General features: G+C 58.3%; 3 protein-coding genes across 3 annotated transcripts in view; 1 reads left to right on the top strand and 2 right to left on the bottom strand.

The window, feature by feature from the left end:
- KCTD17 (potassium channel tetramerization domain containing 17) overlaps positions 1-8,919 on the top strand; it is a 10,591-nt gene extending 1,672 nt beyond the window's left edge. Inside the window, 8 exon segments of the mRNA XM_054506835.2 lie at positions 2,197-2,288; positions 3,188-3,283; positions 4,914-5,039; positions 6,369-6,444; positions 7,060-7,074; positions 7,077-7,129; positions 7,131-7,150; positions 8,039-8,919. Of these exon segments, the coding sequence (XP_054362810.1) occupies positions 2,197-2,288; positions 3,188-3,283; positions 4,914-5,039; positions 6,369-6,444; positions 7,060-7,074; positions 7,077-7,129; positions 7,131-7,150; positions 8,039-8,108 (548 nt within the window). The 3' untranslated portion in view covers positions 8,109-8,919.
- A 2,561-nt stretch (positions 8,920-11,480) lies between these two features.
- Positions 11,481-48,319, bottom strand: TMPRSS6 (transmembrane serine protease 6). The gene is made up of 18 exons (XM_045872588.3): positions 48,221-48,319; positions 42,848-43,044; positions 38,337-38,470; positions 37,062-37,129; positions 36,321-36,505; positions 36,012-36,053; positions 32,064-32,268; positions 30,266-30,402; positions 28,805-28,917; positions 28,356-28,465; positions 19,703-19,848; positions 19,255-19,353; positions 18,191-18,304; positions 16,749-16,865; positions 16,296-16,464; positions 14,734-15,005; positions 12,893-13,029; positions 11,481-12,372 (listed from the first exon to the last, which is right to left on the bottom strand). The coding sequence occupies exons 2-18, from the start codon at positions 43,041-43,043 to the stop codon at positions 12,214-12,216; spliced, it is 2,403 nt and encodes an 800-aa protein (XP_045728544.2). The 5' UTR covers position 43,044; positions 48,221-48,319; the 3' UTR covers positions 11,481-12,213.
- An 11,014-nt stretch (positions 48,320-59,333) lies between these two features.
- IL2RB (interleukin 2 receptor subunit beta) overlaps positions 59,334-68,553 on the bottom strand; it is a 17,727-nt gene continuing 8,507 nt past the window's right edge. The window contains exons 6-10 of the mRNA XM_045872587.3: positions 68,261-68,409; positions 67,042-67,201; positions 66,471-66,591; positions 64,978-65,062; positions 59,334-62,323 (exon numbers count right to left, since the gene is read on the bottom strand). Coding sequence (XP_045728543.1) covers positions 61,568-62,323; positions 64,978-65,062; positions 66,471-66,591; positions 67,042-67,201; positions 68,261-68,409 — 1,271 coding nt within the window. The 3' untranslated portion in view covers positions 59,334-61,567. The remainder of the gene's footprint in view (positions 62,324-64,977; positions 65,063-66,470; positions 66,592-67,041; positions 67,202-68,260; positions 68,410-68,553) is intronic.

Below are 68,553 nucleotides of genomic sequence, written 5' to 3'. Positions count from 1 at the left end.
GTTGCCTGCCTCCTCATCCCTGAAAAGGTTGAATCTCAAGGCTTCTGCCTGGACTGAGCCTCGGGGCTCTGCCGAGCTGACCAGCCTGAGCTTTTGCTGAGTGCCAACAGAGAGGTAGAAGATAGAGGGAGCCAGTGAGGCCGGCCGCCTCTGTTGGGGGCAGGGGTGCCTTTTCTCCTGACCTCCTGGGAAGCCAGGTGTGAACGGGGCAGAGATGGGCATGGGAGGAGGAGATCTGGCTCTCTCTCTGTGGGTGATCCAGTATCTCAGATGCCTGGTGAGGTCTGGCAGTCAGCAGGTGGGTGGAGCAGGTGACTCTTCCCCAAATCTAGCAGCCTCTGTCGCCCAGCTGGTTGCGGGTGGAGGTGGGGGAGGGGAGCCTGCTCCCCAGCAGGGGTCTGGTTCCCCTGGGGCCTGGGCAGCTGAGGCCCATAGATGCCCATTTCTGGCCCCAGCAGATAGGTGCGGAAGCCATGCCTGAGAGAATATCCTCTTGGCAAAGCCTCAGCCAGGAGCAGGGACTATAGTCAGGGCCAAGTCAACTCTTCCTTGGGGCCCAGGGCGTGGCTCTGGGTCAGCTGACCCAGCCAGGCCAGCTTGGACATGTCACTTCTCCTTTCTCCACTGTGTGTAGAAATTAGGGGTGGTGAGAGCATGTTCTGGGACAACAGGTGTCCTGAGGCCCAGTGCTTGTACCCCGTGGGCATCTAGCACAGCCCATCCTTCCTCACTCGGGGCCCACGGTCTCCCTTCCTGACCTGCTTGGGACGTGGTCATCTCGAGGCCAAGTAGCTCCCCAGTGGGCTAGGGCTTCACCCTCAGAACGCACCGTGGGCACCAGCCCGGCCGCTTTTGGGCGGCTCCTCAGAGCACAGATAGCCAGGGCCCGGGAGCTGGGCCCACGAGGAGGGGAGGGGAGCATTCCAGCTGAGTCCCAGCTGATGTCTGTCTCAGGTGCTGGGTTTCTCCCAGTTCTGCCCCTCCCAGCACCTCAGACGGGGACGGGGCCCCCACCGAAGGGGCCGGAGGACCTGGGAAGAGATTTACTGGCTGTGCGACACCAAGAAAGTCACTTACGCCTCTGTGCCTCCAGGCCCCCATCTATGAAATGGGGTGACAGTAGCACCCGCCTTCCCAAGCTGCTGTGAGGGTAAAAGGAACTAATACAAGTCCGTCACTTAGCGCAGCACCCGGCACTGAGGACCCGTGATGCCACATTAGCCAGCTGTCTGTCATCTGCAGGGCTCACGAGGTGAACTCAGGCAGCAACACTCAGCGGCCGCGTCCTCTGTGTCAGGTGCTGTGTGGGCACCTGGGACAGCAGGGTCCATCAGACATGAGCCCTGTCCTCAGGAGGCCCAGAGGCCTGTCAAGGAAAGGACCAGAGGGGTCCCTGCCCTGTACAAACTTAGGGGAATCGAAAGGTGTGGGGCCACTCCCTTTCACTGGCAAGGTGACTCACTTAGTCTCCGAGACTCTCAGTTCCCTCAGCTCTATAGGGACAATAATGCCTGCTTCCCCATGTCCCCGGGGCTCATGATGAGCACGGGAGGGGCTTTGCACACTGTAGGGTGGGGGAGAGGCAGGGCACAAAGATGATGCATTTATAATGGGCTCTGAAGTCAGAGGAGCTTGAATTTGGATCCCAGCTCTGCCACTTACTGGCCGCGTCGCCTTAGACAGCTGCTTCTCTTTCCAGCCCTCAGTTTCCCCAGTTGTTCAGTGGAGGCAGTGAAGGTCCCTACTTCTAGTGCTAAGAATGAACTGCAGGAGAGAACATAAAATGCTTAGCCCAGTACCCGCACTGAGCATGTGCTTCAGAAACGGGAGCATGTGATAGGGGGCCGCCAAGGTCCTTCTCTTGGTGGCGTTCTAGGCTCCAGTCCCAGCAAGCCTCTGCCTCTTGCCAGCCCTAGAGCAGCCCCCAGATGAGGGCCCTGGCAGGTGTCCCTAGGTCACCAGGCTCAGCACAGCAGGGATGCAGGGCCGGTTGGGGGGCAGCATCTCACCCCTTCCACAGAGGGTGTGGGACCCAAGGAAGGAAGCGTCCCCTCCTGCTTGAGCCCTGAACTCAGAGATGCTCATCACCGCCCATGACTGGAGTGGGAGTGGGTGTGGAGCCAGAGGGGACAAGCGGAGAAGAGGAGAGGGCACAGGGGCCACCGAGTGACCCGGGGGCTGCCCCATCCGTGCCAGGTGTCCTCGAGGAAGCCGAGTTCTACAACATTGGCCCGCTGATCCGCATCATCAAAGACCGGATGGAGGAGAAGGACTACCCAGTCACACAGGTCAGGAGCGGCAGACCAGCAGGGCAGTGGGAACGGAGGCCGGGGCAGGTGGGGGGAGGCGGGAGGAGGTATGAGAGAGGTGGGGAGGCCAAGCTAGCCTGTAAAGGGAGGTTGTGGTCCAGCTCCCGGGCTGCCCAGCGAAAGCCCCAGACTGGGAGAAGCACGCTGGGTTCTGTCCCTGATGCGGCTCTGTTCACGGTGTGACCTTGGGCCCATCACGCTGCTCCTCTGGACCTTGATTTCCCCTTGTGGAATATAGAGGTGCTGAGACCTGCACTCTTCCCTTCCTCACAAGCAAAATGGGGTCCGTGTGGAGGGACGGGGGCCCTGTGGGGGCCGTGCAGGATGAGTAAATGATCCATTCTGTGGGGTCAGGTAGGCCCCTGGTGGGCAGGGCACGAGCTGCTGGGGTTCACATTTCTGAGCTTGGGCCCTGGGCCCTGGGCCCAGTCTGTAGGAGGAGACGGAGGGATTCTCTGGCCACCCTGGGGGAGACATGGGTGCGGGCGGGCGGGCAGGTGGTGAGGCACCATCTCTCCCAGCCCCAGGAGATTGAAGTGGGGAGGCTCCATGTCGTCCTTCCTGCCCCCTTGTATCGCCCGTGTTCCGGCGCTGCCACATTTAAGCTAGGTGGCCGTGGGCAAGTAAGACCCCCTTGGGGCCTCGGTGAAAATCCCATAACCCCTAGGGTTTGTGGAAGGATTAAGTGATCCTGTAGGTCGGGTGCCTGGCACGTAGGGGGTACTCAGGACGTGGCTGCCACCTTCCCTGGCCGCCCCTGCCCCTCCTGCTCTCCTTCTCAGGGTATGTGGTGTGGGTGGGGAGAGAAGGAGCCGGGGGGATGACAGGTGCGTCTGCCCCTCCCGTGGGTGTCCTCCACGTCGCCTCTCTGCCTGCAGGTCCCCCCCAAGCACGTGTACCGCGTGCTGCAGTGCCAGGAGGAGGAGCTCACGCAGATGGTCTCCACCATGTCCGACGGCTGGCGCTTCGAGCAGGTGCGCGGGGGCCCTGGGGCCACACTGGAAACCCCTGAGCTTCCAGGCAAGGCGGGCCCTTCCGTTCCGCGGCCCCAGGCTTGGGTTCCCCGCCCGAGCCCCCCAGCTGTCTCGCCGACCCAGGTTTCGGAAGGGCCACACGGGGCCACAGGGCAGCTCTAGGCATCCTCTCTGGGGGCCGGGGTCTACACAGCAGTGCGAGCGAGTCTCTGGCCCCCAAACGACAGCTTGGGGGCAAGGAGACCAGAGCCACGTGAGCGAGCGGGCTCCCCCTCGGGTCAGCACCTCCTGTGACATGCACAGGTGCAGCTCCCAGGGTCCCTGCATGCGACAGGCCACATCACGGCCTCGCCACGTCTGGGAAGCCCAAGCAATGGCTTCCCACGAGGATTCGTAGGGAGCGATCGTCCCCCGGTCCACGTGCAGTTCACGTAGCAGGAGACACTTATCACAAGTGGTGTTGGCCTTGCCACGCAGCTCGGGGCACACCTCTCAGGTTTCCAGAGGAACCGAGCCAGCAAGTTCACCCAAGGGCAAATGTGTCCGGAGTGAAGGAAAAGGGTTCGGCTAGCCCTTTCTCTGCGCCCCCCCCATAGCTCCTTGCCTGTGGAGGTTGAAGAAGGGAGAAGGCCGGGTCTCTCCAGGATGGAGGAACAGGCCCCATCCGGGAACCAGAGGCCTGGATCCACCACTTACGTGCCACGTGACCTTGAGCTAGTTGAATCTCCTCTCTGGGCCTCAGTTTCCTAATCCGTGATGTGGGCCAATAGTGCTCCCTTCACAGGACTGTCATGAAGATGGGAAGGGCCACTGATAAAGTCCCTAGCCGAGGGTAGGACTTCAGACACTGGAGCCAGCCAGCATCATGCAGACTATCAGTCTGGAAGTCTACAAGACTCCAGAGAGGACTCGGGATCCTGGGTTCTAATCCCTGTTCTACCACCTCTTCAAGCCCTGTCTGCCAGAGGGGCTGATGGTTTTCACTTCCTGTCCGGTGAGGGTTCCTGGGGGCTGAATGTCATGCACAGGGCCTTGTGGTTGTGGTTAAGCACAGGGACCCCAGAACAAAGGTGGTGCTGCTCTTGAGAGCCTACGGGAGTCTTTGGCAATTGCATGGGCTCCCAGAGGCTGGGCTGACAGCTCAGGGGCCGCTGCTTATCGGCCCTCTGGCCTAAGGAATGGACAACGTGTTCTACCTCTGCTTCCAAGAACGAACAGAATATTCTTTGGGGCCCCATCATGCCAACCCTACCCTACAACTTGGTTCTGGGGCTGCTTCAGCTACATCTGGGACGAAGGGGGACAACCTGCCCATCATTGGCCTCCACCTGCTTTTAGAAAATGGCCTCTAGGTCTGGGGCTGGGGTGAGGTGGGGAGCAGCAAAGATAAGGCAGCCTTTTTCCAAGGAACCCCCCGCCCCAGGCTTGGCTGGACCTGGAAGCAGACCTGACGCCTAGGTGGGGGATCGGGAGCAGACTCTGACTTCCTGTGGAAACTCGGGGCTGGGCCTGAACGGGAACAGCAAGATCAGGACATAAGTTGGTATCTTGACCAGTGCTGATGTCAGTCCCCCTTCCCTGCTGGCCGCCTTCACCCCAGCCTGTCATCTTTCTGCCCATGCTCCGCCAGCTGGTGAACATGAGCTCCTCCTACAGCTATGGAAGCGAGGACCAGGCAGAGTTCCTGTGCGTGGTGTCCAAGGAGCTCTATAGTTCCCCGCACGGGCTGAGCTCGGAGTCCAGCCGCAAAACCAAGGTGAGCCCCCAACCTCAGCTTCCCTCCCCCTACCCCCCCGCCTCCCTCCCCCCTCCCTGCCCTCCACCTAGCCATCCCTGCTTCTTCCTTCCTCCTGCCGCACACACATAACCACCCAGTCACAGCCAGTGCCATCCATCCCATGCCACCCATGGTCCCATCTGCTCACGCCGGCTACCCAGGCCCAGGCGGGGGGGTGCGGGGGGGGAGAAGTGAAATGGGATCATCCCTAGGGCACAGCAGGAAGGACCTAGATGCCGTTTGAAAGGGGCTCTTGAAATCAGGGGTGTGGGCACCTTGGACAAGCCTCAGCCCTCTTGGCCCCCCCGTCATATTCTCTGAGAACTGAGGGTAGACCACGTCCTCTCCGTGGTGCCATCAGGCTTAGAACTTCTGGGATCCAAAAGGCCAGTGTATTTCCCAGAGGCCAGTAAATGTCCCCAGCCTGGTCTGGGCCAGGGCAGAGAAGCCAAATCTGTTAATCCTGCCCCTTTCCCGGGCCCCTTCCTCAGGTGCTCTGCAGGAGGGGGGTCAGGAACCCCATGGGGCCCAGCCATGTGTTTCTGGCCCTGGCCTTTGAGGGAGCAACAGCCGGGCCGTGGGGAGGGGGCTGAGCAGAGGTCCTGCCACCCTGAACCCAGAGCCAGTCAGAGGCCTCGAGGGCCTTTGGGCAGGCCGATGGGGCAGGGCAGCAAGCCAGGCGGGGAGGAAGGGAGACCATTCCTCCTCAGGGCCTGTCCCTGTGCGTTGGAGACTTATGGCCCCTGGCTTCCTGTCTGTCTGTCTGCCTCCCCGTCCTGTGACTTCCCCTGCCCGCCCCCCCATCAGGGCCATCCCCTATCAGTGGCTGGCACCGCCTTGCAAGGGTGCCGAGAGTGAGCCCACTGCTCCTGCCTCCCTGGGAGCCGGTGGAGGGCATCCCAGATGCGGGTGGTGTCTGCCCTGGGCCTTCCCTGGCCTCATTTCTACTCTGGGTCCTCCTAAAGTGAGGCCTTCCCAGGTGCCCCTCGAGGCGACCCTGGCCACACACCCACCCGCCCCTCCTCCGCCCCTCCCCTGAGGGCCTTGCTCGGTGTGACAGCAGCCAGACTGATCCCGGAGGCCCCAGCAGGGCCCCGTTCTCGGCCCTTCCTCCAGTCCCTTCCCAGGCTCCCAGGGGCCTGCACAAGAGGCCGCAGCTTCCCCCGCCTCCGGGGCCCCGCCCTCCCTTCGTCTTGCCCGCCCGCCCTGAGGTGGGGGGCCCCGGGGGCGGGGGGACAGCCGCCAGCAGGCCCTGGCCCCTTGCTAGCTGTCCACTCTTTCTTCCCTGGGTGCGCCGCCGGTCCACAGAGCGCCGAGCAGCAGCTGGAGGAGGAGCGGCGGCAGGTGGAGCAGGTGCAGGTGGAGGCAGATGCACAGGAGAAAGGTGCAGCCACCCCCCGAGGGGAATGATTGCTAATCCAAGCCGGAGCCTCCCGCCCGCTGCCCCGCTGGAGCCAGCTGCACAACCCCGGGGGCCGGGGCCTGCGGGGGGAGGCCGGGCCGCCAGGGCTCTCGCTCCGCCGCGCGCCGGCCGCCTCACCTGCATAACCCTTCCTTCTCTCACTTCTCTTTGCAGCCCTGTCATCTCAGGAGCCCGCTAACCTTTTCTCCCTCCCACCACCGCCTCCTCCTCCTCCGCTTCCCGCCGGAGGCCCTGCCTCATCTCCACCCACCTCTTCTTCCTCCTGGATCTCATCTGCACCCTGCCTCTTCCCTCTCTGCCCCTGCCCGGGTTTCCTCTCCGCCTGCTCGCCCCTCCCTCCCGGGGCCGCCCCGGGCCCGGCCTCCCGCGCCCCGCCCCCGGGCGCCCCGGCCCCGCCTCCCCGAGCGCCCCGGCCTGGGCGGGGGGGGCCCGGCCGCCGGCGCCGCCTCTCCTCCGGGCCCGCCTGCCCCGCCGCCGCCGCCGCCGCCGCCGCCGCCGCCGGGCTCCGCTGAGGGGCCGGGCCGCCCCGCCCACAGCCTCCCCTGCTCGCCTCCTCCTCACCTCTCCTCCTTGCAGGTTCCCGTGCGCACCCCTCAGAGCCGAGGCCGCGCTGGCCGGGAGGGCTCCTCCTCGGCCCCTCGCCCGCCCCCCAGAGCCGCCATCCCTGGTTTGTAGCCTTGGCGGAGCTGGAGGGAGGGCGGAAGCCAGGAGGGGGCGCGTCTCCTGTTCCTGGCCCTGAGCCTGGCAGCTCGGCCGACTTTCTCCCCTCACCTGTTTTTGGCCTTGGGTGCGAGGCTCTGAGAGGAGAGGAAAGTCGGGCGGGCGGGCCTCGTTCCCAGCCGTCCGTCAGCACCAGAGCTCCAGAGCCGGGCTGGGAAGGAGGGAGGGGAAACCCGGCGTCACAGCCTCCCCGCCAAGGGGGTTCCCTGACTCTTGGGGGCAGTAGGGGGCGGGGAAGGACGGCCAGCCTTGGAGTCCCTTGGCCTACAAGGAATCAGCCAGAGCTGCCTAAGGATCGGGGTGTCACAGAAAAAAGTCCTGGCCAGCTGCCCCCAAGCCCCACTCAATCTTGTCTGCCTGCTGTGTGACCTTCGGCAAGTCACTGTCCCTGTCTAGGCCATAGTTGCCCCTGAAATGGGGACAGACAGCTGCTGTCTGTGACCTTTTGCCTGAGACAGCAGGGACCTGGCCTTGACAGCCCCCTGGCCAGAGTCGTGGTGACTCTGGCCTCCGAGGCAGCCCCCACCCAACCCAGGGTGGGGCATGGGCTTCCCGGATGGGCGAGCCGGGTCCCCTTCCTGCTCCCCCTCCTCGGCTCTGAATTCACCTTCTCTGGGCCTCAGCCCCCCACCCTCTTCTCAGAAGGGAGCCTGTGACTCACCTACCTCTTTCTCTCTCCCTCTCTTCCCTGCCCCTCCCTCCATTTCAATCTCCTCTCTGCCCTCCCCTGGCCTTGCCTCACCCCTCCTCACTGGCCCCACCCTCTCTTCCCCCTCCTGGTGTTCTGACCACCCTCCCACCCGTCCCCCTCCCCCTTCCCCCTCTTATTTTCTAGCTGTTACAAGCCAGAGGCACCCGGATGTGAGGCCCCAGATCACCTCCAGGGACTTGGGGTTCCGAACTGAAATCCTTTATTTTTGTACCTCGGGGTGGGCCCCCGGCTCCAGGCAGAGGAAGCACCCTCCCCCCTGCCACTTCTGTCTACACCTGTGGGGCTTTGATTTCCGCCCGCCTCTGGGGCCCTCTCAAGGCCCGAGGTGGGCCCTGGGACCCCTAGGCAGAGCCGCCTGTGTGTGGCCCAAGTGTGGCGCTGTCCAGCTGTGTTTCCCACACCCCCATGGTCCCTCCCCCAGGTCCCCCAGCTGCATGAACGATACCCTCCCCCCTGACCCAGTCACATCTCCTCCCTGAGCCTTAGTCTCCTCGTCTGTCAAATGGGCTCACTCTCCCCGCCGCCACCACCTACCTCACAGGGTTGTTGTGAGGTTACAAAGAGGAGCAAGGTCCCAGAAAGCCCTGGGGAAGTGTACAAAGCACCAGACTGGAGGGTGGCCTTCCCTTCACCCTTCCCTCAGAGGGGGAGGACCTGCTCAGCCCCAGATGGAGATTCAGGTATTGATGGGGCGAAGGGTGTGGGGGTTGGCCTTGTGGGGAGAAGAGGGAGGGTGACCCAGCCTTCACCTTGGCTCCTCCCCACCCATCCGCACTGCTGGCTGCAGAGGGCCCTGGCCAGGAGGGGCCAGGAGGGGGCAGGCGGGGGCTCAGCAGGGGCAGGGGGCCATTCAGGAACTAGTGCTAAGGGCAAGGGGGACACTCCTCCCTTTGCCCGGGGGAGAGTCTGGGGGTAGCAGGGGCTGAGCAGGAGCCCCCTCCTGCATTTAGGATCCCCCGGGCTGTGTCCAACCCCGCCATGTAATAAAGCCTGAAGAAACAGCCGCTGGGCTGCCTTCCTCTCTTCCTCTGGGCCACTTTCAGGGAAGGGGCTGAACTCAAGGTGGGGTCAATGACTCATAGGTAGTGGGGCTTTTTCCAAAAGCCCGGGGACCCTGCCCTGCGGTCACTCTCCCGTGTACTGGGGGAAGGAGGTCCTGGCTCCATCCTCTGCCCCGTGGCCCAACACTAAGGGCACCAACTCTGCCTTGCTGGGAGAACTTTGGCAGGTGGCTGCCCTCTCTGGGCCTCAGTTAACTCATCTGTGAAGTGAAGGGTTGGACCAGGTGACTTCCAAGGCCCAGCCCCTGGAGCCGTGCAGGTCTCTTCCTGCCTCTGGGCAGCCCTAGGCTAGCTGGGGGATGCTGAGGGGATAGGGGGCTCCCGGAATCAGGACAGCAGGGCCCCCCACTTCCCAGCCTCACCCCACCATTCCCGTGGCCCTTTGCTCCAGCCTCTGCTGCACCCTAAACCCACCCTGGGCCACACCTTCTGCTTCCTGTGACTTTTCGTGGTCCCCTCCACCCCTCCCTATCACTGCCGCCCTTCTGCCCCAAGTCCCAGGAAATAGAAATGCCCGGGCTCCCGCTCCACCTTCTCTCTGAGTCCGCTGGACCGTGGGCTTCAGCAGGGCCTCCCACCCCACCCTGCCTGGCCAGTCCCATTACCTACCTTGTGTCCGGCTAAGTGCCTACCGTACTCCCCTAACCCCCGCATCTTAGCGCTGCTAGGGACACCCCGGCAAAGCAGGGGTCCCTTAGGCAGAGCCCCTCCCCTGGGCCAGGTGAGGCTCCCCTGCTCCACTCAAGCCTGGGGGGCCCTCGCCACTCCCCTTGAGACATTCGGCTCGCTGGACTGACCTCACATTCTGTATCCAACTTTGTAAAAAGTCACCGGGAGGCTTGTTAAAAGAACAGATTGTCCACCCCTACCCACCCCCCCAATTCTGACTAAGACTGGGGTAGGGCCCACGAATTTGCATTTTAGCGGGCGCCCAGCACTGCATCTGCAGGCCTCTGTGAGAAGCCAGAGAGGCTACCGGGTGGAATACTGTAACATCCTGCCCCCACCCAGAGCTTCCCCCCACCCCTGCCAGTGTCTGCTTGGTCTGCTCCGTCTCCTCCATCTCCCCCCCTTCTATGTCCCCCCGCAGGCGGGCCCAGCAGACAAGCCCATCTCATGCACCAGGCCCTTGGACTGGATGTGCATGCCAGAGCCCTGACTTTGAAATCCCCCCCCATATCCTGAGGCTCCCCTTCCTTCTCCCAACTAGGTTTCAAGGAAGACTCGACTGCACTCGACTCCCCACTTCCTTACCTCCCCCGCCACATCCAGAGGGCACCAGTGGCCCTCCCTGACCGCTCCCACTTGGTTGCTAGGGTTCCACACCCCTCAGCCTCCCTTGTGGGCCCCCATCTGTAGTGTCTGTCTCCCCGCCTCTTCAGTCTTCCCACTCACCTTCTGCAGAGGGTCTCTGGAATCCCTCCTCCAGACCTCAAGCCCCGCCTACCTCCTGCACACCTCCCTCCCAGAGGCATCCAAGCTCTGGCACCTCCTCAGAGCCTTTCCCTCCCCAGGTGCCCCAGGCCAGGCAACAGGTCCTCCACTGGCCCGGTGGATCAGGACGGACCCCTGGGAGTGGTCCTGGGTGACTCCTCCCTCACTCAACCCCCAGCCGCTAAGGCACCTGGAGGACACTGAGGGTCCTTCAAGTGCATCCCCGCTGCCCAGCTCATTAGACCCCCTTCCTCTTCCTCCTGGAGTTGAGCAGCAGCCTCCTCAGGGCCTCCCTGCTTCCCACTCCCTCTGCACTCGTGCCTCCACGCTGGGGCCCCTGATCCTTCTAAAGTGCGAATCCACTCGTGTCGCTCCCCTGCTCTAGAGCCTTCTTCTGTGGCTCCCCAGAGCACTCAGCATCAAGTCCTTAACTCCAAATTCTTTGTCATCTGATCTCAGTTTGCTCCTCTCTCAACCTCTGTGTAACTCAGAACAGCTCACCAATATGCCGTGTTCTTTTGGGACTTAAACCTTTGCACCTTTGCTGTTTCCCTCCCTGGAATGCCCTGCCCCACCTTGGCCACCTTTGGGCTGCAACTGAAGTCTCACCTCCTCCAGGCAGCCTTCCCTGACTTCCCGAGTTCCCGGCTACCCCAAAGCCCCTTCACACTGGATTGTCATCCCCACCCCTCCTGAGATCAGGAGCTGAGTTCTGTGCATCTCTGTGGCCCCAGCGCAGTGGTTGGCACGTAGCGGGAGACTGATGGCTTGCTGAATGAAGGATCCCAAGAAAGCAAAAGGAGTGTCACGCTGAGAAGGGGTGGACTGGGAACCAGGAGGCGGGGCTTCCACACCAGGCTTCACTATGAACCCGCTGGTGTGATCCTGAGGATGGCTCCGCCCCTCTGCCTCAGTTTCCTCCCAAGCTTGCAGACGGAGCCTATCACTCGACCCATCCTTCTGATCCAAGGGGGTCACCAAACCACCTCCTTCTTAGGGTTGCTCCTGGGACCTGAGCAACCGCCCTGGAGGTCACCCCTGCCCCCACTGACCCCACCTTGGCTTTCTAGACATTTGACCAATAGGCTGAGCAGGAAGCAGAGTCTGCTCAGTCAAGAGTGTGGGGTTGATGGCGGGCCCCATTCAAACCCCACAGCAGGGCCTCAGATCAAACGGCTTTATTCTTCAGGGCAATGGAGCTCACTTCCAGGTGTGAGTGGGCAGTGGAGGCCCAAGGGACAGGTAGGGGTGGGGTGAGGACCCTAGACCCGGGGCTCCCCCCACCCTTTGGCTTATGGTGGCAGCTGGCCCACTTGGCTGTTTGCAGGGCTGTGGGGCCCCTCCTTGGGGGTGCCTCCCATCCCCACCCCTCAAGTTCACAGGCTGAATCTGCTCTCTGCATTGGCGGAGGGGAGCTCAGACACCCCTATTGGGACCTGGAAGCCCCACTATCACTGCTGAACCATCCCCCCCGCCCCCGCCCAAGTCAGCAGCAGAAGAAGGAGAAGGAGGAGAGAGGATCAGGAGGCAACAGGGCTGGATGTGAACCCCTCCAGCTGGGCCTGCTGACCATCCAGGCTCTGGGGTGCAGGGGGAGTCCACTACCAGCTGATGGATCTTCTCCTACTGTTGCCCTCCCTGGGGCAGATGTCAGGGAGCAGGTTGGGGGATGACGGGATGCTACCTCCTGCCTCCACGAGGCCCCCCTGCTGCCCCCAGAATACTTGTTACCCTGCCCAGTGGGTGCCCCGGACTCTCTTGAGTCCAGGAGGTGGGTCCCAGCTCTGCAGGGAGGGAAGCTCCTCAGGTCAGCACCTGCTGGATCCAGCCAATCACCCCTGTGATGCGGGTGTAGACACCAAAGTAGTTGGGCCGGCCACAGCCCAGGCCCCAGCTGACCAGCCCCGCCAGGAACCAGCGGCCACTGGGCTCCTTGCACACCAGTGGACCTCCCGAGTCACCCTGAAAGGGGGAGAGGAGAGGCAGGTCTGCATCAGGGACTACTGGGAGTCTTCCAGGTGACAAGAGGCTCTTGGGAAGTCTTCTGCCTCCCCTGCTCCTGATCAGTGGAGAGAGCCCAGAGCAGCCCTGCCAGTCCTTCCACAGGTCCTGGCTGTTGTGGAAGAGTACACGTGTGTCCCCACTCCTCTCTGCCTCCCTTTTGTGGGCTCCTTCCATTCCTAGCTCCTGTGTCCCTTTGGGTAAAGCGCCTTGCTTGGCAGGGGGCAGAACTGGGTTTGAGCCTCAGACCTGCCCACCGCAGCTCTCTTGTGCTCTGGGGCCTGCAACTTGGTGCAGGTCCCTCCACCTCCCCGAACCTCAGTTTCCTTATTGGTAAAGTTGGGACAGCCATCCCGGCCTTGCTGGGAGGCCGTGGGGCTTCAGCAGGCTAGTGTGAGCAGAGGGCCAGGCCTTGCACGATGTGAGTGCCGCCCGCCCGCCCTCCCTCCCTCCTCTCAGCCACCCACCCCCAAGGCGTCACCTGACAGGCATCCTTCTTGCCCTTGCGGTAGCCAGCGCACAGCATGCGGGGTGTCACCTGGTAGCGATAAGCCTCGCTGCACAGGTCCTGCGGGATCAGCTGCACGTCCACCTTCTGCAGACCATTGCTGGTGGGGCCTGCCCGGTGGGGTCGGGGGCAGAAGGCAGAGATGAGAGTGGACTCTTCCTTCCACTTTTCCCCTTGCAGCTCGGAAGCCCCCCTTCATCTCTCCTGCTCTGCCCGCCCCCTACCCCTCCGCCTCGCCTCACCGTCACTCTGTTCTGGCCCCTCATGGCCCACGGGGACAGAGTCCCCACCCAAAGCCTATCTGGATAGTGTCCTTCTCCCTGCCGCCCCTCCTGCTTGAGGCCTCTTGGCCAGTGCCCCCTTGTTCTGTGACAGCCCCTGGGAGATTATTCCAGAGCACACATCTGACCCTACACTCTCCTCCTAAAATTCATCAGTGTCTCCCCACTGGCCAGCCCAGTGCTGTGCCAGGGCCCCCCAGGGAGGGCCCCCAGGGAGCTTCATTCCACACTGTGCCTGGTCCCACCCCAAGATCTGGTCTGTTTGGCTAGGGTGGGACTCAATGTTGGTGTTTTTCTGGAAGCCCTCAGTTGGTTTTAAAGTGCAGGTCAGGCAAACTCCTGGCTCAAGCTCCTTACAACGGCCAATGAGCCCATCCTGTCCTTCCCGCCAGTCCTCATCCACTTCTGCCTGCACCCAGCTCCCTCTGGTGCAGGGTGTTCTCGAGACTCCCCGGGTTGCCACCTGTACGCTTAACGGGAACACCTCTCTCCCCCACGTGGACACCGCCGACTTGTCCTCCCAGCCTTGGCTTAGCCAGCCCCTGTCCGGAAGCCTCCCTGACCCCACCTGGCTAGGCCCCTCCTCTGGGCTGCACCTCCCCACCCATGTCAGCTCTAAGCACTGTCTCCCCCAAGAATGTTCTCTTTTCATCCCTATAGCCCATCTTTGCCCAGCTCGAGGCCTGGCATACAGTAGGTGCTCATAAATGTATCCTTGAATGAGTGAGCAAATGAACCAATCCTTGCTTTACTGCTATCCTCCATCATCCCCTTGAACAAGTCACTTCTCATCTGAGCCTCAGTTTCCCCATCTTTAAAGTATCTCTACAGTCCTGCCTGCCTCCAGATTGTAAATCACTGTCCCCATCTTTAAAGCCACCCTCTTTAAGGGTGCAGGGCATGGCTGTGGTTATGCTGGCCTGGGCCTGCCTGTATTCACAGAACAGACGTGGCCCCTAGGGATGGTGAGTTTAGGTGGGAAGGGGAGAGGCCCCCTGCTTCAGGGGCAGTAGCAGGAATAGCAGGGCTCTGGGGTCAGGCAGTCCTCGGTGCCAGTCCCTGTTCCAACCCTCTCTGGCTGGGCGACTTGGAAGAACTGCTAAAATGGGACCATAATTCCCAGCCTTAGGGGTATTGGGTGGATTAAATGAGACCACGTTCCCTAAAATCCAACCTCCATGTAGAAAGTCATCTGTGTCCAAGGAGCAGAGGTTGGAGCTTGCCCGTGGGCTGTTGGGTTCCTAACCTGCCCCATCACTTCACACATATCCCGCAAGGTAACCTCCCACGCCCTCTGTTCCCTTTAAATGCACGTTCTGGAAGGAGGGAAGGGCCCGGAAGGCAGGAGCCACCCGCTATAGTAAAAGCTTGTTTTCTTCTGTGACATCCAACCCGGGTTGATCCCAGCACCAGAGGGCCCCTGGGGTAGAGCCCTGGGGCCCCTCGCCTGGCCCCCTCCAGGCTCGGAAGCCTCGGGAGGTGGACCGCACCCCACCTCCCCTGATCTGCCCTCCAGCAGCCCAGCCGGCTCACCGCCCTCGCGCAGGGCACCCCAGCCCGTGATCCAGCAGTGCAGGCCCGGCTCGAAGAAGTGGGAGCGCGCGGGCAGGCAGACGGGTTGCACGGCGGCCGAGCGCACCACCGGGTGGTCGAGCTGCAGCAGGGCCACGTCGTAGTCGTGGCTGTCCTCTTCGTGGTAAGGGTGCAGGAGCAGGCGGCTCACCTTGAAGGACACCTCGCCCGGCCAGCGGGAGCTCTGCCACACCTTGCCCAGGAACACCGTCCACAGCGCGGGGGAGGCCATGCTGTGTGTGGGGGGGGGGAGTGCGTGCTCAGCCGCCGCCTCTCTCCTCCCAGACCCGTAGGCTAGCCGGCTTCCCCACCAGCAACCCCGGCGGTCACACCCGTCCCTTCCCCACTCTGGAAAGGGCGTGGTACAGCCAGCGACGCTGGCGACGGAGTCCACCTGCCCGGGTTCCAGTCCCAGCTTTATCCCTCCCTAGATACGTGTGTGCTTCTCTACGCCTCAGTCTCCTCGTCTTCTACTCCTAGGTTACTGGGGGGAACTCAGTAAGACTGTACATGTGAAAAATCAGCACAGTGCCAGGCAGTGACAAACAGTCCTCTCCTTTTTGTCTGTGCACCTTACAGATGGGGCTGCTGTGAGCTTACGGAGACCTGCTGGTCCGCCCTGGGAGGGGGTGGGCCTTGAGTATGCCGCAATCAGCCGAGACGGGGTGGCGAAGACCCCTGCATGCCAGGTCAGCGCCCAGGGCTTGCTTTACCTCACGGGCCGCGGGGAGCCGGGGAAGCAGTGAGAGAGTGAGGTGGTCAGACTGCACCCAGAAAGAGCACCCAGGCCCCTGGGGAGGGGATGCAAAGCGGAGCCAGGCTCTGGGCTGGCCCGAGGTGCTGGGGGTGTGTGGACAGGCAGCGGCTGAGGATTGGTCCAGCGCACCGAGAGCACTTGCTGTCTGGCTCTGGATGTAAAGGGCGTGGGGTGGGGTGCCGTGGTGGCTCCTGGTCTTTGGCTGGGGACAATGTGGACCCGGGACAGAAAAGGAGGTGTCGGAAGGGAGTCCAGGACTGGTGGGGCCTAGGAGATGGAGTGCTGCCAGCCCACCATGTGGATGGAGATGTCTGGGGGGCTGGGTGGGATGTCCCTTCTTGGAGGCTTCTTGGGCCCCACTCACCAGGTCACAGACACCTGGCAGGGGCGGGGCATGGCCTATGACCAAGTGGGGCGGTTCTGTTCTCTGCTGTACCCCTAGGGTCTGGCACAGCTCCCTAGTAGGAGCACGATACATATTGCTGAATGGCTGAGTGAATACAGGAATGAATGAGTGAATGAATCACTAACCCAACTTAAAGCAAGATTTCAAAAGCAGGGCAGGGAGGTTGAGCAACCTTTCCAGGGGCATGGACTATGTTCATGGTGGAGCCAGGACTGAACCCAAGCGTTCAAACAGCAAGTCTGATGGGCTTCCCACCACCCTTCCCTCCTGCTTGGATCTCAGACCCACTGTCCCTGCCTGCCAGGCCTCCCCTCCCCTCTCCCATCTCTTGTGGTCTCGGGCCCCACGGCCCCCGCTCACCTGTCCTCCTGGAAGCAGTGGGCAGCTGTTATCACCCAGCGGTCAGCGATGAGCGCCCCCCCACAGATGTGTCGGCCCCGAACCTGGAGGCTGGCCTGCCAGGGCCACTCACCCTCTGAAGACACGGCCCCGCCCACTATGCGGCCGGAGGGGCCCTGGAGGCCACAGTCTGGGGGCGCGGGGAGGGACAGGGATGGCCAGAAGCCAGTGAGGAATGGACACAGAGAGAGACGGAGAAAGGGAGGCAGAGAGGAAGGCCAAAGGAAAGATGGAGGGGGATGGGAAAGAGAATGAAGGAGAGGCAGGACCCAGAGTGGGTGCAGAGGCGGGACAGAAAGAGACAAAGTGAGCTCTCCCTCAGCTTCCCAGTGCGGCCCCTCCTTCCCTCCCACACTCAGGGCCCTGCAGGTAGAGAGGGTCCTCTGCCCCCACCCTCTGCCCCTGTCGGCTCACCACAGTGCCGCTCGTCGGAGCCGTCCCTGCAGTCGGGAAGCCCATCACACTGCGGGTTGGGCTTCTTCACACAGCTGTGGTCCTCACACTGGAAGGTGAACGTCCCACAAGGCACCCCTGGGGGAGAGGGGGTAGGGGCAGGGCATGGAGGGTGGGTCCCTGAGCCCCAGGGAGCCTCCGAAACAAGGCCCAGGGAAGGTGGAGCCTGGAAGAGGCCAGGAGGAGACTGGGGAGGGATCCCTTGAGCACACTGAAGGGTCCCCCAAGGCTCCTGTAGGGTCTCCTAAAAAGGCAGGCCATGTCCCTTCACCCCCCTCAGACTGGTCTGTCGAGAGTAAGGCTGTGTCTCCACTTTCAGTAGGCTCCCAGGAACAGGGCTATGCCTCTCCCATCAGTCTAAGCCTCCCCTCCTAGCCCGGCCTTCCTCCAGATCCTGGCCCCACCCAGCCGCCCACCCGCTCCTCACTGTCTTCACCGTGAAGAACTTTCTGCGCCCTCACCTGGTCTTGGCCTGCTCTCCTTTCCTCCTGCTGATTTAAATTTTACCTCTCTGCAAGGCCAAGTTCAAAGCCCACGTCTTGTAGGAAGCTTTCCCTGCCTGATGTCCTCCTGCACGCCAATCTTCCCATGCTACTGGACATGATGTCCAGAAGGCATTGGGCCAGAGACAGTCACCCATCACGTCTTCCTACTAGCAGATAATCCCAAAGGGCAGGGACCACCTCGCTGGTGTCTATTATTCCCACTCCTTCACTCTGTTTACCTATCACTGGCTTGTCTGCAGGTGTTGGATGGATGGATTAGGATGGATGGATGGATGGATGGATGGATGGATGAATGGATGAGTGGGTGGATGGATGGATGGATAAAACAATGGACACAGACAGGAGATTGGATAGATCAACAAATGGGTGGGTTGATGGTCCAGTAGGTAGACTAACAAACAGCTAGAAGGATGGATAAATGAGTGGATGTAAGGACCAACAGATAAACAGATAGTTACATCAATGGATGGATGCATGCATACATGCATTCATGGATGCATGGATGGAGGATGGAACGATGGACACACAGGTAGTTAGGTGAACTAATAAATGGGTAGATTGATGGCTCAGTGGATAGGGAGATAGGTGGGTGGACAGGTGGATGGATGGATGAATGAGTGGGTGTATGAATCAATGCACAGATAGGTGGTTGGGGAGGCCATAAGATGGATGGATGCATGGATGGATGGATGCATGCATAGATGGATGGATGGATGGATGGATGGATGGATGGATGGATGGATGGATGGATGGATAAGTGTCCATACAGATGGGTCGGTGAGTGTTTGGACAAGAGGGCAGACACCTTTCCTGAAGAAGCATACAGAAGGGCTGGACTGTCCTGGCTGAGCCCATTATTTGGTTTCCCTCTGGATAGCTGGTCCTACCCCAGCCTACCTTCCTGGCACTGCTCTTCATCACTCCCGTCAAGACAGTCAGGCTGCCGGTCACAGACTCTGGACAGTGAGATGCACGTGCTGTCTTCTTGGCACTGAAATGTGGCTCTGCAAACTGCGTGGGGACACACAGAGGCAGGTGAGAGGAAGCCTGAGGAGCCGGGCTGGGACTTTGTGCTGTCTGTAGCACGTGTGTTATATTCTGTGCAAGGGCCGTAAGTCTCTTTCTTAGCTACTTTACACCTGAGTCTCACAGCAACCCTCTGAGATACCCCCGTTCCATGGGTGGGAACAGAAATGAAATGACCTGTCCAAGGTCATCTGGCTGAACCAGAACCTGAAGCCAGATGCTCTAGTTCCAAATATGAGGCACCTTCCCCAGCACATCTCCCTTCCCTCCTGCTTCTCTCTCCAAGTATTTAAAACTTGGATGGGATGGGATTGGGGGAGGTCTGGGGAGGTTGGGGGAGGTCAGACAAGAAAAGGCTGCCCTGATGGTGAATGTGGGGGCCAAAAGCCAGGACTCAGAAGGAGAGGCATTATTCTAAGAGAGTCCTGGCTGGGGGACCACCAGGGCCCCTGCTGCCAGGGCTGGGCAGTGGTGAGCATAACTCCAGGAAGAGTTGACAGCTCCAGTCCAAACCCCTGAGGTGGAGGGGTGGGGACCCCACTCAAGGGAGGAAGATACAGGATTCTCTCCTTGGCCACCCGGGGCTTGCCTTCCCATTCCTGGTCCTCCATCCACTCTGTTCCTTCTTGGACAGCTGGCTGGGACAAAAGGCTGGGCACGATGGCCTGGTGGGGAGAAGCTGTGAGTTGGGAGTCAGGAGACCTGGGTCCCAGCTTGTCCCTGCTACCTCCCCAAACAGTGGCCCTGGGGAGCCCACTTTCCGACTCGGTGCTTCCATCTTGCCATCTCAGCACAGCGAGAGAGCCCACTTCCTGGGTGCTGATAAGAGGAACTGCACGTTTGGTGGGGGGATGTCTCTATTCAAAAAGGGGGGCTCGCCTTGGTGCACAGAGAAGGCGAAGAGAGAGGAGGGATGGGACGGGCAGGCTGCCTACCGCAGTTTCTCTCGTCCAGGCCGTTGGGGCAGTCCTTGACCCCGTCGCAGGCGGGCACACAGAGTCCGTTCACAGAGCAGAGGAACGCTCCAGGGCAGGCTGCACAGGGAGGGCGCGTGTCATCATGCAGACCCGTGCAGACATGCTGCTCTTGCGTGCTCACACGCGTACCCACGTGTGCACACACCCATCTGCACGGTGCATGTGGACAGACATGTCCCACGTACACAGCAAACACACAGGTCTGTATGAGTGTGTATGCCTGCTGAACACAGGTGACAGCCTTGCCTGTGGGGGCACACACAGAGGCGCAGGTATCGTGCGCACACACACACACACACGCACACGCACACAGTCCTTTGGTGCTTCCGGGGATGGGAAGGAGGCAGGGAGAAGCTGCAGGGGCATCGAGGGCGCCCGCCCCGCTCCCCGGGCTGCTCATACTCACGATCGGACTGGTTGTACAAGCCGTAATGCACCTGCACGCCGGGCCCAGTGAGGGGGATCTGGGACGTGAAGTTGACCGTGATACCGGCAGTGGCCACCACGGGGATCCTCTCGGCATAGGGCTGCAGGGTGCGCAGGCCACACAGCCTGGGGGTGACAGAGACAGACTCAGGGCCGCACGGGCCAGCCCCAGGGAAGGGACGGCTTCCGTGCACAGACAGGGCAAGGGCAGAGCAGCCGCAGGGGAAGGGGGAGCTGCACCCCCACCTTCACCCTCTCTGTCTTGTTTTCTCCCTTGGGTGACCGCTCACCCCCAGAGTCATCTTCTAGAAATCAGACTGTCATTCCCCTGCTCAAAAACCTTCAATGGTTCCCCATTCCCTGCAGGATAAAATGCAAAGTCTGGATTCTAGCCCCAGTCACCTGGGAGCTGTGAGATCCTAGCAAGTCAGGGTCCTTCCCTGAGCCTCACTCCCCCCCCGATAAGAGAAGGGGAACTATCATCTCTGTTGACTCCAAATCTGACAGAGCTTCAGTGTGTCTGCAGAGGCAAGAGTCCTTGGAAGGTCTACTCTGTGTAAATAGGAGAGGACGCTCCCCTTGTGCTCGGCGTGGGGGAGGAGGCAGCAGTGTGCCCTGTGCAGGCTCGGTCCTTCCCACTGAGAAGGCTCCACAGCCCTGGGGTCTCCCTGTGACTCCCTGGACCTGAGGGAGGCACCGCTTCTGCTCCCAGGACTGATGCAGTAGAACAGGGCTGAGGGGCGTCCCCTCCGTCATGGCGGCACTAAGGTGGGACCATTCCCCAACCAGGGGCGGAGCCCCACACCCCGGCTGGACTCCCCCACCCCAACGTGATACTCTTGTTCCCACAGAGCAGGTGGGAGAACCCCCACAGAGGGGTGAAAGTCTTCCCAGAGAGCAGCTAGGGATCTTCCCCTCTCCAGGGACGGAGGGCACAGGGGGTTTATCCCACATGGCGTCTGGGCACACCCCACCTCCCAGAGCAAGTGGGCTCGCTTTCCCCACCAAGTGCGTGCAACCACTCCCCCAGAGGGATGGGTGCTCCCCAGACAGCAGCCTGGGGTTCCCTCCCTCCGCAGGTGGGACACCCTCACAGAACAGATGGGTCAGTCTCCTCAGCTCATAGGCATGCCCCCCACGGGGAAGGGAGCGCCCTCACAGAGCACATAGGAACGCCTTTACAGACGCGGGAAGCACACCCAGAGCACAGGTCAGAAAACAGGCAGCGAGAAGTGAAAGTGCCCCCAGCAGAGAAGGCAGGGGGAAGTCCAGAGAGCAGGTGGGAATGCCCCAAAGCATGATGGGAGCATCCCTCAGCAGATGCAACAGCCCACAGAGCAGGTCATCTAACTCCCGGGAGGGCCCGTACTCCGTCGGAACTTCTAGAATACGGCAAGCACTTCATAGTTCAGTTAATTAGTCGACGAGCTGATCAAGAAGCAACTGAGGAAGATTTGGGGTTGTCTTGTCCGGCCCCTCCCTCATCGGCAGCAACACTGCAAGGCCTCATTGCACAGAGATTCGGAGGTTCTTGCAGCAGGTCCATCTTGTGAGACAGGAATTGTTCTCATCCTGTGTCCCAGAGGAGGCTCGTGAAGGGAATGGCGGAGGTCAGCCGGAATCCAGCCTCCTGGGGACCTAGGAGGACCCAGCCAGCCTGCTCCGGGGGGAGCGGGGTGGGGGGAGATGGGTACCTTGGCTCTCACTGCCACGGGAGCTCCAGGGGCTGAGTGCCCACGTTTCCCGTGTTCCTGCACAGACCTGAGGTACGGCCTCCCCGTACTGTCTGGCTAGAGTGAATCATATTCTTGCCCCCAAACCAACCAACAGTCCTCAAAGTGCGGTCCGGGGGCCACCAGAGCTCCAAAGTAAAAATTATTTTCATAATAATGCTCAGGTAATATTTGCCTTTTTCACTCCCTGTGGAATTTTCCAGAGACTACGTGACGTGTGAGACGGCAACTCGATGGAATGCAGACGCAGATGTGTATATCCAGTTCTGGTCTAGTAATCCGGTTTAAAAGAAAGTCGCAAAAAGGTCAAATGATGATATGTTTCTTGCCAAATGCTTTTGGCTTTGGGAAATATAATTAGTTTTTTCTAAAATATGTTATTTATGTTAAAATTGTAATGGGTTTCTTTTAAATGAATTGATAAATGTTTCTAACTTTTCTTAGTTGTAATGTCTCATATGTGCATAGAGATACTGTAACCCGCACAAAAGCCCTCTGAGTGCTCAATAATTTTAAAGAGTGTAAAGAGGCCCCGAGGTGGATAATACTGAGACGCCAGGCTCTCCACCAGGACTCCTCCAGCCCCAGGGGACAAGACAGGGATAAGATGCCACTAGGGGGCACCCCCGAGCAGGCCTGGCCCTTCTTGGCCTGTTAAAAAAACTAAGGAAATGGACTTTTGGCTGTCTGTCTGTCTGTTTTAAAAGTGGACAAACAAATGCTATAATGGATTACTGTCCCCTGAGCGTTTCCCTGAGGAGTGGACAGGGGAGCTAGGGGCGGGAAATACTGGGGCAGGGGGAAATGCGTCAAGTATACCCCTGACCGTGCGGAAGGTTTGGGGACATGGGACGCTGTCCCCACACGGTCATGGAGGGGTTGTGGAGAGACAGCGAAGGAACCAGAGCCAGGTCGGAGAGGAGTGGAACATTTCAATCTCAGGGCTGCGTGGTCACCCTGAGCTTTGGCCAGGGGCTCTAAGGTACCAGGGAGGGCTGACAAGACATTTTCTCTGCTGGCGTCTGAGAGAACGAAGTCCAGAATCAGCCCGTGGCCCAGCCTGGTACCCCAGGACCCCCACCCCCCATCCCGGGCAGCATGTGGTTCTCACCCTGGAGGCCTGGGGCAGGGGCTGGTGGCGGTATTCCTGGGGCAAGGTTCTCCACAACAGTTCAAGGTAGAGGCTACAATCTAGTGACTCAGGCTGAGTCACGCAACTTAAGGATGGTCTGTTTGGTCTGTGCAGTGTTAAAAATAATTTTTTTTTCAAGTTCAGTTGCCTGCTAATTTTATATAATATACTAGATTCTTGCTTCTTCTGAAAAACGAGCCCCAGAAACACTGGCTGGAAGTAATCAGAGGCCATCCGAATTAGGCAGAGCATGTGAGTCCCTGCTAACTAGTCCCTCCCTCTCCCGCTCTCCCCTACACAGCCTGCCTCCCAGAGCTGTGATCCAGCTGGGCCCCTGTGTGCATCTGCATTTCTGGATCCTGCTGTAGAGACTTCTGGGGGAGGGTATGTATCCTCTGGCTAATTCCACCCCAACCACCAAATGCCACCTCCTCCCCCACGAGCCCTCTCCAAGAGGCACCAGGAGTCTGAAGGCTGTGGAACCCACCTCTCAGCTACAAAGTGCAGGGTCTGGAGGCACATTTTTGCACAGTGGCTGGCTTACTTTTTCCCCTCCATGGACTGAGGATTTTTCCTTCTTGCCTCACCCAAACTGTAAGAAGGGACCCTGTCAACTTTCTTGCATATTAACAACTCTACACAGGGAGAAATTCAAGAAAGAGTGGATGGGTGGTTGGGTAGATGGATTGGTGGATGGATGGATGGATGGATGGATGGATGGATGGATGGAAGGGTGGGTGGATGGATGGATGGAAAGAATGAAGGAAGGATGGAGGGATGGGTGTGTGGATGGAAGGGTAGGTGGATAGAAGGAAGGGAAGATAGGTGGATGGATGGATGGATGGATGGATGGATGGATGGATGGATGGATGGAAAGGTGGGTGGATGGGTAGATTGATGGATGGATGGATGAAGGAAGGAAGGCTGGGTGGGTGGAGGGATGGGTGGGTAGATGAAGGAAGGAAGGCTGGGTGGGTGGATGGATGAATGGATGGATGGAAGGGTGGGTGGATGGATGGATGGAAAGAATGAAGGAAGGATGGAGGGATGGGTGTGTGGATGGAAGGGTAGGTGGATAGAAAGAAGGGAAGATAGGTGGATGGATGGATGGATGGATGGATGGATGGATGGATGGAAAGGTGGGTGGATGGGTAGATTGATGGATGGATGGATGAAGGAAGGAAGGCTGGGTGGGTGGATGGATGGATGGATGAAGGAAGGAAGGCTGGGTGGGTGGATAGATGGATGAATGCACACACACAGGCATTCCCTTCCCTAAGGACAGATTAAGTGGGAAGGAGGGTCAGAGAAGGCAAGCACTAAAGAAGGGAGAATGGCAGCATCTGACATGGTGACCAGAGCGCTGGACCCAGAGCTGCAGAGCTGAGTTGGAGGCCAGCTTTGCCACATGAATCAGCTGTGTGACCCTTGGGCACATCAGCGTCAGCAAGCTTCAGTTTTCACGTCTATAAAATAGGGGTGATAATATCTCCTTTGAAGGATGTTTTAAGGAATGAGAAACTGAGAAACGAGATGAGAAAATGACTTCTCTGGAAGCAAGCCACTGACACAGTCAGCCTATGAGCTCATCTTGGGCAGCGGCACGAGCTGTGCCCACCACACGGCCAGCACCCAGCATCGGGAGCAGACACTCCGCCTGACCAGGAGCCGCTGGGGCTGCAGGCAGCGCTGGCCACCCAGGGGCCCAGGGGAGCCCAAGAGCCACCCCATAGGCAGGCCAGGCCGGAGGGGGCTCCAGCAGGCCTACGAGCCAGTGGTTCTGCCTGTCCCATCAGTGGGACGGCCGGGGAAATGATTGGGCAGATGACAAGAAAAGTGACATCACAGGAGAGGAAGCTGGGCAAGAGGCAGATTCCCCGAAAGGGGGAAGTCTGTGCTGGGGTGACACCCAGCTCAAGTGGATTCTGCAAAACCACGCAGCTGGGGGCCAGTCTCACCAGGCCAAGTCCCTCCCCTGCCTCCAGGCCACTTAGAGGGCATGAGGTCTTGGCCGTGGGCACTGGGAGGAGCTGGTAGGAAGCAGCAAGGCAGGGAAAGGCAGAAAGGGCTCAGAGGAGCGAGGCCACAAGCCTGAGGATGCCCAGCCAGCGGAGGGAGCCCGGACCAGCCTTCCCTCATCACTGCGCTGACACCTACAGGGCAAGTCACCTTCACCCCCAACCCACCCTCCGTTGCTCCTTGTCCATGGCCATTCTGGGCCCAAGGACTGCGCCTCCCCTCCCTACACGCCCTGTGTCTGCAAATCAACACCGTTCCCCAGACTTCTCATATCTTTGCCACCCACACAAGTAAATTTTCCAACAAATGCTCATTCAAAGAATTTCCCAGCATCTACATTGGATGATCATTATCAAAAAAGATCATAACTAAAGGAAATGGTTTGACCGGTGCTTCTGGTTTGGAGGTATACCTCTGCCTTCCCTTCCGGGCTCAGACATGGGCAACAGCCTGGGGGCAGGCCTGGGGACATTAGTCTCCACCTGGGGACCCCGGATCCTTCACGAAGGTCTCAGAAGATAGAGATGGGACTTCCCAGGCCGTTCTCAGAACTGGCGGGAGCCACAGAAGCTGTCGGTCCTCCCACCAGGATGCCAGTGGATTGGTCAGGAGTGCCGTGGCCAAGAGAGTGAACAGCCAGCACGGCTGCTCAGAGCTCCGCAGGAAGACTCTGCACGAAGCGGAGCATTTAGGTGTGCATGGGTACGTGCACAGACTCGTGCACACAAAGCACGGGTGTGCGTATCACACGCGCTCTGGATCTGACTGCCTTGCTCAATTCTGGCTTCCCCCACTTGCAATCTGGGTGAGGTGGTGCAAATGACTTCGCCTCTCTGTGCCTTGGGTTCCTCACTGGTAGGTGAAGGCAGTATGGGGCCTGTTTCCTCACCAAGTTGTTGAGGATGAAGGGAATGGCACCGCAAACCCCTGGCCCAGCATCAAGAGCCAGTCGTTAACTCCTGGTTGGTGCCTTCTAGAGCGGTGCTCTGTCTGGGCCTACAGGAGCCGGTGTCCTCCATCCCAGATCTCGTTTAGTCTTGCCTGGGGCGGGGCGGGGGGGTCTGTTTCATGGCCAGTTTTCAGATGAGCTGCCGGAGGTTGGGAGAGGTGAGCCCTCGCCCGCAGGAAGGGAAGGAGCCAGGATTCCAACCCTGATCTGTCTGGCTTCAGCTCTCTGCACCTCACCAGCCTCATCTGGAGTGACATTTCACTAGGAACTAATACACACAACGTCTTTCTTCAGACATCTGTGTAAATGATAAGAAGTTGGGGCCTGGGGCTGGTCTAACCCTTCTTTGTATAGATGGGGAAGGTAGTGCTCCCAGAGTTCCACACAGACTCCCCTGAACACATCTCCAGCTCGCCAGGAAGCACAGGGAGGCGTGGGACGAGAGAGAAGAGGGATGGGAGAGCCGTGCCCGTCAGGCCTCCCCCACCGCCCCCCCATCCACCACCTGGCTGCACCCTGAAATCCCTCCAACACCACTGAAAGGCAAAAGACCAGCAAAAGAAGCCAAGTCCTTAGGCTTAGGCATCTTAGGCCTCAGTTTCCCCTCCGGTACAATGGGTGAGGATTGGGTTCAATGGCCCATCCAGTCCCTACTTTCTATAGCCCAGTGGTGCTTTGAGACACTGGGAGGGAGCCCCCTACAACCCCACTAGAACCTGTCTAGTGCCTGAAATCCCACCATCACAGCCTCATTCCTTTTAATTAGGACTCTCTCCATCCGGGACCCACATTTAAAACCCAAGGGTAGCTCAGCAAGTCCCTAGAACCAGGGCCCATACCTTTGCCCAACCCCTCCTGGCTGTATCACGGAGAGAGAGGGAAGGCCCTCCATAGGGACCATGGTGGGGACCATCCTCCATGTTCCCAGCTGGTGGTGGGTGTGGGAGAGGCTCTGACTGCAGGCCCGAATGGGCACCGCCTAATCGTGCTGAGCCTCGACTCCCTTTCTGGGAAACGGAATGATGATGCCGTTGACGTCACAGGCCGGTGAGCCTGGCTCTGGGCAAATGCAATAGCCATGTGGGTGGAAGGGCAGGAGCGGCAGACCCTGGGCCCTCCTGCTCCTTCCTCAAGGAAGGGGTCAAGAGGGTGACAGGAAAAAATAGCATCATCATTTGAACAAGTGTGAAACATGGGCCACTCCTACCATCATTCTGTGGGCTCCTGATGCTGAGGGATGAGCCCAGCCGGCCTCGGTCTGGGCAGGCCCCAGGAGGCTAGCAAGGGGGTCCCCAGGGCACTCCATGAGGATAAAGGTCGTGGTACGCAGAAATGTCACCTACACACTAGGGTGTGGGATGCCTTTTGTTTCCCAAACAGCACGGGCCCGAAGTCACACCATCTCCCGTCACCCCCGAATAGCATGGGCCTGAAGTCACACCTCAGGCCTTTCTTCCTTTTCCTTTCAATCCCAGTCCCTAATAAATTGCCAAAGTCCTGGAAAGCACGCTGGCTCGCCAATGAGCATTGTCAATCCCTGTCCCCTTTTGTCTGAATAGGATCAACCAACAGGAGTCCGGGAACCTCCCAATTTTAGTGTATTGGAATCTTGGAGACTCAAAGTCTGTGAAGCCAAAAAATCAGGAACTCTGCATACTAGAATCCCAGCCTCTTGGAGCCTGCCCCCTACACCAAATCCTGGGATTAGAAGGGAGGATAGAGGCCCAACCTGCTATCAGATGCAGAAGCTTCTCTTCAGCATCCCCGGACCCCAGCCCAGCTTTGCAAGGCTCCTTCAAGATCCCTCTTCTCTCCCCAAACCTCTGCCCCGCAAGAATGGGGCCATGGGAGGGCCTCCTTTGGCTCCCCCTCCATGCCTCCTACCGGCCCTCCCCTCTCTAACTCTCATCCCATCACCAAGGGCGTCTGACCCTTCCTCTTTCCCTCTAGGGGAGGCTCCCACCCAGCTTTAGACGTGGAGCCCCTCCCATCATAAGTATCCCCTCCCCTGAATGTCCCAGGTCACCCTCCTCTTCCCAGACAGGGGAGCGCACGCCTGCACTGTCTCCGTCCCCCACCACCTGCCCACCTCACTCCTCGCAGCTGTCAGGGCCACCAGTGACCCCCAGTTGCCTGCCCCAGGGGGCATTTACCAGTCGTCCTCCTACCGATCAAACCGCAGTCACCACTGACCCACAGACAGCCCCCCATGTGGCCTGGCCCCCCTGTGTCCTGGCCCATCTCCCGGAGGGACTCACTTCTTTCTTAGCAACTTTGTCACCAGGGGGCCAGAAGCAGCACAGATAGCAGGGCAAGAATCCCACGGGCGGTGTGGGTGATAGGGAGAGACCATCCTTGTGGAAATGGCCGGATTAGCAAAAGCAGCCTTGCCTTTGCTGCGCAGCTTCCTAGCCAGGAAGCCACTTGACTTTGGCCATCAGCAGGGAGTGAGAGAAGGGAAGAGGGGCCTCCGATGGCGCAGGGATGGGCTTAGGGGCACGCGCTGTAGCCCTGCTGAGTCCTGGGGTTCCTGCACCATCTCATTGAAGGATTCAGGGGACCAGACCGTGAGGTGACAGTGCCCAAGTGCAACCTTTCACTCTAACTAGAATCACCATCCAAGGTGGCGGAGACCTGTGGGTGGCAGGAGGGGAGGCTGGGGCGGGGACCAGGACAGGGAATGGGTCAAGGGGTGGGGCTGTAGCCTGTGCTCTCTTCCAGGGCTGCCCCTCTGAGGTCTGGGACAAGGGCTCCCAACGTGGGTAACTTTGGGGAGAGGAAGGGGTTCCCGGGAGGGTACCTCCGGTTCTGGATCGTCCACTGTCCCTGGGTGCATGGCAGGTCATACTTCTGCGTCCGCAGAGCATAGGCGTCAAACCAGAGGGCCAGGCCGTAGTCCAGAGAGGGCACCTGGGACAGAGGAGCCAGTCACCAAGTGGCCTGTGGGCTGTCACTGGCCTGGTGGCCCCACTTCCCAGGACAACAAAGGGAGGAGGCCCGCCGACACAGAGCCCCAGTGGGGACTGAAGTTGGTCAGTCACTCAACAAATAGGCATTACTGTGGCCCACAGGGGCAGACCTTGGCCACACCTGTCACCCCCCCAACCCGGAGGGATTTGCATCCAGGGCTCAGCCTGCGGATGATGCATCAGCAGAGGAAGGACACTGGTCCCCTCCCAGCCGGGGCTTCCCGAGGTCCACAGGGTGCTCTGGGCAGAGGGCGGATGGGCGGCAGGGTACGAGGCTCACCGTGAGGTGCCAGGAGCAGTGGGTGCTGGGCGAGTAGTAGCTGGGGAAGTAAGGTGTGCTGAGGACGCCCTGCGGCTCCAGGCGGCCCTCCAGGGTCAGGTTCACCTCGCAAGCTGGGCCCCGAGAACAGCGGTTACACAGGGTCCCCGGGCCCCAGCTCACTGCACCTCCCAGCGGGTGAGGGACAGCTGTAACCCCACCACCCTCCTGCCATTAAACAGTAGAGGTTAGTGGTGCGGTGTGACCTTGGGCCTCAGTTTCCCCAGCTGTCTGTAACATGGGGACAATAAGAGCACATACCTCACAGGGCAGTTAAGCAGATTAAATAGACATAAAATGTTCGAACAGCTTGACATGTAGTGAGTGCTCAATAAATGGTAGCTATTGACATGGATTGCGCTGCAATTGACCGTTTTACTTCATGTGTTCACAACTGTGCGAGCCTCAAGGTTATGGGGCTGGGGGGAGGGAGAGGCATGCCCCTTTTCCAAGATGAGGCTCAGAGAAGAGGGGGGACCTGGCTGAGGTCACACAGGGAGAGGGTGAGGAATCAGGAGGGTTCCCAGCTGCCCTGCTACCTCTCCCTGGAGTCAGGGTCCTTGTTCCCCTGTCCCCTGAGCTGTGTCAGTGACTCCCGTGGAGTCAGCCAGAGCCAGCTGCGGCACCTCCTCAGCAGCAGGCAACCCTAGAGGGCTGCCAGAACCCCGCACGGGCAGCTGGGGACCTGGGCCACTGCCAGGAGAGCTCTGGGGTCAACACCAGGAGAGGGAGGGGAAGAGGCAGATTGCCGGGGGTGGGGCAGTGGCTTGTGGTCTCCCGTCTGCAACCCTTTCTTCCGCCAGCTCTGGAACCTGCAAGGTTTGCTTGGCTGATCCATGCCCAAGGACTGCCAGGGCATGAAGGGTGGGGTTCTTCCCGAGAAAGGGGGTCAGGGAAGGAGGGAGGGAGATCCGGAACAGGAGGCCAGCGGGCAGCCTGGAGAGCCCTTCCCGGAAATGCTGAGTGGCCCTCCCTGAGCTGAGTGCCATCTCCAGGGAGGTCTGTGGGGCTCACCTTCAGAATGAGAGGATGGTCTGGGGGTGAATCTGAGGTTCTCGGGCCTCCTGACCACAGACCCACACTCCAGCCTCAAGCGGGTGCGGAGGGAAGAGGACCGGGGGAGGAGCCGAGAGAGGAGACACAGGTCCAGGATGGGGACAGAACAGCCAATAAACAGAAAGAGGGCGGGAGAGAGAATGAGGGAGAGGAGGGACAGGGACAGGGAGGGTAGGAGAGTGAGAACAGAGGACAGGAGAGAGAGGCCAAGGGCATGGGAGGGTGGAGAGCAGAGGAGCTTCCAGAACCTTCCCTCTGCCCCCATCCCACCCCAACGACAGCAAAGAAGGGGAAGGGCATGCCAGACTGGGCCCTGGGTTTCTGCCACAGCGCTCCTCGCATCCCTCGGGACCCCTGACCCCTCACCCTGGAAGGCCACGGGCTGCACGGAGAGCACGAAGGGGTCGTAGTAGCTGTGCAGGCCCTTCTTCCAGACCACCGCCATGACGGCCCCGGACGCCAGGACCTCCAGCACTGGCTCCTGGCGACTGCAGCCGTAGACCCTGGAGGGACAGAGGAAGGTAGCCAGGGCGGGAGGGGCCTGGGAAGGGGCTCGGGTGGACTGCTGTGTGTCCATGCACAGGTTTCCGACCCTCTCTGGCCCAGGAGATTGACTGGAGGCCCTGTGAGGGTCAGGCGAGCTCCTCAGGTGAGAGAGGCCAGGAGGTTGCCCAGACTATCCCAGCCAACTCCCGTCCCTCCGGATCCCTGTGCCCCCAGCGTGCCCAGTCTCTACCCTGCAGGGAGATGAGGTTTCAGGGTTGAGGGACCTGAGGTCACCTGCAATGGGCACTGCAGGCTTTAATGTTGGGGTTTCTTTTCTTTCCTTCACAGCAGAGCTCGTCTCGTAACTAAAATGTCTCCCAGTCTCCCTGGGCGTGGAGCCCAGGAAACAAGCCACGGGGTTAAACTTGTCGAGGTCCCTTCTGCTCTATCTCCTTATCACCCCTGAAGACCTCTCGTGGCTCTGGGACACAAGGATGGGGATCCCCTGATCTTGTCTGACCCATCACTGTAGACCTCCAAGGCTCTGAGCTGCCTGGGTGCCATCGTGAGTAGGGACAAGGCTGAGCCGGGTCCCCTCCCTAACAACAGGATGGGGTTGGGGGAGGGTACTTGAAGAAGCCTCAGGGGAAGCCCTTAAGCGTCCCCACCCTCATCAGGCCTGGAAATCAGATGGTGTCTGGCTTCTCTGCACTTCCCAGAGCTCTCCAGGAACCCAGCCCACGCACACCCCAGATTGAGGTCATCATGTTGGGGGTGTTGCAAGTGAGCGTGCAGCCTCAAAGCCAGGAATTCAGAGAGGCCCTGCAGGGGGGTGGGGGGTGGGGAGAACCTTGTCCCCACCCCCCACACCTGCGTCGCTCACCCTCACGGACTGCCCTTGATCTGAACACGCAGGTCCCACCCCCGCTCTTGCCTGGAAGCTGGCCCAGCCCAAGCCAGACAGAGAAGGCAGCAGCCTGGTGCCCCCCACCCCACCCCACCAGCAACAGTTACTGGATATTTAACGGATACCTTTAACATGTGGTAATAATGGATGGCATTGCCATGTGTGAGAATCTTGGCACAGATGGTTTGATTGACTGTTTGATTATTTATTTAAGCAGGCTCCACACCCAGTGTGGAGCCCAACGCGGGGCTTGAACTCACGACCCTGAGAGCAAGATCTGAGCCGAGATCAAGCGTCGGATGCTTACCTGACTGAGCCATCCAGGTGCCCCACGGATGGTTTGATTTAAATCCTCACAAGAACCCTGCAAGGTGGGTGTGATTGTGCACCCATTTCACGAGTGAGGAAACCGAGGCTCAGAGAGGCAAAGCCACTTGCCTTAGGACACACAGCCATGAAGCAACAGAGCAGGGGGCTGCCAGACTCTGAAGCATCCTGACAAGCCACATGGCCTCCCAGAGCTGACCTGAGGGGTCGTCTAGTACATCTGCTTTGTTACAGATGGGGAAACTGAGGCTCGGGGAGGGAAGAGGGACTGGCCACAGTACACGGCCGCTTCCAGCCTCCATTCCTCCTGCTCTGTGGGCTAGCCTGTCTCTCAGACAGCAGATACCGAGGACCAGGGCCACACAGCCTCTCAGCTCTGAATGCGAGGCGTGATTTTTGACTCTGCATCGCCATCCCCTTCCCACCCACCTTCCCAGGACTCACGAGGTGATGAGCCTCCTCTCCAGGGGACCAGCCACGTCGTACATTGCCAGCCGGTCCCGGCACTCGGCCAGTGTCCACTCGAGCCGGAGTTTGAGCATGAGATCCTTGGGGCCCTGCAGGTGCCACAGGCAGCTGGAGGCCAGGTGGTCGGGCCCCTTCAGCCGGAGGACCTGGCCCTGGCCCACGTAGCTGTAGCGGTAGCAGCCTGGAGGAGGGAGAGGGACAGGCCCCCTGACCCCTGTTAGCCAGGAGGAGAGACCAGGGAGCCAGCTGGTCCTCACCTGGGCGGGGGTGGTGCAGGGAGAGCCGCTGGTGGGGGATCGGCCCAGATGGGCTGTGTCCCATCCCTCTGTTTCCCTGCTGGTTTCCATCTCCGGTCTCCTCATCCACACATTCACTCAGTGGTCCATTCATTCATTCACTTAGCACTCGCTGAGTTCTCCACGCCAGGCGAGTACCAGAGAAAGGTCCAGTCACTGCCTGGGAGCTCCAAGGACTGCGAGGGCAGATACAGAGCCCAGCGGCAATAGCTCAGGAAGTGAGGACTCTGAGCCTGGCTGTAGGGCAGGGAAGACCTGGGGGGTGGGGGGCAGGGTCACAGTGTGAGCAAAGGGCCAGGGGCCAGGGCGGGGTTTGAGGCCAGAGAGCAAGCTGGAGAAGGGAGGCAGGGCCCAGATCACGCCCAGGAGAGGAGGTGCTTTCTCCCTCGGCCACGGGGAGCCATGGAGGGTTAGGTAGGGCTGGGACGCGGCCGGGCTTGGATCACAGACTCCTCTGGCTGCTGGGAGCAACTCTGAGGAGGCTGGGAGAGCAGCAAGGTGGCTGTGCATTAAGGGGAGAAGGGTGAGCGTTTCATTTCAGGTAGAGAGAAGGGAGCGCAGAGAGGGGCAGAGAGGCAGCCCTGGGTAGAGGAAGTGAGCTCAAGCTAAGGACGAGGAAACGCAGAGAATGAAACAGTTTGCGCTCATTAAGCATCTGATGCACGCCTCCCAGGAGGGCTCCATGAACTAGTTGCCAACATTGTTCCCGTTTACAGACCTGGGCCAGACAGACCTGGGCTCACCTAACCTTCCCTGGACTTTGGTTGGCTGCCCTGGAGGATGGGGGCCGTGACAGCAGCCTCGCGGGGTCGTCACATGCTCGGGGATGATGCATGCTTGCATGCCCAGCATAGCACCCGGACCTCACACTAAGGAGGTGCTCAGTGTGCCTAGGGACTGTTCTATGGGTTGGTGTGGGGAGAGGCGGAAGGCAGGGCTGGGGAGCAAGTCCTGAGACCTGTCACCCTTTGGCTGCCCTGCCGGAGGCGCAGACAGAGCCAGTCTCATTGGCCGCCCTCACTTCTCACCTCCATCTCCAGCAGCACCCCCCCCCCCCACCGCAGTGTCTCCCATCTTAGGGTCGAATCCATGCACTTGTGGCCTGGTGCCAGAACTCGAGCCCCACCACCTACACCTCTCCTGCACGCACTCACTCATCCAACATCCTTGTCGGGCACCTACTGTGTGTTTGATCTAGTGAGTCCCGCTCTGGGAACCAGCAGCGAGCAATTTCTCCCCTGGAGCGAAAGTATCTCCTTAAAACCTCCCCGTAGCCCGTGAAGGCGTGGGGGTGTGGGAACGAGGCCCAGAATGGGGGCGTGGGCAGCCTGGTGTGCAGGGAGCTCCTACACCTTGCCCTCTGTTCGCAGCGCCACCTCCCATCAGCTGTGCGACTCTGAGCCAGTTGCTTAGCCACTCGGTTCTGGCAAATGAACCCTACAATAATCCTTAATCCCACCTCCTTCTCCCGGTGCCCTAAGGACCAATGAGGGAATGGAGGTGAACAGCCTTTGCCCAGATGCTGCTGCCTCCCCCACCTTCCTCGTGACCCCCGGCCATTCTGACTCCAGTGGGGAGTGATTTCCCCCGGGGGAGAACTGTGACTCCTGCAAACGGGAGACAGGGGAAAGCTGTCTGGCTATTTCGGGCTGTTTGTCATCTTTAAATCTTGCTCCAAGCTGATGCTTCACTTTTGCCATTTTAAGAATTACTTTTTTTTTTCTTTTTGAGGCTAATTAAGTAGAGAGGTATGTGCTGGTCTCTGTTGATAATCCGAAACATCTTGGGGTGACCCCGTTACCTCTGGTCATTGGGAGAAAGTACATGCATATGCCCGGTGTGTTCTCCTCGCCTGGCCTTTGCTCACACTGTTCCCTTTGCCCCGAGTGCCCTTTCCTCTTCTCCACCTGCCAGATTCCTACCTATGTCCCGTGCCTGAGTCTGCTGCCTGCCCCCCCACCAAGGCAGGAGCAACTTTTCCCTCCCCTTAGAGGCAGGGCCCATCCTTTGCTTTGGATGGTGGCCCCTGGTGCCCGTCCCCATCCCCAGGGCAGAACAATTCCCCCTCTCCGCTGCCTCTGGGACCTCTATTCTAGCGCTAGCACTTGGTGTTACAAGATTCTGTTTATTTGTCTGTCTCTCTCATGGGCTCAGAGCTCCTCTGAGGGCAGGGGTGAGGCCATGGTCATCTTGTGTCCCCAGAGCAGGCATGGGGCCTGGCATGGGGGAAATGCTCACGAAGCCTGTAAAAAAGGATTTGAGTTGTCATCCTCGCCCCATTAGATACCACGCTCCTGGAGGGCAGGGACCCAAAGGTGTACTGAACCAAATAAAGGTAATTACAAGGCAACTGCCAGAAACTTGGGGACACATGGACAGCCAGCAGGGGCAAGGGCAGCCGGAAGGCCTGTTCCAGACCAAGGGTCAGGGTGATGTGAGTAGTAGTGCAGTGTAAGATGATAGACAGTAGGTAGGTAGGTAGGTAGGTGGATCAGTTTCTCACATTCTCTTTTGAACCAGTTTTACCATTCTACTCGTTCCCTCATTAATAAGTTAAATAAATCTTTGATGTGTGGCTCACTACAGTTTTGCTAGAGAATCATGATTTTAGCAGTTTGAAAATTGTACTTTGACCTCATCACCTCCATCCACCAAGGAATTAAGCATCTGACCAGCCAGAAGATAAGAGAGGGTATAACGAGGATTTCAATTCGGCCTCCCTCCCCGAGAGAGGGCTGATGCCCTCCGCCTGGCCTCAGCTCTGGGTAGAAACTCTAGGTAGTATAAGAAGAATCTGAGAGGGGTGCCTGGGTGGCTCAGTCATTAAGCGTCTGCCTTCGGCTCAGGTCATGATCCCAGGGTCCTGGGATCGAGTCCCACATCGGGCTCCCTGCTTGGCAGGAAGCCTGCTTCTCGCTCTCCCACTCCCCCTGCTTGTGTTCCTGCTCTTGCTATCTCTCTCTCTCTGTCAAATAAATAAATAAATAAATCTTTAAAAAAAAAAAAAAGAATCTGAGAATGTAAGAGCTTGTGCTCGGGACCACAGGGTACAGTAGCACAGGTGGTGCACTGCACAACTTCAGGATTCTCCAGTCACACAGACTGCGATGTGGATAGCGCTCCCTGGCGCTGTGCAGCATGGTGGCCCTGCTGGTACTCTGCTTCCGAGGGCTCAGGAGGAAGACCGTGGAACCTCTGGGGGGAAAGCAGGGTGACTCTGGTAATATGGGAGTGGGGTAGGACAGGGCAGATGAGCCTGGCTAAGAAGGCGAAGGAAAATGTGAAGGGAGTATCCTTGAATGTGACCAAGTCCATGGGTGGAAACTAGCTTATGAGCAAATTGAGTTCAGTGATAAAAAAAAGTAGTCACATTTATGTGCACCTAAACCTGATACTGACTCTCACCCCCCCACACACACACGTGCGCGTGCATGCGCCATACCTCCCCTCCCCCACAGGCCCGAGCCTTGCTCGGGACTCATCACCAAGTCCCCCATGGCACCCCCTGAGCCACCCCAGGCCACTGCTCCCTGCTCCCACCAGAAGCCACGTGGTCCCCTGACACTTGACCAAGCCAAGCCAAACAGCAACTCAAAAGGAAGTGGAGCGGAGAAACAAAAGAGCATACCCAGCGTGGAATTCAGGGCAACTATGTCTTTCACGCTGGCTTCTGTTAAAAGGAAAGGAACAAACAAATAAACAAAGACCAAAAGTAAATAAAGAAAACGAAATGAAAAATGCAACTAAAAATAGAAGAGACCATCAGAGCCAGCCTGTCTGAGATTGACCCTGGGTGCCGACCCCCCCCTCCTCCATGGCCCGACCTCGGTCCTGGCTCGGGGGTCGCTGGGAGGCCCACCCTGAGAGCATCCAGCCCCGGCAGGCAGCCTGCATCACCCTGGCCACACGGTCCCGCAGCCCCGTCCCCAGTACTGACCCAGGATCACCAGGCCCTCGGGGTCCACCTCATACTCGGCCCTGTAGGGGGCAGGGGCCGAGCTGTTGGCCGTGGACAGCAGCTTCTCCACCAGCAGCTCCCGCACCACCTCGGGGCTCAGCATCGGCCGGCGGTGCTCGGGGATTTGCAGGATGAACCAGAAGAAGCAGGTGAGAGGTCCCTCCCTAAGGCAGGCAGAAGTGAGAGGGGTAGGAAGGGACCAGAAATCTGGCCCTGCCCAGCCCCCTTCTCCTGTGCAGGAGACTAGCGAGCCTGGCTCACACCCACTGCACGCTTCCTACCCCCCCGCACTGTTGTCCACCTTCATGGTAAACTCCTAACAACCCCCAAGGTGCTCTCTACCTCCCCGTGTCACAGGGAGGGACTGAAGCACAAGAGGGTAGGGTGCGTGCCACCAACCAGAAGCAGGTACACATGGCACAGCTGGGCCTCCCCCCACTCCCGCTCCAACCACGGCCTCACGGAATATGCGCCAGTCCCAAGCATGCCACAGCCGTTGTCTAGCGTGGATCCCTACCACGTCACTGTGCCCATTCTACAGATGAGGAAACCAAGCTCAGCAAAGGGAGGTCGCACACAGGCAGCCGAAGTTTCCTTTCTGTGCCTCAGTTTCCCCATTTTTAAAAACAAGGGCATTGCATCAGAAGCCTACAGCATCCCCTCCTGTTCTTTGAGTCTAAGGTTCTAGCGAGGGCTGGTTGGGGGGCCAGGGCGACTCACCCAAAGGAGTAGACTGAGCTGGAGTTGTAGTAAGTACCCAGGCGGGTGCTGGCGATGAGCTCCTTGAGCTAAAAGGAGGGGAAACAAGAGCCCCCTGGTGACCCTCTGCAGAAACCCCCTTCCTGCCTCAGAGTGCCCTTTGCCCTTCCAGGCAGCCCTGCTTGACAGGAACCTGCGGGGTAGAGCGGCTTGCCCCTGGTCACCCGGCGGGCAGTGGCCACGCAGGGAAACGAACCTCACCCCCATTCTTTTCCCCTCCCCCTATACCTGGGCACGGCCCCCCAGCACTGCCCCTCCACCAGCCCTGGCCTACACCAGACCCCCCCCACAGCTTCTCTCCCTCTTGTCAAAAGTCACCCGTCAACTCTCGAAAGCCCCACTTGGCTCCGGAGTCCGCTCCTCACCCCCCAGCCACCAGCCACGGGAGCTCAGCTGGTCGGTGTGTGCACGTGTTCAAGTCCAGTGCTGATGACCGGACAGGGCGGCAGGGCTGTTGGCTTGCAAAGTACTCTGAACAGCATAGAAATAATGTGCGCAGCATCTCATCCACCCTACGACCCTCTGGACAGGCACTGTCCTTATCCGCTTTACAGAGGAGGGAAGAGAGCCTGGGGTGGGTCCCCCGGAAGCTAGTCCTGAGAAAAGGATGTGGGGAGAGGGGTTTACTTGGAGGTGACTCTGGAGAACCCCAGTGGGGGGTGAGGAAGACAGACAGGAAGCGGGAGAGCCATCGCGGCTGTGAAGGAGCGGAACAGAGCTGTGGGCAGCTGAGGCAGAGTCTGACACGGAGCTGCGGGAGACGGTGGGGGCAGCCTCAGAACTGTCCCCTCACCAAGGCCAAGGGAGCTGGGGTATTTATCCACCCAAGGGTTGCTCCTAGGGATAACTACTCCTCGGCACTTCCGTCCTGTCCTACTGGGCAGGGTGCAGTCCCACAGCCAGAGGGTGGAAGGTGCTGGCCGCCAGAGGCCATCCCCCCACCACCACCCCGGAAATCATTGCCCTGGGCAGGAGGGCATGGGGGTGGGTCCTGACAGCGTCCTTGCACTGCCCCGTCTTCCCCCCACTTAGGCTGCTAGCAAGTGGCACAATCACGATTTAATCCCAGTGCTTTTGACCCCAGAGCCCCCTACCTTTCCCAGCACCCTATGCCATGTCCCCTTCCATCGTGCCTGGAATGGGACTCTACTGCCAGGGGCTGCTGTGAAGGGACTGGGCTGATCAGGGCCCTCCCCAGCCCTCCCCACCCCTCCCACCCCTGCAGTCCTTCCCTACCATCTTTTGGGCTTTGACAGTTTCGCTGCGGAAGGCACTGGACTCCCGGCGGGCGAGGTCCTGGGAGAAGTGGCGATTGAGCACCCGGAGACTGCCAGAGTACACCTGGCTGACCGTCACCTCCGCCTTGTACCCTGCGCAGGACGCAACCGACAAGGTCAACAGACGGGTCCGCCGGGGGAGGCTCCGGTCTCTCCCCACGCCTTCTCCTGCCACCCAGACCCACAGCTCAGCCTCCAGCATCTTGGGCCTCTGAGGCACCACCACCATCATCACCTCTGTCACCCAGTGTATTTTAGTGACAGGGAGGAAAGAGGCCCATAGATGGATCGTGTCCTGAGGGCTCCCAGTCAGAAGTGGACGCAATCACCAGTCCAGGATATAGATGACATGAAAGCCAGGAAACCCACACGGCCTAGAAGGTCAAGGGTGTGGGTTAGCACCTCTATGCATCCTTCCTTTCCCCAGGATGTCCCGACCACACCTACCATGTGGGGTACACTAGTAACCCAAGTCAGCTGCAGAGGTGCCCGTGGTGGGTAAGACAGGCATGACAGCCCACAGGCCCATCTGGGAGGAGTGCCTTCAAGGGGAGCCCAAGGTACACCTGAGGGAACATGACCAAGAAATGGGGCCTGGGCCAGGGTGACCATCCAGCTGAGTAGGGAGGATTGGAGCATCCATTGGGAAGAGGGGAGAGAGAGAAGTACCTTAGGGGCAGAGGGAATAGCATATGCAAAGGCCCTGTGGCAGAGGGATAATGGTGAGGACTGGGCTGAAACCTCTTTAGCTGGAGCAGTCAGATAAGGGGAGGGACGACGAGAGGCTGGGACCTCAGCAGGGCAGGATTTGGGTCTTTACCTGATGCACAAAGGAAACCACAAAAGGTTTAAGATCAGGGATGACGTCACCCGATTTCCACTTTGTAAAGACCTATTTTGGTTGATGTGAAGAGACTAGATTCATAGCCCTGGGCGTACACCCGTCTTCACTCATATATGCATTCATTCAACAAATGTGACTTGAGAACCTACTACGTTAGGGACTGGTCTAAAGCACTCAGGAATACATCAGTATAACAATGAATAAAACAATAAAGAAAAAAAATCTTGCCCTTAAGAGCTTGTAGTTTAGCGAGAAGGTCAGACAATAAACAACAAGCATGGTATACAACACATTGGAGGTGTAAGTGCTGTGGGAGTCAGGGAGGAGGGTGGGCTGCCCCATACAGGCCAGGGAAGAAGGTGATGATGTCAGTCACGTGGATGTTACTCTGTGGAAAGAGCGGTCCAGGCAGAGGGACCAGCAAGTGCAAAGGCCCTGAGGCAGGAGCTCATCTGGTGGATTTCAGAAACAGCAAAGAGTGAAGGAGAGGAGAGCAGGAAGCAATGAGAGAGGGGAGAGGACAACCACACAAAGTCTAGCCGACCACGGGGGGCTTTGGTTTTACTGTGGGTGAGGTGGGAGCCGTGGGAGGTTTAAGCAGAGAGGTTAGGGGCTCTGATCTGCTTTCTAACATGATCCCTCTGCTATTGTGTGGAGAACAGGCTCTAAGGAAGCAAGGGCAGAAGCCGGGAGACCCGTGGGAGGCTCCTGCAGTCATCCAGTGATGCATCTGGTGGCCAGGTGAGGGGTTCCGGCGCCTGGACCAGACTGTGCCGCGGAGGTGGTGAGAAGTGAGCGATCAGAGGCAGGGTATAGTTTGCAGTTAGAGGTGACCAGGTTTGCTGGCAAACTGGGGCTGGGGTGTAAAAGAGAGGAGTAAGGGGGAGCACCTGGAAGGATGGAATGGCCACTGCCTGGGACGGGGGCGGGGGGCGGGTCTGGAGGAAATGAGGCAGAGCTGCATGCTGGACCAGTGGGGTCTGAGGTGCTCATAGACTTCCTGGCGGAGGGCAAGCCCCAGTAACACAGGGAGGAACCCAGGCTGGACAGGCACATTTGGGAGTCATCAGGGTATAAAGGACATTCAAAGCCAGGGGCACTGGATGAGACCCTGAAAGAAAGTGGGCAAAGCAGGGAGAAGGAGAGCCCCTCCACCAGCAAAGGACAGGGGGGACAGGCAGAAGGTTGGAGCTGGGGGCAGAGAAATGCGGGGGCCCCTGGAAGCCAAGGGAGGAGAGGGTTTCGAGGAGGAGGGAGTGCGGTGCCAGGTCAAGTGTTGCCAAGGGGTGGGATGCAATGACTGGGGACTGGCCATCAGATCTAGCAAGCTGACGACTGGCAACCTTGGTAAGTGTCCTTGGAGAGGGGGGTGCAGGGGAGCCAGATGGGAAAGGTGCATGAGGGACTGGGGGTGCAGAATTGGTGACAACTCTTTCAAGGAGTTTGCTGCAAAGGGGAGCAAAGAAGTGGGGGGCACCAGCGGGATCTGGTGTGGGAGCAAGGATTGTGCTCATACAGGGATGGGCCACTGCTGGAGCCCGGCCACCATGCTGGAAGACAGCCGCCTTTGGAAGGGACAGGGAAGGTTCACCCGTGGGGACGGGGCGGGAGGGCAGATCCCATGGGTGCATCTGGAAAGGCGTGTGGCCAGCATCCATGGGGCTTCTCTTCTGAGAGGTTCCATTTGTCTGTCACCACAAGTAGAATGTACCCCGGGGCCCCGGGCCTACCCGCGTGGTGGGGGGAAGCCAGCCACCACCCCCACCTCTCCTCTCCTGGGCCCTTTTCTGAGTCAGATTGCCAGTCATTGGCTCCTCACTTTGGGCTTCTCCTGCGCCCATGGACTAGGCCCCTTATCTCTCTCCCCTTCCAGATGCATCTCTTTGCCCAGTGCCCAGTACCCAGAGCACAGCCTGAGCCTGGGCAGGAGGAATCCTCCAAACAGCTCCTAAAGTGCCGCCTTTACCCTAAATCCCTTTGGGGGTTCAGGAGTTGGCTTCCCCCGAGCTGAGGCTTTGCAGCTCTCACCCCCCGGGTCCTCAGCCCCATGGAGCACCCACTCCCTGAGGGGTGATTCACTCCTGGAGCTTAATCAGGAGAAATAAGACTCCGCAAAGAAAGACAATTGGCAGTCGAGTTCCTGGCCCTCCAGCCTGACACCGTGGTTTACCCTGAAGACTAATTATGTGGCCTCCTAAGGACGCCATGGTGGCCCCGTGCTATTTGGGGTGCTGGCTTGGTGCCGGTGGTGAGATGGGCACAGCTTCCACCCCTTGTACCCATCGCTCTTGAGGCTCCACGCAAATCTGCGGTCCCCTCTGAGTCAAGGCAGGCCTGGGCTTCCTAACAGCGTCGGCCCAGGCGCTGATTCCAGACATCCCCTACCCCGACAGCCTCTGCAGCTGGGCCTAGGATCAACCTGATGATGCTCTGTAGTGGGTCCCCATTCCTTTCAGGGGGCCTGAAATGCCACCACGAGATTTAGCCAGTACAAATATTTATGGAAAGGCTCTGATCCCCTGGGCAAGGTGCACTGTCTCCACTATGGGTCCCCAGGCCCGTGGCTTCCTCTGTCCTAGCCCATGCCATGCTTTCTGGTGAGGGCAGGGGCTCTCTCCAGAGCCTGGCCCAGAGCCTGGCGCACAGAGGGTGCCTGGTACTGAATGCATGAATAAATGCATGAGGGAATGAGTCTTCCACAGTGTTTTCATGGGCACCAGCGGTTTATCCGTTCCTTCCTATTGCCAAGAGCTGAAGGAAGGAGGTATACTCTCCATCAGTTTCAGAGGAGGACATAGCAGGTGCTCAAGAGTGTTTATTGAATGAATGAATGAATCCATGCCTGCATCAATGAAAGAGTGGAAGGATAGACAAATGGACCCAGAACATGGGCCAGGTGCTCCTGGGACTCCAGGGGACTAGTTGAGGGCTGTGATACCAGAGGGGGAGGCCAGACTTCAGGACGAGGGAGGGGCCCCGACCTGCCTGCTCCGGACACCGTTTCACTGTGAGTTGGATTGCAAGTGTGCCCGAGCCGGGATATGAAAGCCAGCTCTGTGCAAGGACACCCCCCGGGTACTTGAGTCCTGTCTCCCCCTCCCCTTTTTCCCCACTCATGCTGGGGCCCTGGAGACCCAGAGGTGACAGAGCTGTGGTCCCCACCCTAGAAAAGTTCTCAGGTTGGGCTCAAGTGAGCAGAGGTGCTAACTGGTGCCAGGCACTACAGGCACCACTGGGCCTCCTCCCACGGAGCCACCTGGCTCCGAGCCCAGGGGCAACCCAGGAGGGCTTCAGGCAAGGGGAGGCAATGTTTGCAATCCTCCTGCTTGTTGGTTCACAAGAGCTGGGTGCTGTGAGAGCATTCCTTCCCCAGCAGGTGGGAGCTGGGGGCACTCGGCGCCAGCAAGGAACTTGCACTTCGCCTGAGCCCCAGGACCTGGAATGTAGGGTGCCATAGCTTTCCCATCTCACGGGACAGCAGGAGGATTCAGAGAAGTGCCTTGCCCAAGTTCACGCAGTATGCTGCTAGGCGTTGCTGAGCCTGGAATTCTGGCCTGTCTTGCTACGCCCCCACAGCCATCCCAAGTCCTCGCCAGGTGCCTCGGCCAGAAGGGCCCACCGCTTACCTAGGAAATACCAGAGCAGGACCCCCACCAAGGCCAGCACGATGAGGGCCAGCCACAGTGGCGTCAGGCGGAGGTAGTCCTGGACTTTTCTCTTGGAGTCCTCGGGGGCCTTGAATATCCCCTCCGGCTCTGCCTCCTCACCGTCGCCTCCATCGCCCTGTCCCCCAGCTGCCTGGGGGGCCTCGGCCACGGGCATCCTGGTGGAGAAACAGACCAGGGTTGGAAATGGCCCGACATCTGCAAGGGAGCTTTGGCCAAAGATCAGAGGTGCACAGAAGACAGACCGCCTCCCTGCGTCTTGGGCAGGAAGAGCCTAACTCCAGCAAGCGGTGAGTGAGAGTGGGCTCCGAGGCAGCTCGTAGATAGGAAAGCAAACCTCGGAGCAGCTGGTTCCAGAGGTCAAGCAGCAGAGCCGGACCCTATCTGGCTCCAGAACCCCCACCTCTGCGGCTACACCAGCCCCCCGTGGTCAGAGGCAGGTGGAGGCTTCCGGGCCCGAGCCCCCCGGAGATTATAGCCGCCACTGGAGTACCTGGAGTACCAATGTCTGTAAACCAGCTCCTCGTGCCTCTGGAGGATTAAGAGGCTAAGCCACTGGCCCGGGGTCACACAGCGGGAAAGCAGGGGGTCAAGCCCAGGGGTCTGCCTCCCTGCTCCTCCCAGCTGTTAAAGAACAATCAGGATTTAATAACAACTGAGTGATGCCCCTCTCAGTGCCCTGAGTCTGCAGCTGTATCTTCAGACCCACCCCCCACCCCCACCCCCGCGCAAGGAAATTTCTGAATGTTACTCAGCTTCTCAGGCAGGTTTTCCTGCCCTACAGAGAAGGCCCTCCAGCCACCCACCCACCGGCAGAGCAAGGATTCTAGACCACCGAGAAGTTTCCTTTTACTGCATCCATACATGCCATGGTGGCTTTAACATACATCCCCAGATGCGTATGTGTGTTGGGGTGGGTGGGGTTTCCTCTGGGCAGTGTCTTGGGTTTTCACACGGTGGGTTTGCTGAACATGGGGCTCCTCAGTGAGGCTCAAAGTCCTCCCACCTGGATTCGAGGGGCCTCCTGGCTCTCCTCCCTGCTTCCCTGCTCCCTGTCACTCCTCCTAGCATTGTTCTCAGTTAAGAAGAGTCTCTGGCACTGAGCCACTGTGACCCTCAGTGTCCCCAACCAGTGCAAGGGAGGACGGACTGCTTGCAATTCTCAGCTGTGCTGAGACCCCTTCCACCCCTTAACCAGAGGACATCAGTACACATGGGCCAGGCCCTGCTGGCTTTCATGGGGTCACATATCCTGCAATGGTGGGGACAGCCCCACCCGCTGCCCAGTGTCCACAGCATCCCTGGTGAGAAATGGGCTATGCTGATAAGCTGAGCAGGGCTAAATCAGGGAGCAACCAGGTGACAGGCCGGCTCCTTGTCCTCTCTCAGCCCAAGTCCACCCCTTCTGCCAGAGTTGGCCACACCGCTGGTTTGCTCTTGAGTCTGGATCACTAAGGAGCTATTATTTCAGGATGGATGACTCACAGAGCCTTGGGGACTTGGGGGCCCAGAGGTGACAAGAGTGGGCATGTGCTTCATCTGTTTTCTACACACTGTCTCATGTACACCTACAGGGACCTTGTGGAAGTAGGTTCCTTTATTATCCCCATTCTACAGATGAGGAAGTTGAGGCACAGAGAGGCTGAGCAGCTTGGCCAAGGTCTCCCAGTTGGTTAGCAGCAGAGCCAGGTGGCAAAGCCAAGCAGTGTGTCTCCAGAGTAGCGCCCTGACCCCCACACTGCACTGCCTCCCACTTCGTCAGGGTACTGGTGGGGAAAATGAGGCTCGGAGAAGGTCAGAAGTCTACCAGAGGAGGCGCCAAGGGGAGCAGTCCAAGGTAGGATGTTCAGTAGGCCTCCCTTCCCTTCTCCTCACCCCCAGACCAGGCCTTCACTCCATGGATTCATCTCCTTCATAAGCGCCCCTCACACCCGTCCGGGAGGCCTGTGAGCATCTCGGAGGAGCCCATTTTTAGAAAAGCCACTGTGTAAAAACCTAGGATTAAATACAGCCCAAGGTGGGGTGGGGGAGCAGTTCACTTGGGCTCCCCATCACCTCCCACCTGGACTCCTGGGGCAGACTCCTCCCTGGGCTCCCTGTCTCTCATCTCCTCCTCCAACAAGCCCTCACTCCCTGCCCACCGCCAGCCACCCACCTGCTCCGAGTCCCCTCATGGGTAACAACCACCTCTGACGGCTAAGTGCCATCACGCACATCACCCTGCGGGCCTACAAAACCGCATCTTTGTGCAGCCACACCCTCTGCCTGAGGACTGCAGGGGTTCCCCAAAGGCCCCATGCAAGGCAACCGGCCCGGGGATGGGTGCCCAGGCCCTGGGTAGTAAGCCACCTCCTCTCCTGGGCAGCCCTTGGTCAGATCAACAGTATGCCTGACTTCTGTGTGTGTGTGTGTGCTCTTTAAAGATTTATTTATTTATTTGTTTAAGAAAGAGAGCACACACGGGGTGGGGGCAGAGAAAGAGAATCTCAAGCAGACGCCCTGCCAAGTGTGGAGCCCGACATGGGGCTCAATCTCATGACCCTGAGATCACCGAAACCAAGAGTCGGATGCTCAACCAACTGAGCGCCCTCAGTATGCTTGGCTTTCGGCTGTTTCTCTCCTCCACAGGAAAGACAGGTCTGTGTCTTATTCACCCCTGCTTTCCCATAGAACCCAGGACAGGCCCTGCTACATGAAGGAAAGAATGAATGGCTAGGGTCCCCGGGTCTCCAGACTCCTGGTGCAGTGCTCTCTCCTACACGTTGCCGCCTCCAGGAAGCGGGACTTGGGAGGCTAGGAGCTGGGGCTTGCATGCTTGGCCGAGCATGGAGACCTGGTTTTGGTTACTGAAACATCCCATTTTAGTCGGGGACCTGCTTGGTGCAGGCTCTGCTCTGGGCATGCGGGGGGCACACTGGGGGATAGGAGACCTCACTCCCTTCCTCTTGGGGCTGATAGCCCAGCAGGAGATGGACAATTGTGACAATTGACAGCTGTGAAGATGACCCCCCACTCTCGTCTTTTACTATTATACTGCCCTCCCCTGACTTGGCCAGCTCCCAGCTGACCTCTCCCTCCCCCACCCCCGTTGTTTCGAGGGTCCAGCCCATCAGAAAGGTCTGTGGCTCTACCTTCCAACTGCCCCCAGAACCCAACCCCTTCCTGGCACCTCTATGGCTCCCACCATCATCCAGGTCGGTATCTGTCACCTTGACTGCTGCTATTGCCAGCTGTCTGGTCACCCTTCCTAGCGACTCCCCACCCGACCACCCGAGTGGACTTTCCACTGTGTGCCCTGCTCATGGGCCTCACGCGGCTCTCACCCACCCAGAACAGAGCCCAAAGCCCAGATCCCAGCCCACAAGGGCCTGGGTGACATGGCCCTGGTCTCTCTGTCCTCTCCTACCCCCCGCCGCCGCCGCAGCCACTCCCAGCTCCTTGCCAGACCTTCCAGAGATCAAGTACGTGCCACCTCCGGGCCTTTGTGCTTGCTGTTCCCTCGGCCAGAAACGCTTTTCCTTCAGTTTGCCCCATGGCCTGCTCCTTTCCCTCCTTCACGTCTTTGCTCCAATTTCTTCGTAGCGCTTCTCGCGACCTCAACTGCATGACAGGCTTCCGTGTCCTCTGTCTGTCTCCTCTCTGGCTGTATGCTGCTCCCCCTGGGGGCCTGCTCCCGTGCAGAGCTCGGCCTCCATCCTTGTAGTCGAGCCGCCGAATGCTGGGATCCCAGCTCCTTCCCCACAGCTGGAGGGTGGCTGCGGGGCGCGTGGCCTGGCCAACTTTTCCTGCCTTCCTTCTCCCCACTCCCTCTTTCCCCCTTTTGGCAGCCCAGTGACACTGGACGTGTCGGCTATCCCTTCTATCAATAACGAAGGTGGGGGAAACCTGCTACAGATCAAGGGCTCTTAGCTCGCTCTGCACGAAGAGCATCGTGTGGATTGTTTCTTGCACCCTGAAACTTCTTACGCGTCACCTGGCTTTCCCACGCGCTCTTCCTTCTGCCTGGGCTGCCCTCCTCTGACTTGGCCAGCTCCCAGCTGACCCCTGCACACCTCAGCCCAGCTCCCACCTCTTCCTGGCAGTTCTCCCATAGTGCCCAGCCACTGCCGCTCCTGAGGCGTCCTGGGCTGCCCCCGAAGCGTCCTGGGCCGCCCCCATCACCGCGTGCTTCACCTTGGGGCATTCTCTGCCCCCCTGGTGGTGAGCCCCTGGAAGGAGACACTGGACGTGCCCCAAGTGACACGGGGGGTGGGGTGCTGAAGCTTCTTCTCTGACCCGAGCACCTGGCCCCCTCCCTGGCACCTGCTCTTCCTGCTCTCTGACCACTGGAGTGTCCTCAGTCTGCCCACTGGAAGCTGAGCTCATGGGGGCGGGCCTGGACCTCCTCCTGCCTGCCGGCCCTTTGCTGGGCAATGTCGCCAACCACATTCTCCTTCAGCCTCCAGTAGCCGGCGACGTTTGCTTCCTTATCTCTAGTTAATCGCTGGGGGAAATGAGGCGCTGAGAAATAAAATGGCTTGCCGGGGTCACTCATCTGAGGCAGGGCAGAGCGGGGAGGAACAGAACCAGAAATCTGATCTAGGGCCATGCGAGGCAGCTTCCAGTGAGGCTCCCCGGGCCTAGAGTAGATCCCTGCAACAAGCTGGTTTGCGGGTGCCCAAGCGTGGGGCTGTGCGCGTGGAAATCCCTTCCGCAAACACAAACACGCTAGAAACGCATACACAGGTGTGCACAGATGGAGACGCACTGAGGGGCCCACACATCTGTGTGACCCACAAACTCATGGATGCGTTGCTCACACTTCCCGCACTCACACACACACAGGTACGCACGCATGCGTATGCAGAGCCAGCTGCATTCACCTCTGAGCCTGGGAGCTAAGGATCCCCTGTTTAGCCCAGCGTCAGGCTCTGGGCCTGGCTCCCACACCAGGAAGCCCAGGGAGGTCTGAGGGTACGGAGGGGGGCACGTCCAATCTTGCAGAGTGAGGGTGGGGTTCTCAGCCTGGCAAACTGCGCCTCTCCTCCGCCCAGTCCCCGCTCCAGAGTCCACCAACCCCACCTGGACCCAGGCCTCCCAGCACCCAAAGCCCGCGGCCCTTCCACCGCCCCCGTGCCTGTCCACACACCTGGCCTCACGACACCCTGTCCTGCCTCAAGCCTGGCTTTGTGGACCCCTCGCCTTCTGCTTACCCAGTCACTCTCTGGCCGATGAGGCCCTGCAGACCTGGGCAGATGGCTCCAGCCCCAGGGAGCCAGGCCTGGCTCTCCAAATGGACACTATCACTGGGTCATTCTTGGATCCCGGTCCCCTGTTCTGGAGGCCCCCGCTTACCTTTGGGAGTGGCAGGTGGGTGCCGGGCCGGCTCGCAGGCCCCAGAGCCTCTGTTTGTCCAGGCCAAGGTCTCCCTACCCCCACCCAGCCAGCCTGGGCTGGATCAATGGCCCAGAGCCATGGCCAGGGTGTCTGGCCCTTGTCCCCTGTGGCCTGTGGCCCCAGGCTCCATGGGCCTTCTGCCGGGTTCAGGTCGGCACCGTGACTGAGCGCAGGTAAACAGGCCGAGGCAGGAGCCAGGCAGTGCCCGCCCCATCCCACCCCGCCCCGTGGGCACCCCGGAGGCTGGCGGGCAGGTGCGGGAGATCGGAGCTCTCCCCTGAGGCCTGTTGCCTGGTGACGTTCCTGCCTGGTTACAGCCCCTGGTCCCCTAGAGCATGAGGTGGGGGGGGCTGAGGACCGGGGGGGCTGTGCCGTGGGGCAGGGGCTCATGAGGGTCTCCTTACCGAGACGGGTGAGGCCCGAGGGGCCGGTGGCCAGAGAGAGAACAGGAGGCCCACGTGGTCCAGGGACAGAAAAGGAGAAAGTGCAGTGGGGGTGGGGTTCAGTGCTATTTTCTGCTCCGCTGGAAATTATTTGAATTACGATATGATTCTCTAGAGCTGTGCTCCCCATTTTGGTGGCCACTGGCCACATGTGGCTTTTGGGCCCCTGGGATGCCGCCAGTCTGACCCGAGATGTGCTTCCTGGGTAAGATAGACACCAGGTCTCAAAGACTTAGCGCAAACAAAGAATGTAAGTTAGCTCAACAAGAATTTTTCATGTTGCTGACATGTCGAAAGGATAGCATGGGGGCTGTGTTGGGTTCAATTAAAACATCACTAAAAGTCAAACACCTGCTTCTCTTTATATTTTGTAACGTGGCTACCAGACCACTGAGCTCACAAGTGCGGCTCACGTTCCAGGGCCAGTGAGCGGAGCTGCAGTGGACGTGGAGGGGCGACCCCAGTGGCTCGGAAGCAGGTGTTGTAAGCCAGCGTTTCCTGGGGTGTAGCCCACGAGTGGGTTGCCCACCTGGAACCCTGAGTGCTGCGTTATGTGGGCCCCAGGGTGTGTGTGAGTGTGAAGTAGGATGATGTGTGTGGAGCATGAGATGTGTGCGTGGAGCGTAAAGGGGTATAAGGTGTGTGTGAGGGATGTGAGCGTGGAAGGGGAGGTGTGTGAGTGTAGAGGAGGAGGTGTGAGTGTGGAGTGGGGGTGTCCAGCGTGTCTGGACCAGGTAGCCGTGCGCCCTGAGGAGCAGGCAGGGGTGAGGACAGCTGCAAGGGTGAGGGGTGCGCCTTCAAGTGCTCTCACGGGGCCCGCTGCAGGCGTGTGTGCATGCGTCATGTGCAGTGTGTGTGTGTGTGTGTGTGAGAGAGAGAGAGAGAGCCTCTCCTGGGGTGTGTCCGTCAGAAGCAGGTGTCCGAGCGCGGGGGTCTGGGCACAATCTCTGTACCGCGCGCTAGCTGCAGAGGGGCTGGCCCCGGGAACCTGGGTGGGGGACACCTTCCGTCACTTCTCCCTGTTCCTGAGGCCTGCCCTGAGGGGACCCTGGGACTGAGGCCCCCAGCCTTGCCCCCCCTGCCCCCGCCCCAGGCAATATCCCTCCTCCCTCCATCCTCCCCTCCTCCCGGGCCCCACCACCCCCCTGCAAGCTTTCCAAGGCAGACGGGATTTGGTCGGGGGCAGGGGGCGAAGAGACCCGAGCCCTGTCTCTGTACCGCATCCTGTCCCTCAGGAGGCAAAGTGGCCCAGGCCCCGGACCGGGCAGGCTAGTAGCCGGACAGTCTGCAAAGCAGAAGATCTTGCGCAATCGAGGTCCTCTGTACTTGGCGGCCACCGGGCCATTGATCGGCCACAGCCTTGGGGGGAGGGGCTGACACTGGGGCGGGGGGCAGCAAAGTGCTGAGGGGGGTGTTTGAAAGCAAGGGTGCAAGGGGCGATGGCGCCAACTCCCCAAGAGCTCAGGGAGCCGTGGGCGGGGGGACAGCCTCCCACCCAGTCAGGCTTCCCTCTGTCAGTGGACAACCACGTGCCCTGGACGCCCTTTTCCCCGTGGCAGAGGGACGCGTGCACACACAGACAGCACGAAAGCTTCAATGCCCCAGGCTGTCTGCATGTCACCTTAACCCTGGGCCCCCTTGGGCTTTAGGGACAGAGAAGCTCCCTGGAGGCCTGGTCAGCGAGGCTTGGGGGCCAAGGCGCACAGCAGGCTTGAGCCAGCAGGACCGGGAGGGACAGGCCTCAGTGGGCCCACCACACTGAGGTGACCAGGATCCAGCCAGGGGCTGGAGAGTTAGAGGACTTGGCTGGAGTCCCCTGCCTCCCCCTGTTAGTGACCCGGCAAGGCACGTCACCTCCCCAAGCTGCCATCTTGTCAGATGCAGAAGGGGGATGATAAAATTCGGTTGTTGGAGACAGGAAAGGATGAAAGGGAATATAAATTGCAGGAGTTGTGCCCTGGACCCCGGAGGCCTCTCTTTTAATCCCAGGGCTGAGGGGAATTGGAAGTGGGGGCAGGCGGCCGTCCTCCCTCTCACACCCCTGCAGCCTCACGGTAACGGCCCTCAGGTCTGGCTGACGCCATGGAGGGCATCACGGTGGGCCAGGCCCTGTGCCCGGCGCTTTGCGGCCTATTCCATTTACTTCTTCTTTTTTTCTTAATATTTTATTTATTTATTCCAGAGAGAGAAAGAGAGAGAGAGAGGAGGAGGAGCAGAAGGAGAGGGACAAACCGACTCCGTGCTGAGCGCGGAGCCCCACGTGGGACTCGATCCTGGGACCCTGAGAGCACGACCTGAGCCGAAACCAAGAGTTGGTCGCTCAACTGACTGCGCCACCCAAGCACCCCTGTTGCATTTACTTCTCACAACAGCATTTTTAACCCAAATTTGCAGAGACCTCGGCCCTGGTGAAATGTAACTCCCAAATACTGTGCCAGACACTGGGGACAGGGACATGAAGGAGACACATCTGGCTTCTGTCCGACAGAGCTGGATGTTCTCCAAAAGTTCTCGGCTCGAAAAGAAAACGGTCGGATATTCAACATCCCACTCCGAATGCCCAGCCCCAAATTCATAGGTGGCCGTCCTAACCTCCAGTGTCTCTGGATGGGAACTTACCTGGAATTAGGGTTATAATTAGTTAAGATGAGGTCATAGTGGAGTAGTGGAGTCAGGGTCTGCCTGATGTCCTCCTAAAAAGGGGAAATGCGGAGACAGACACACACAGGGGGAGTTCCGTGGCGAGATGAAGGCAGAGATCAGGGTGATGTGTCCACTGGCCAGGGAGAGCCAAAGATAGCCAGCTAACCCCCGGAGAGTAGGAAAGAGACATAGAACAGGGTCTTCCTCCCAGCCCCCAGAAAGAACCAACCGTGCCAATACCTCGATCTTGGACTTCTGGCCTCCAGGCTGGGAGACAACGAATTTCTGTTCTGTGAGCCACTTAGTTTGCGATCTTTGTTGCACAGCCTCACAAATGAACACAGTGCTTGATGAAGCGGCTTTGGATCAATGCCCGCTTCTGGGTCCCGGCCCCTCCCAGGGCCCTGCATACAGCAGGTGCTCACGACTGCCCGCTACTTGGGGCCTTCGGGCAGTGGCATGTCTCAAGCCACGGAGGGGAAACGAGGGGGCAGCTCAGGCACAGAGGTCTGTCACTCCCTGCTGTCCTACCCTTAGACTAGGAGCTCCATGAAGATAAAGGCTTAGTCTGTCTTGACCCTGCCGGATGCCAGCCCGGCACACGGGACAGACACACACTTGCTGAGTGAGCAAATGATAGTTCCCGTCACCTCTTGTGATGACAATACGGTCGGTCCTTTGAGCCCCGGGGCCCCGAGCTGGGCCCTTCACAATGATGCTTCAAGTTCAGACTTGGGGGTGGCGAATACATGTCTCCGATGTGCAGAGAAGGAGACTGGGGCTCTGGGAGGAGAAGGTGACTTGCCCCGGGTCCCACAGTGCAGGGGCTCTGGCCCGATCCCTTTGATGGGAGGTGTATCATATTCCTGGGTTGCCACAAGGCATTACCATAACCTGGGCTTAAAACAACAGAAATGCATTCTCTCACAGCTCTGGAGGCCAAGATCAAATGTCAGAGGTCTGTGCTCTCTCGGGAGGCTCTAAGAAAGATTCCTTCCTGGGCGCCTGGGTGGTTCAGTTGGTTAAGCGACTGCCTTTGGCTCAGGTCATGATCCTGGAGTCCCTGGATCGAGTCCCGCATCGGGCTCCCTGCTCGGCAGGGGGTCTGCTTCTCCCTCTGACCCTCCTCCCTCTCATGTGCTCTCTCTCTCATTCTCTCTGTCAAATAAAATAAATAAAATCTTAAAAAAAAAAAAGAAAGATTCCTTCCTTGCCTCTTCCTGGCTTTTGGGGATTGCTAGCAACCCTTGGCGTGTCTTGGCTGGTAGAAGCATCCCTCCAATCTCTGCCTCCCTCCTCACGTGGCCTCTTCCCTGTGTGTCTGGGTCTCTGTGCCCAATATCCCTCTACTTTTAAGGACACCAATCCTATTGGACTTAGGGGCCACCTTAATCCAGCATGACCCCATCTTAACTTGCTTCCATCTGCAAAGGGCTTGTGTCCAAATAAGGTCACATTCACAAGTTCCAGGTGGACATGAAAATGTGGGGGGGGGGGCGGGGGGAACACTATTCAATCCAGTGCAGGAAGCGATGGTTCTGCGGGACTGTTCCAGTGGGGATCAGCCTGGGAGACAATGGGAAGGCCACCCCTCCCAGTCAGCTTGTGCAGTGGGTCAGCCATGCCTCAGAGCGCAAGGCTGGGGTTGAGGGTGGAGTTGGGAGACCAGGGCTCCCTGGAGAAGGTCTTCTGCTGGCCGAGCCTCTCTCTGAATCCCTTTGAGGAAATGCAGGCTCACAGGCCCAGGGGCTGCTGTGGGGGCTGAGGGGGCGGTCTCCATGTGCGCCCGCCAGATGCTGTCTGAACAGGTATTTGGGAGGACCGAACTGCCCTAAGCTCCAAGTAATTAATTAGTTCCCGAGCACTGTCCTAACAAGGTACAGCCAATCGGGTGGCTTAAAACAACAGAAATTTATTCTCTCACCACTCTGGAGGCTAGAAGTCCAAGATCAAGGTGTCGGCAGGACCAGGCTCCCTCTGAAGGCTCTAAGGGAGCATGGCTCCTGCCTCTTCCTAGCTTTGGAGGTTGCTGGCAATCCCGGACATTCGTTCAATCTCTGCCTCTGGTGTCACATGGCCTTGTCCCCGTGTGTGTCTGTCTCGGTGTCTCTTCTTTCGTATAAGGACACCAGTTAATATCGGATTAGGACCCACCTACTGACCTGATTTACATCCGTAAAGACCCCTACTTCCAAATGAGGTCACATTCATAGGTACCAGGACTTCAACATATCTTTTAGGGGCCACAGTTCGAGGGGGAGAGGGGTGGGAACAGGCTGGTTATTGACAATGCCACGATGCTGTTCCAATGGTTCATGTAACCCGGAGTCCTCACGTCGCTTTGAAGCGTGTTGCGTCTCCACGCCTGAGCTACCACCCTCGCTCTCCTCCCACAGAAACACAGCTTTAACCTGCCTCTTCTCCCTCCCGTGCCTCTGGGGCCTCCCTGGCAGCCGTCCCGCGGCTGGGAGGAAAGAAAGCTCCCGTAGCCTTGACCAAGCCTTCAGAGGCTGCTCAGGCGGGGTCCCCGGAGGCCACCTCTGTCACCCCCTTCCAGCACGGCAACTCGCCGGCTCACTTATTAGGCAGGCGTCGGCACCCACACGGTGCCGGCCTGGGCTGGGCTCCCAGGCCACAAAAACAAACCAGGCCCAATCCCTGCTCTTGAGGGATGTAGCCCAGCCTGGGGAAGACAGACAGCGGGACAGACGACAGACTGAACTCTCAGTAACAGGCAGAGGACCAGGCCCTCAGTGGTACTTAGGGGTGTTCCTTAGCGTTTCAGAATGAGAATCCGTCCGGATGGCCTGTCATGGATTCAAGTGTGAGACCTCTCGGGAGTCACCGCCCCCGTGGCCCTACTTCCCTCACCTGGAGGAGGATCCAAGGGCTTCTGGGACCCTTATGGAGGCCCGGAGACTCTGTGGCTTTGTGATACAGCTAACCAGACACAGGACTGGCCTCATCCCCTAATAAGAAAAATGGCCATTTGACCCCATTTTACAGACGAGCAAGTGAAGATTCAGAAGGCAGATGTTACTTGGTCTCAACACAAGGAGCGGGGAAGTGCTGGGATTCAAACCCAGGACCCCTTGATGTCGGAGCCCCCAGATGCACCCCCTTCTGTGTCTGTGTCCCTCCCTCCTTGACATGCCACCATGCCTGGGCCCCTCACCCCTTCTGTCCCAGCCCTGGGTCCTGGCCTCTGGCCCTTGTGGCGGGCGTGGCCTTGGCCGGGCCCCCTGATGCTTTCCCAGCCAGAGGTCAGGGGAGTGGCTTCTGATCAGGGGCTTGGGGCTTGAGCAGCGCCACCTCAAGGCAAAGTCGGTTGGGGACACAGAATGGAAACTCCTCATGCATCACCCAGCCTGGCCTCCTCCACTGTGCCGTCCCTCCCTGCAGTCTGGGAGCCAGAGACGCTGGTGGGGGGAGGTCCAGTGGTGAGGCTGTAGCAGGCCCGGGACCAGAACCCAAATGACTTGTTTCCCATCCTGTGCTCCTCCCCGGACTCTGCCCAAAAATGAAATTTTAAGAATAAAATAAAAGGACAACAGCCATCAGGCAGACAGTCAATAAAAATTTCCAAGGCACACAGAATCCCAAGTTTCAACATATAGGTGTACATTTTTTTTTTTTTTTTTTTTTTGGTCTCAAAATGTTGTTACAGCCAAGGCTCCTCCCCTCCAGGAAGTTCCATTTGAGGGTCCAGATCCAAGGGCGCACCCTCCAAGGCTGGAGACACAGAAGGTTCTCCAAGGAGCCGCTTTCTTGCTGCCCTTCAGGGGAAGCATCCAGCACTGGCTCAGGCCCCCCAAGTGCCTCTCTCCTCTGGATAACTTGTGTCATCAGGGCTGCTGGTAACCCTGGTGGGGCTGTGAGAGGTCCCAACACCTGCAGGCTCTGTCCCGTCTGCCATCCATGTTGGTTCCAATTTATATACAAGTCCAGGTTCTTGGACCCTCCCTGTAGCTCTCCTGTCCTCCCTCCCTTCCTCTCTTCTTTCCTTCCTTCCTTCACCTGTTCACCAATATGCATATTCACTCAGCGAACATCCTGTGGCCGGTGCTGGGGTGCTGGGAGGGACTGCTGTGGGGACAAGGACCTGTGAGGGCCACTGTGGAACATTCTAGGCCTTTCGGATCTCTTCAAAAGCTGCATTTATGGAACACTTAGCATGCACCAGGCTCTGTTCCAAGCGCATTGTGTTATTAACTCACTTGATCTTACAACAACACCATGAGGGAGAAAGGAGGTACTCTTCTTACCCTCATTTTACAGATGAGAGGAAGACTAAGACAGAGCGGTTAATGACTTGCCCCAGGCCACACAGCTAGAACGCTGTGAAGCAAGGATTTGAACCAGGAGGACTTTAGCACTCACAAGGGCAGGGTTTTCACTAATTTTAAAGCGTGAGCACGTCTAGGATCGCACACAATCTCTCAGTGATCCAGTAAAACAGGAACGACCGAGATGCTGAGTTCTGTATCACAGGTGAGGACAAAGCCAAACAGGGAGTTTGGGTGGGGGCACCGGAACCCTGGGCGCTCACCCCTGCATCCTACTGTCTCAGGGCCACTGTTGTTGGGGGGGTTGTGGGGGAGGTGGTTGGGTTGTTGATTAAACTTCGCTCAGTCTCAGCGCCCGGGCCCGGCCACTGTGACAGCCCCGGGACATCCCCTGGGCTGGCTTGCTCAGAGATATTTTCCACCACCACGGTATGACACACTTGACGACACTCCCATCACAGGGCCTGGGGGGTGGGGGGTGGGTGGCGCGGGGCTGTGGGAAAGCAAGGCCGGAAGTGCTGAGTGGGGAGAGAGATGCAGGTTCGGGGGAGAGGTACCCAGTCTACAATTCCTGGAAGCCAGGACGCAGAGGGAGGGAGGAGCTGGCGGGAGACTTATCATCTTCCTCCGTGCACCTGGCCTCATGCCACGCGCTGGCCACAGAGACCTCAGCCCTGGGCGGGGGAGTGACCGTGGAGGACACAGACAAGTAAAGGGACAGCCACACCCTCCTCTGCGGAGCCAGAGTCTTTACTGGAAATACTCTGCATGGGAGGGTTCTGAAGGAATCTCCTCAACTGGGGAGGGACAGTGACATGTTACATGGGCTTTAGCCAGAGAGGCTCAGCGACACTTCAGCTAGTTCGGGATATAGCTGGCGGAGGAGGTGGAAGGATTAGAGGGGTAGGTGGTGGGGGACAGGTGGACCAAGGAGGAGGCTGAGCAGGGATCTGAGCTCAAGGCGATGCTGCCGGGTCACAAGGGTGCAGATGATTTCAACTACAACTGCAATCATGGCAAGCAAGCTGCTGTGTTCATTTTTTAATTGGTTGCCAGGAAGCTTAGGATGGAATTTTGCTTATTTTTTCCCCATTAATATAATCATCTCCTGTGCAGCCCTGTGTATGCAAAGGGCCAAAAGCTGTGTCCAAATGTACAGGACTTTGGATCCTGGCTCTACCAACCATCAGCTGCATTTTGATACTTCCCTGTGCCTCAGTTTCCAAATCTGCAAAACAGGGAACATAACACCTGCCTGGCTGGGTCTTTTCAGGTGATAAGGATAATGCTTGGTAAGTACCTGGCACAGTGTCTAAATGTAATTCTTGATCTTTTTTGAAGTCATCCAGGATGCTAATTGTTAAGAGGGCAGCAATAGGTTATTCACCCTAGGATGGACGGTTTCCGCTGTAATTTGCTCAGTGGCCGTGGACCTGGAAGTTGCTTAGAGTGGGATCTGGAAGGTGGGGAGAGAGCAGGGATACCAGATGACAGCAGATGAGGAAACCATATAGTCCAAACAAATAACCCAGTCAGGAAATGGGCGGAAGACATGAACAGACATTTCTCCAAAGAAGCCCTACAAATGGCCAACCGACACATGAAAAAATGCTCAATATCACTCATCATCAGGGAAATACAAATCAAAACCACAATGAGAAACCGGTCAGAATGGCTAAAATTAACAACTTAGGAAATAAGAGATGTTGGCAAGGATGTGGAGAAAAGGGAACCCTCTTACACTGCTGATGGGAACACAAGCTGGTAAGGCCACTCTGGAAAACAGTATGGAGGTTCCTCAGAAAAGTTAAAAATAGAGCCACTCTATGGCCCAGTAATTGCACTACTAGGCATTTACCCAAAGGATACAAACATAGTGATTCAAAGGGGCACATGCACCCCAATGTTTATAGCAGCAATGTCCACAATAGCCAAACTGTGGAAAGAGCCCAGATGTCCATTGGCAGATGAATAGATAAAGAAGATGTGGTATATATATGTACAATGGAATATTACTCAGCCATCAGAAAAAATGAAATCCTGCCATTTGCAACAACGTAGATGGAACTGGAGGGTATTATGCTAAGTGAAATAAGTCAGTCAGAGAAAGACAAATACCGTATGATTTCACTCATATGTGGAATTTAAGAAGCAAAACAGATGAATATAGGGGAAGGGAAGGAAAAATAAAATAAGATGAAAACAGAGAGGGAGGCAAACCATAAAAGACTCTTAATTATGGGAAACAAACTGAGGGTTGCTGGAGGGGAGGGGGGTGGGGGGATGTGGTAACAGGGTGATGGGCATTAAGGAGGGCACATGATGTAATGAGCACTGGGTGTTATATGCAACTGATGAATCACTGGGTTCTACCCCTGAAACTAATAATACACTATATATTAATTAAAATGAACTTAAATAAAAAAATTTTTAAAAAAGAAATTAGAGATCTGAGAGGCTGGAAGGGCCGCCCACCTCTCCCTCCTTTTCTCTTATCCCCCCCTCCATCCCCCCCCTCCACCCCCCATCTGCCCTGGCTGACAGATCTCCCAGGGCCCTTGGCTGCCTGGTTCCCAAATGGTGCCGCTCCTCTCCCTGCAGTCTGACCCAGGCAGGACTGTCTCTGCTTCACCCTTGCCCCCCCTACCAGCTGCTCCCTCCTTACCCCGTCTCCTGAGGCACAAACTCTAATCCACCCTGGACATGTCACACTGTAGCTTCTGGCCCATCACTCTACCTGGTGCAAGGCGGCCCCTCATTCTGCTCACTGCCAGCTAAAGTCTCTTGTCAGACATGGTGGGGACAACTGGGTTCCCTGGGTGTGCCTGCTCATAGGCCCCTCTTGGCTTTCCAGCCTCCAACACCTCAGGTTCAGTTTTCCCTGCCTGGAAAATCAGTCTGGAAAGATAAGACCTTCCATTGTGGAAGGAACCTGAGGGATGATCTGGTCCAGCTATGTCACCAGGTGCCAGCTATGATAAATCAGGACCTGCCTACATAATCTAAAGCTGTCCTCAAACTTCACAAGAAGGAGAGCCATGATCGGTTAACAATGTCTGCCGTGAGTGGGTGCAATTGATTAGTGATGTCTGCCACCGGTGCAGCTTTATGAATGCCAGATATTGCCATCCACGATCTGGTCCAACTATTCAGTCAAAGGCATAGAAGAAAAAAAAATTATACATATATATATATGAGTTTTAATGTAATTTATATATATAAATTATATATATAAATTATTTAATTAAATATATAATCTTTATATATTTTATATATAAATTATATACATAAAATTATATATATTTATTTATTATTAAATAATAAATATATGTATATTAAAATTACATTTATTTCATTGTATTTATATTTATTATGTATTCTGTCTATATTATTAATTTATATTATATTAAATATACATATCAATTATATTTTTATGATATTTTATTTTTATTTTCCCATGAGACCATGTCGGATGGTGCCCAGACACAGAATAAGATAAACCTGACTCTTACTAGCAAAAAAGATACTCCTTTTACAACCTTTTTGCTTTCTCACCGTTTGGTGCTGGCTGGAATGTCCTCAACAGTTTCCCAACACTTGCTTATCCCCCCTTTAAACTAAGAGAGCAGATTTCCAGCAGGCAATGAATTGAGACATTTTATTTTATTGTATTTATTTTTTATAGTTACCTTTTATTTATAGTGAGTATCAGCTTTTCCATTTAAAGAAGCAATACAAAGGTTTTTCTTTTTAAATAAAAGTATTTAAACCAAAAAGTGAATGGATTTGAAGAAAAATATTAAGTAAACAATAACAGAGATGGTACATTGAAAATACATATAGCACAAATGCCCGAGGCTTGAGAACTGTAACTGTCCCAAGAACTCTTCAAAACAGAGACTGACTTGGAGAGAGGTTTCACAGTTTGCCCTGGGACACAGAGCAAGGGTCTGGGCACGGAGCTTGGGTCTGATGCTCAGGCCAGGACTGAGGAGCCTCGTGGCCCGGAACACATGGCGTCGTATGGCAGGAGGTGGGAAGGAGCCAGGTAATTAAGCTCTTTCGTGGTAAGGATCCAAGACTCAGACATCCTCAAGAAAGGGGAGTTTATTTCGGGCATAAGGAAAACAATCTTGAGCGAACAGTCAGCAGCCCCTCTGGCAGCAGGAGTCTGGGTAGCAGAGCCAGATGCCCTCTGCTAACGGGGCTGAACTCCTCCGCAGGTTTCTCCCAGCTCCTTCTCCCGAGGCACCTGCTCCCAGGGACCTCCCTCTTTCCCTGAGTTCAAAAGGCTCAAGACTGAGAGAAATATGATTGGCCAGTTCAGGTCCGGCCTCCCTGATTGGGTGGAGCTTCTTTTCTGAGCCAGTTCATAGGCTGCTTGTCGGCCTGTGGGTGGGCTTGTGTCAGGTCCCCACCCAATCAGCTAGGCGCAGGGCCTATAAGTGCAGGTACACCGCGCTCACAGCTTGGTGACCCGGGAAGGCGTGCTTTCTTGGCAGAGACTTTTAGTGTGAGAGGAAGGTTGCGGCAGACATCACAGGTGTGATCTGTGTCAGGGACAGAGGGAAGAGAAGTGGAGAGGTGGTGGTGAGCACCGAGAAGGAAGGGGCCGGCCCCGTGTGTCTGTGTTTGGGTTGCAGGGAGGATTGCCCTGAAAGGAGACGAGCCTCTTGCTGGAATGGGCATTCTGGAACCTAGTGAGCATGGGGCTTCGCCTCTCTGTGTCTTGACCTCAGAGGGGGACGATGCCCCCTGTGTGAAGGTAGCCGGGCACCGGGAGGCCAAGCAAGGTGGTCCCAGATAGTTCATTAATTCATCCAGGGAATATGATGAGGGTGCCAAGCGCACTGTGAAGTGCGGTGAGCGAGCTGCTCTTCTGGGTGCGGGGGTGCCAGCCCCTGAGCTGCATTAGAGATCCCTCCAGTAAAGGTCTAGACTCTCTCTGACAGCCTCAGAACCTGCCACTGGGAGGCGTTTACTTTCCAGCAGCAGGCCTCCCGAGTCTGTGAAACCGCTATGGAAAGATCCAGCCAGTGTCGACTTTCGCCGGGGATTTGCGACCGTACTTGGGCCACAGTGGCAGGGACCCAGGAGCTAAGCATGCCGAGGTCACAAGAGATCCCAAGGGTGAAGTGACATGGCCGCTTTGTCTAGCCATCCCATGACCCTGAGAACCCCCTCCGGGACCGAATCTCGAAGTTTGGGCACATTCATGGAGGCAGTGTCTCCCTTCAAGGGAAGCAGAACAGACCCTTGAGGCATAAGAGGGTTTGTCACCTAGATGAGGGAGGAGAGAGCACTGCAGGTACAGGGAACAGCATGTGCAAAGGTGTGGGGGCGTGAGGGAGCTGCTGGTGCCTCAGTAGGACCACTGGGAGGGTTCCAGAAGGGAATGTCCCAGCATGATGCTGGAGGAGCAAGAGCTAGGCCAAGAAGTGGTGTGAGGGCAGCGGGGAGCCATGGCAGGGTTTAAACAAGGGGCAGCAGAGCCGTATTTGTGGTTCAGAGAGAGCACTCTGGCTGCCCTGTGGAGGATGGGCAAGAGGGGGTGCACTGGGGCGGGAAACCCAGGGAGGAGGACACGGTGAAGATCCCTGGAGAACCCCAAAAACTCTCCGTGAAGAGTCCTTGCAGGGCTGGGGAGGAGGGATGCTTTAGAGGCAAAAGCCATGGGACTCCACTGCAGATGAGGGGAGTCCCAGTGCCCCCACCCGCTGCAGTTCTTGGCTTGGGCCACGGAACCAGGGAGCAGCAATGACGGTTTTGGAAGTGAACAGCTGAGTGTGCAGGGCTGGGTGGGGGCCCTCGGGGCAGAGATGTCCAGGGGGTAGCTAGACGCTGGGTGGCTCAGCAGTGGACGAGCCTTGAGGACAAAGAGCCCTCACGTGGGCCCGGCACAACAGTGGGCAGCGACCTGCCTGGTCATCGGTCTACACTAAGTAAGCCGGGTCCTGATTCTGCAGCTCTTGGAGGGACAGGTAGGCATCGGTGTTCAGGGTCAGGCAGAAGGTAGGGGCCCTGACCTGGCCTCGCCCGGGGAGACTAGCCCAGGGGAAGCTGACCCCCTCCCCGGGGCCAGGGGCTGGGACCTCCCCTCTTGCTTCCCGCAGGGCATGCTCTGGGGGTGGCTGGCTATCCCCCAGGTCAGGCGCTCCTGGGGTGGGAGGCACCAGGGGCTGGGGGGCCCAGTCTCTGGGAGCTCCCTCCTGCAGAGAGGGGGGCAGCTTCTCTTCACCAGCTCCAGCGCCCCCCGGGGCAGGGTTAGGGGGGCTGGGGCCACCCAGGAGACCGGGAGAGAAGAGGAGCAGGTCATCCCCCGGGGGGAAGGTGCAGTAGGCATCGTCCTCCGCTGGCGGGGGCAGCAGGGGCGGGAGGAGAGGCCCCTCGGGCTCCCCGGGCCTGCCCTCCTCGGGCTCTTCTGTGCAGGGGTCATAGGTGAAGTACACCTGGCAGGCCTCGATCTCCACAGCATCAGGGAGGTGGAAGAAGAAGTAACCCTGGTTGGTGAAGCAGCTGGTCAGCGAATGGCCGCTGGTCTCCGTGGAGGGTGAGGGTCCCTTCTGCTGCTGCAGCAGGAGGAGCTGTGTGGCCTTGGCGTCCCGGTCCAACACCTCCAGCGGGGAGATCTCGGCTGCCTGGGCGTTGGGGCTGAAGGATGACGAGGGGAAGGGCGAGGAGAGCCACTTCTGCAGGTAGAGAGAGCAGATGGAACGTGAGTGGAGTGCCTCCCCCAGACTCTCAGAAACAACTCCTAACTACAGTCTACTCAGGGCTGCTACCTCCAGGAAGGCCTCCCTGACTGTACCCCCCCCAACCGGCTTGGGGAACACTCGGGGTCAGCCCAGGGAGGGTGCTTCCTGTAGGTGCCCAGGGGATGTGTCGTTTCGATGAGGGACTGTTTCTGGAGCGCCTGCTGTGAGCCTGGCACCACATTAGGCACCAGGCAGAGGGGGAAAGCCTCCATGCGTCAGGTGGGGGCCAGCACAAGTGTGGGAGTCCACAAACCAGTGTCAAAGCCGAAAGGGCCCTGGAGCCCATCTTGTTCACTTTACAGATGCCCAGAGAGGGGACGTGGCCTTGGTCCTGATCACACAGCCAGCGGTGGGAGAGCTGGGAACAGGCTCCCTGACAAAATCTCTGATGGGCGCGGATGGTCCTGCAATTCTCCACCCCCCGCCCCAGTGCTGTGCGGCCCCCACCTGCCACACAGTCCCTCCGCAGAGAGAAGAAAGTGCCCACCAGAGCACCTCCCAGTGGCTCTGGAGTCTGGAGAGCCCAGGTCCTCACTGACTGTGTGACCCTGGGCAGGTCACTGCACCTCTCTGAGCCTCAATTGCACAACACTTAGCCCCCTCTTTCCCAGCTTCCTTACTGTGGGCCAGCAGGAGGATGCCAAATAAAATGAAGGCAGAAGTCCCTGGCCCAGCGTGAAAGGCAGACCACCCGCAGAGGCGTAAGGGACAGCAGGCCCTCAGGGGTGTGATGGGGGCCGCGGGTGGTTACAGTTGAGAACCCCAACAGCCCTCTGTCCTGGGAGCCCTCAGCAGCTGGACTGGGGGTCCCCTGGGCACAGGGACCAGGCCCGACGGGCTCCTCCCACACTCCTGTGCCCAGCAGGCTGAGAAGAGAGGGAGAGTGCAGGTCCGGGGCCGGGGGAGGGGGGTCAGGCGGGTAGGGTCCGGCCCTGGAAGAGGCAGTGGAGGGGGCAGGGCCAGGCAGGTGGTGCTGGGCATGCAACCAGAAGAAGGAGAGGCCAGGCCTGTGGCCTGCACTGGTGTGCCAGGGCCTCGCTGGCCCCTCTCAGAGGTGTGCATGGTCAGCCACTTCCTGGGCCCGGGCCTCCGTCCACAATGCCCTGAAGTGGAGGTGGAAGGCGGGTGCAAAGAGAAATGTATCCCTCTTCACACACACCCTCACACACTGGCACACATACGCCCGGGTCCCATGGATAGGGGGGCAGTGGGCCTTGTGGCCCGGTAGCCAGAGGTCCTGGGGAAGAGAGAGAGGAGCAGGCCTCCCCCCCAGATGCAGAGGAGAGGGTGCGGTCCCTCTTGGCCAGCCCCAATCCCCAACCACACTGTGCCTCCCCAGGGCTTCCTTGGGATACCCTCTCCACACCCTAGGTCTGGGACAAGCATCTAGACCTGGGGATGAACTCATGGGAAGATGGAGTGGTTTGTACCTCTCCAGGATGGAGCCCACTCCCACCTCAAAATGTCCTAGTCACATAGAATCAAGAAGATTTCACCCTGGAAGAGGACTAAGGATGCCTCTAGTCCAGCCTTCAACCAGGAATCCCTTCTGCTATATTTCTGACACATAGTAAGCCAAGGCTTGCTAGAATGCCTCTGTTGATGGGGTGCTCACTACCTTTAGGGCTTTAGGAAGAATTTTAAGGAGATACGTTCCCCCACATCAAGAGAACTGTAGGTCAGCTATCCCCAGTCTTGGGAGTTTTCCAAAGAATTCCAGAAGGGGTCCTGATCAGCCATAATGGAGAACTCCAAAGCCAACTCTTGACACCTCTGGCCCAGTATGGCTTTCCAGCCCCTCCGTGCTCCTGCTGATCTCCCTCCAGCCCCATCTCATCCTCCGCCAAATCTAGAGAGCCTGGGGAGGGGAAGGTGATCGAAGCAGCCCACCACAACCCCCTTCCCCCTCGACACTTCCTTCCTGAAGCAAGTGTGGGCTCAGGGAGGGGAGATAACTGAGGTTTAATGGGGCTCAGAGTGTTACTACTATCTGGGCCAGCTCTTTCCCAGTGACTCCGCATCAATTGATGAGAAGTGGCTCAAGGACTTGTTACCATGGGGGATAGGGTGTGGAGCCCACTCAGGGCTTTCTGCAGTGGGGAGAGGAACCACTGCCCATGAAGAGGGTCTGCACAAGAGGGGGGCGGGGGGGAAGGGTGTGGAGAAGTGGCAAGTCCTGCTCAGTCAACAGACCGGTGACAGCAATTCTAGCTAGGGCCCCTTGAGCACTTACTGTGCGCCAGGCATGATCTCAGGCCCAACCACACAGTAACACTCTTTCCCTCCCCGAACTAGCACAGAGACATTCCAAAACGCGCCAAGGTCACACAGCCAGGAAGGGCTGGAGCCGGGATTAAAACCCAGGCAGTCTGGCTCAGACGGGAGGTGCTCTTCAGCCTGAGAAGGCTGGTACCAGAGCTGGGGAAAGGGGCCCACACCCAGCCCAGAAGCCACTCACTTCGGTATTTGTCTCCTTTCACAAAGTGCAGACCCACTCTTCCTGTGCCCCCACTCACTCACACCTCTGGCCACCCCCCTGCCAGCCTGAGCCAGCTGCCTGCTTCTCTCCTCCAGCCCCAGACTCCTACCTGGAAATCTCCTCCATGCTCTGACTTCAGCTGGGAAAAGAACTCCGAGGGGTCTGGGATGTGGCACTTCAGAACCTTCTTCAGCCTGAACAGCGGAGGAGCAGGGAGAGAAGGAGGATGAGAAGGGAAGGGGGCCACGGTATCGGCGGGCACCCACAGCCCTGAAGGTAGGGTACAGAGCCACTCCACATTCGTCTGTTGGATCAATACCAAGTGAATTCCCAGGAAGGGAGGGTGCTGGACTAGGTCCTGGGGACATAAGAATGGTGGACAGAGAAGGTCTCTGATCTTAAGGAACTGACATTCTAACAGGGAGACAGACACGAACCAAAGGTGCAACACGACCATTCATTCTATGGAAACAAAAAGCAGAGGGCTGTGCAAAAGAAGGATGTGGGGGTAGGGGACCACAGGAACCAGAGTGGTCAGGGACCACACAGAGCCAGGTGTCTGGAGTAGAGTGAACGAGGAGGCAGGAGGTAGGAGAGAGGCCAGATTGTGTGTCTTCTTATCCAGGCTGTCATGGATGGTGGTTCAGGTTGTGCACTGCCTAAGGGCACCTGGTTTTAGGGGGGTATTGAGTGGGTGCTGAATTCCAGCCCATGCTCTGCTTGCCAAGCTGAGTTCCCCAGTATCTATATGCACCTACCTCAAAATGTGGTCATAGCCTCAAGGCCCCAGAAAGCCTGACTGCCTCCCGTCTAGATGTTCAGGCTCAGGTCGGCCCTCTCCTCCACCCCTTCTGGTCTCCAACCACACCTGCCTCCCTGAACTCTCAGTTGTTGTAATGCTCCTCCCTCCTTCCTATGTAAGGCCTTTGCACACCCTGTTTCTTCTGTTTCTGATGCACTCCCCACCACCTCCACCCTGCCTGGTTAGCTCCTCCTTCAGATCTCAAGGGAGTCCTCACTTTCTTGGGCATGCTTCTGCCAGCCACCCCTCAACCAAGGTTCCTCTCCCCGTTGTCTGTTTCCAATCCATCGAGTACCTTCCTTTACCATCCTATTAGGGTGTGTCATTGTATTTGTGTATGATTTATAAATATCTGCCTTCTCCCACGTGACTATGAGCTCCATAAAGATGGAACCGCATGCATATGTTTGCCCTTGTCTTCCCAGGCCTGGCACTGAGCTGGCACTCTCAACTAATAAAGGAATAAGCTAATGAATGCCGGGATCTAGAGAGATCCACGAGGACACACACATAGAGACAGTTGGCATTTGCACACATGTGTGTATGTGTACTCAACACCCAAGAGTAATGCTCTGGGGGGGCCTCCATGGGGCTTTCCCTCCCCTGCTCCCCTCAGGCTGGTTCCCTGGGCTTCCATCTTTGGGGTGACAAGGAAAAGCCAGGTGTTAGGCAGGGAAGACTTTGGGGAGGGCGGAGGGAGCACTGGTGTGTGGGAGCAGCCGAGGGCTTGACCTGACAGGGGGTGTGTGTGTCAGATTGTCAGATGAGAGCACGAAGGAGCGGGAAGGGAGGGCTCTTACCATGGTCCGATGTACTGGTAGTTGGCCAACAAGCAGACCAAGATGATAAAGCCAGAGACACAGATGACGCCCAACATCATGGGGCCAAGCCAAAGAAAGGTCAGAGTCTGCTTCTCTGAGGCTACCCAGGGGCAGGAGGAGAAGCAGGGAGAGGGGTTAGAGAGGCGCCCCCGCTCGCCCAGATCACTCCAGCATCCCCCCCACTGCCACCCTGGTGCTGAGGGACAGGCCGACCTCAGACCCAAGGCCTTCGCAGGTCCCGGCTGGCCCAGCAGACCTGCTGTGTACCGGGCTGACAAGGGACATTGCGTGCCTCATCACAGCAGCCCTGCCGGGGAGCACAGTACCCACTTTACAGACGAGGAAACTGAGGCTTCCAGGTGAGAGCAGCCCACCCCGGCCACACTGCTCACCCTGCAGGGTCACAACGAGTGAGCTAATAATAGCAGATGAGCACGACTGGGTCTGAGCCCTGTACCCCTCCCAGGCCCCCCCCACCAGCTGCCCCCAGGCCACACCCCAGCCATCCCCTCCCATCTGAGCTCCATCCCACCCCTTCTGTCCCTGGTACCTGGCGTCCTGAAGGGCAGCGGCTGACTCCAGGGACTCCAAGCTTTGTGGCTGCCTAGGTGGGCCCTGACCCGCACTTGAAATTCATACAGGGTGCCTGGAGTGAGTGTCTCTAGGGAAATCCATTGCTGGTTCTGCCTGAGGATCAGCACGGAGGCCTCCTGGGGCAGAGACAGGCGGGGGTCTGTCAGAGCAGAGGGGTCTCCACGGCTCACCTCACCTCCCATGGCAGGGCTGGCTGGGAGGCTGAGCAGATAACACCTTCCTTCCTCCCCGCCAGCCACCCTCCTCCCCACCCCACCCCCCGCCACTCTCCCCCCACGATCCCTGACTACTCAGCCCCAAGCCCCAAGGGCAGCCTGAACCCCTCCTTCTCATTCATCCTCCACACACAAAGCCTGCTGCCAAGCAGCTGGTTTCACCTGCGGAACCAGAGCGATTCTGGACCCTTCCCCTTCTCCCCTCTCTCCTCCCCCCATCTCAGGTACGAGCTGGTCTCCCAGCTTCCAGCTCAACTCTGCTACAGTCTGTCTATTTGCCACGCAACCAGGAAGAGCGTTTTTCCAGAGACGTCTCCCACCTCTGGATCACTCTTTTCGCTTTTTTCCCCCATCCTTCAGACACACAGGCCGTGTCATGGCTTCAGTGGCGCCCCCAGTCTGAAGTAGCCTGCCCCAGCCCGTCCCAAATGTGGACTCCCATTTCGTTTCCTTGATAGCCCTTCTCAATATCCCATAGTGTCCAGTCTCCCAGTTTGCAGACTGCCTTCCCACCCGCCATGTGAGTTTCCGGAGCTCCAGAAGCTTGTCGGTTTTGCCCTCCACCCTCTTCCCAGTGGCCAGCCCACACCCAGCGCCTAGTAAGTACTCAGTAAGTGTTGAGTGAGCAAATCTGGGAGTGGGGAAGCGAGTGGGGAAGTGGCAGACCCCAGTGGCTGTGGAGCACGCTGGGTTTGAAGCATGGACAGGTGGCTTCCCAGGGCTCAGAGGGTAGTCACCTGCCCCTCAGCTATGTAAACTCTTGCTCTGGCATCTGCCACCAGCTGGAACCCCTGGGTTGTCGGGGGCACATACGGGGAGGGAGAGGCCAGAGCAGGCAGTACAGGAGAGCGGCAGGGGCTGCCCAGGGGCTGCCGTGGCTTTGCTGACATGAAGGATGGACAGGGTGACCCGGACAGCAAAGAGGAGTCCGGGCAGGTGGGAGCCGGGCCATACACTCACCTCCCAGCTCTGGCCCGGGGACCTTGTCCGGGCCTCAAACTCCAGGTAACTTCCAATGTAGTGGGAGGATTGAGGGACTTTCCAGGTTATGTTGAATTTGTGGGTCTCGACTTCGGTGACTTGGAGCAAGTCGGGGGCCATCAGGCGAACTGAGGCAGGAGAGAGGAAGGGGGAGTGAGCTCAGGGGATGCTGGGTCACCATGCTGAGGGGATAAACCTCAGACGCACCCCCACCTCTACCTTTGCACCTGCTATTTCTCCCTCCTGGGTGCCCTCCCCCCCCCCAGAGATCC

Source organism: Mirounga angustirostris, unplaced genomic scaffold, assembly GCF_029215605.1.
Source record: "Mirounga angustirostris isolate CCGP_5_RB_7025 unplaced genomic scaffold, mMirAng1.0.hap1 SCAF_5, whole genome shotgun sequence".
In the NCBI taxonomy this organism is placed as follows: Eukaryota; Metazoa; Chordata; class Mammalia; order Carnivora; family Phocidae; genus Mirounga; species Mirounga angustirostris.
The sequence above is the reverse complement of the archived record's forward strand: the minus strand, read 5'-3'. Positions and strand labels throughout refer to the sequence as shown.

Bases quoted from the DNA above. Each gene is read 5' to 3' on its own strand.
- TMPRSS6 (XM_045872588.3), bottom strand. From the start codon at position 43,043: ATGCCCGTGGCCGAGGCCCCCCAGGCAGCTGGGGGACAGGGCGATGGA. The intron at 19,354-19,702 runs GTGAGTATGAGC...CTCCCTGTGCAG, and splicing joins CTTGTACAACCAGTCCGATC to CCTGCCCTGGAGCGTTCCTC. The intron at 15,006-16,295 runs GTGAGCGGGGGC...CCCCACACACAG, and splicing joins CACTGCTTCCAGGAGGACAG to CATGGCCTCCCCCGCGCTGT.